The sequence below is a fragment of the Chrysemys picta genome, chromosome 4 (genome assembly GCF_011386835.1).
Source record: "Chrysemys picta bellii isolate R12L10 chromosome 4, ASM1138683v2, whole genome shotgun sequence".
Taxonomy (NCBI): Eukaryota; Metazoa; Chordata; order Testudines; family Emydidae; genus Chrysemys; species Chrysemys picta.
In genome coordinates, this window is record NC_088794.1 from 7,777,186 (window position 1) to 7,846,521 (window position 69,336).

The 69,336-nt window shown below is 51.0% G+C and overlaps 4 protein-coding genes across 7 annotated transcripts; 2 read left to right on the top strand and 2 right to left on the bottom strand.

The window, feature by feature from the left end:
* Positions 1–11,888: 11,888 nt before the first annotated feature.
* LOC135983327 (uncharacterized) lies at positions 11,889–14,433 on the bottom strand. Its single transcript, XM_065594416.1, has 2 exons — positions 13,453–14,433; positions 11,889–12,458 (listed from the first exon to the last, which is right to left on the bottom strand). The coding sequence occupies exons 1-2, from the start codon at positions 14,027–14,029 to the stop codon at positions 11,983–11,985; spliced, it is 1,053 nt and encodes a 350-aa protein (XP_065450488.1). The 5' UTR covers positions 14,030–14,433; the 3' UTR covers positions 11,889–11,982.
* Positions 14,434–24,429: 9,996 nt separating this feature from the next.
* LOC101944181 (integrin alpha-M) lies at positions 24,430–49,514 on the top strand. The gene is made up of 28 exons (XM_024113499.3): positions 24,430–24,714; positions 27,890–28,004; positions 28,141–28,244; positions 28,461–28,525; positions 29,226–29,340; positions 29,778–29,908; positions 30,170–30,315; positions 30,750–30,903; positions 32,517–32,652; positions 34,764–34,930; positions 36,130–36,270; positions 36,571–36,777; positions 36,970–37,100; positions 39,495–39,652; positions 39,820–39,974; positions 40,132–40,263; positions 40,815–40,888; positions 41,107–41,248; positions 41,494–41,607; positions 42,159–42,238; positions 42,396–42,479; positions 42,730–42,808; positions 43,044–43,151; positions 43,388–43,471; positions 43,650–43,763; positions 43,983–44,075; positions 44,328–44,438; positions 49,004–49,514. The coding sequence occupies exons 1-28, from the start codon at positions 24,678–24,680 to the stop codon at positions 49,079–49,081; spliced, it is 3,255 nt and encodes a 1,084-aa protein (XP_023969267.2). The 5' UTR covers positions 24,430–24,677; the 3' UTR covers positions 49,082–49,514.
* Positions 49,515–55,453: 5,939 nt separating this feature from the next.
* On the bottom strand, positions 55,454–59,124 carry LOC101943091 (zinc finger protein 135-like). Its single transcript, XM_042846670.2, has 3 exons — positions 58,975–59,124; positions 58,600–58,714; positions 55,454–58,128 (listed from the first exon to the last, which is right to left on the bottom strand). The coding sequence occupies exons 2-3, from the start codon at positions 58,676–58,678 to the stop codon at positions 56,984–56,986; spliced, it is 1,224 nt and encodes a 407-aa protein (XP_042702604.2). The 5' UTR covers positions 58,679–58,714; positions 58,975–59,124; the 3' UTR covers positions 55,454–56,983.
* Positions 59,125–59,696: 572 nt separating this feature from the next.
* LOC101942614 (zinc finger protein 436-like) lies at positions 59,697–68,057 on the top strand. 4 transcript variants are annotated; one of them, XM_065594384.1, is made up of 3 exons: positions 59,697–60,043; positions 60,141–60,255; positions 62,746–68,057. In XM_065594384.1, the coding sequence occupies exons 2-3, from the start codon at positions 60,177–60,179 to the stop codon at positions 63,936–63,938; spliced, it is 1,272 nt and encodes a 423-aa protein (XP_065450456.1). In that variant the 5' UTR covers positions 59,697–60,043; positions 60,141–60,176; the 3' UTR covers positions 63,939–68,057. The 4 variants fall into 4 exon arrangements, with proteins under 4 accessions (XP_065450456.1, XP_065450454.1, XP_065450455.1 ...); XM_065594382.1 differs by having other exon boundaries at positions 59,699–60,043; positions 62,743–68,057; XM_065594383.1 differs by having other exon boundaries at positions 59,699–59,889.
* Positions 68,058–69,336: the final 1,279 nt, after the last annotated feature.

Genomic DNA, 69,336 nt, shown 5'->3' on the forward strand with positions numbered 1-69,336 from the left:
AAGCCAAATTCTGTTGCCTGCCGGCCCTGCGTGTGTGATCTCTCACACCAAACCGGCAGGCCCTCAATATAAGAGGCAAAATGTGACCTTGTAAAGAAAGCACATGTGCTATGTAATGTTAACAGCTTGGTTCACCGTGAAAGAGTCTACCCATTGTTCTCTAAAATGTGTCTTGTTAAATACTACTCTCCCTTTTTTTCCTCCCACAGCTGCAAATGTTTCAATGCTCCCCGTATTATCTCCATCCCAGAGGCTAGCGAAGATTAGAAGGCGAAAAAAACGCACTCGTGATTAAATGTTCTCTGAGCTCATGCAGTCCTCCCACACTGAAAGAGCCCAGCAGAATGCTTGGAGGCAGACAATGTCAGAGTGCACGAAAGCAGAAAATGAACGCGAGGACAGGTGGCAGGAGCAAGAGGAGAGGTGGCGGGATCAAGATGATAGGTGGGGTCAGCGTGATGAGAGGAGGCAGGAAGCAATGCTGAGGCTACTGGAGGATCAAACTGATATTCTCCGGTGTATTGTTGAGGTGCAGGAAAGGCAGCAGGAACACAGACTGCCACTTCAGCCCCTGTGTAACCAACCGCCCTCCTCCCCAAGTTCCATAGCCACCTCACCCAGACGCCCAAGAACGCGGTGGGGGGCCTCTGGGCACCCAGCCACTCCACTCCAGAAGACTGCCCAAGCAACAGAAAGCTGGCATTCAATAAGTTTTGAAGTGCAGTGTGGCCTTGTCCTTCCCTCCTCCCCTCCTCCCCCACCCCTCCCGGGCTACCTTGGCAGTTATTCCCCCATTTGTGTGACGAATTAATAAAGAATGCATGAATTTGAAACAACAATGACTTTATTGCCTCTGCAAGTGGTGATCAAAGGGGGGAGGGCGGTTGGCTTACAGGGAAGTAGAGTGAATGAAGGGGGTGGGTTTTCATCAAGGAGAAACAAATAGAACTTTCACACCGTAGCCTGGCCAGTCATGAAACTGGTTTTCAAAGCTTCTCTGATGCGCAGCGCACCTTGCTGTGCTCTTCTAACCACTCTGGTGTCTGGCTGTGCCTAATCAGCAGCCAGGCAATTTGCCTCAACCTCCCACCCCGCCATAAACGTCTCCCCCATACTCTCACACATATTGTGGAGCACACAGCAAGTAGTAATAACGATGGGAATATTGGTTTTGCTGAGGTCTAACCAAGTCAGTAAACTGCGCCAGCGCACTTTTAAGTGTCCAAATGCACATTCTACCACCATTCTGCACTTGCTCAGCCTATAGTGGAACAGCTCCTGACTACTGTCCAGGGTTCCTGTGTATGGCTTCATGAGCCATGGCATTAAGGGGTAGGCTGGGTGCCCAAGGATAACTATAGCAGGGGTCGGCAACCTTTCAGAAGTGCTGTGCCGAGTCTTCATTTATTCACTCTGATTTAAGGTTTCGCGTGCCAGTAATACATTTTAATGGTTTTAAAAGGTCTCTTTCTATAAGTCTATAATATATAACTAAGCTATTGTTCTATGTAAAGTAAATAAGGTGTTTAAAATGTTTAAGAAGCTTCATTTAAAATTAAATTAAAATGCAGAGCCCCCCGGACCGGTGGCCAGGACTCAGGCAGTGTGAGTGCCACTGAAAATCAGCTCGTGTGCCACCTTCGGCACAGGTGCCATAGGTTGCCTACCCCTGACTATAGGCATTTTAACATCCCCAACAGTTATTTTCTGGTCTGGAAAGTAAGTCCCTTGCTGCAGCCATTCACACAGACCAGAGTTCCTAAAGATGCGAGCATCATGTACCTTTCCCAGCCATCCCACGTTGATGTTGCTGAAACGTCCCTTGTGATCCACCAGTGCTTGCAGCACCATTGAAAAGTACCCCTTGAGTTTTATGTACTGGCTGCCTTGGTGCTCTGGTCCCAAGATAGGGATATGCATTCTGTCTATCACCCCACCACAGTTAGGGAATCCTATTGCAGCAAATCTATCCACTATGACCCGCACATTTCCCAGAGTCACTACCCTTGATAGCAGCAGCTCAGTGATCGCATTGGCTACTTGGATCACAGCAGCCCCCACAGTAGATTTGCCAACTCCAAATTGATTCCCGACTGACCGGTAGCTGTCTGGTGTTGCAAGCTTCCAGAGGCTATCGCCACTCACTTCTGAACTGTGAGAGCTGCTCTCATCTTGGTATTCTGGCACTTCAGGGCAGGGGAAAGCAAGTCATCGCAGCCACTGGGAATCATCCCAGATCTGCAACACTATGCGGTCCCACCAGTCTGTGCTTGTTTCCCGGGCCCAGAATCGGCGTTCCACGGCATGAACCTGCCTCATTGCCACCAGGATGTCCAAATTGCCAGGGCCCGTGCTTTCAGAGAAGTCTGTGTCCATGCCCTCATCACTCTCGTCACCGTGCTGCCATCGCCTCCTCGCCTGCTTTTGCACGTTCTGGTTCTGCACATACTGCAGGATAATGCGCGAGGGGTTTACAATGCTCATAACTGCCGCAGTGATCTGAGTGGGCTCCATGCTTGTCTGCAGGAGAGCAGAGTTGCAGCGGAAGTGGTGACTGACGATGGATGCCACGAGAATAGATATTGATAGAGAACAAAGAGAGGACCTGCAAGGTGGATTCATGAGAGCAGGGGAGCAGAGTTGCAGCAGAAGTGGTGGAGGACGACAGTTGGCACCGTGCACATTTCCCCAGGAAATACACATGTACCCGGGAGCCCATGACAGACAACATGGAGAAATTCGCTATTGAGACAATAGCAGCAGAGCAGAGTTGCAGCGAAAGTGGTGTATGTCAACCGTAAGCCGTCCTACTGCACCGTCTGCTGCCAGCAGCACCCAGAACACAACAGTGGTGGTGTCGGTGAGCTGAGCAGAGCAGGCTGCACGCTTGCCATGGTATGGCGTCTACGTGAAAAAAGGCAGGAAACGATTGTCTGCCGTTGCTTTCACGCAGGGGTGGCTCCAGGAACCAGCACAGCAAGCGCATGCCTGGGGCGGCAAGCCGCGGGGGGTGGCCTACTGGTCACTCTGAAGGTGACAGCGTTCGGCGGCATGCCTGTGGGAGGTCCGCCAGTCCCGCGGCTTCAGTGGCAATTCGGCGGTGGGGACACCGATGGCGCGGCACCGTCGGACTTCCTGCAGGCATGCTGCTGAATCCATGTGACCAGCGGACCGCCTGCAGGTGTGCCGCCGAAAGCCGCCTACCTCCCGTGCTTGGGGCAGCAAAAAACATAGAGCCGCCCTGCTTTCATGGAGGGAGGGGCGACTGACGACATGTACCCAAAACCACCCACGACAATGTTTTTGCCCCATCAGGCATTGGGAGCTTAACCCAGAATTCCAATGGGCGGCGGAGACTGTGGGAACTGTGGGATAGCCAATGCTAGCCACGGTAGTGAGGACAAACTCTACCGGCCTTGTTCAGATGGGAATGGCAAATACTGCCCCAAGCAGAGAGCAAGGAATTGGTGCCCCAGGGGATGGGCGTGGTTAGGAAGAAGTGGCTGTCTCCTCTCTCTCCTCATAACTTGCAGAAATGCAAATCTTCCTGGCTCAGCTGTTGGACCAGTGAACGGGGGGTGGTTGCAGGAGTGGACTCCAGAACAACAAAAAGCTTCCCAAACAGTGAACATAGATGTCAGCGTAGGGTATGACTGGAAAATCATTTGGCAAACACAGCCACCTTGGAAGATAGCTTTTACTGTAGTATGGGGAGGGAACGCTGTCTGCTCACAGCAGGAACACTCCCATCTCTGATGCAATATTTTGTGTCGGGGACTTTTTAACCCAGACGGCAAGGTTCGTTGTCTGACCGCAGAGTGAGAGACAGGCAACACCAGCAAGGTCCAATACAAGCTCTTTATTGAAGAGTGCGCACAACAATAGAGAGCGGCCCGTCTCCAGAGAGAACCAGCCACGGTTACAATAACTTGAGAGATTATATAGACAGTTCCGTCGCGTCATAGTTAAAGCAACCCAATCCCCCCTTTACTAGTCAAAAGCTTCTAATATTCATGCATATCTATGTTCTTTGACAGTACAAACAGTTCATGATGCCTCAGCAGCTTCTTATCAGCTTTTTCGTCATACACCGGAGGATGGGAGGAAAAAGGGAGTTGGGTACAGATAAAGAACAGAAACAGGGAGTGGAGACTGCAAGTCTCCATCTGTCCAAACGAACTGTTCCTAGTACATCTGGTACAAGAATGCGGTCCCCACCTCCTATCTTATCTTCTGCAGCTTAAGCAAGCATGCCCTCAGGTTTCACAGAGAGGCAGGAATGGCCTAACAACTACTGTTAGCCTGACTTTGGCTAAGCTGGCCAAACGATGTTCTATACCTCATATTTTTGGGCCTAACAGTCCCCCCTTTTGTCCCTGGAGTACCTTGGAGGGACTCCTGGGACAACTAATGAGCGGTAAGCTTGGTGTTGGTTACTTTTGGGCAGAACACACCTTGGTACCCATCCAACAGCCAACCTTTATCATTACATACAAGGCCAGTAGGCCACATATAATTACAACAGCGCTTCGGAGTACATCATGGAGCCAACCACCTATATCTGGAATCCAATTGAACAGGTTACTCCACCAGGACTCAATCCGCTTCCCTCCATGGTCCTTTGCTACCTCCATAAGGTGGTTTGCTCTTTCCCAAGTGGCATTATAAACGTCTGGGACATACACACAGCATTCCTGTCCAATTAATGCACATGTTCCTCCCTGAGAAGCTAGTAATATATCCAATGCCAGGCGGTTTTGAAGTACCATTTGCCTTAGTTTTCGCTGTTCAGCTGCCAAGTCCACCACGGCATCGGCGGTGGTATTTGCCATTATTTCCAAAACCCCTTGGAGCCTCATTACCCCCTCTCCTATTCTCCAAGTGGCTCCCCCACAGGCGAAGAAAAACCCCGCGCAAACACCTGTCCAGTCATTTAGAGCTCGCCAAGTGAGAGGGCGAGATTCTTTAACATCTTCCTCAGCCCTGCTTATATTTCTGATTTTTCCCTTTGGGAGGTGAGCTCGATACACCACAGGTGGTTCCAACCAGGCTAAATAACAGGACCCACTCCATGAAGAAGGGCGAGCTAACTATGCCTTGTTACCACATACCCAGTATACCCCAAAAAGGGTAGGAAACAACTTAGAGTAAGTTCTATTGCTTATTTTGTATCACCCTGACCATGATGGGAGAAGAGAAAATTGAGCTGTTGAGGCATTTGAAAAACATAAACACATAGTACGATTTGATAGGCTATGTTGAAGCGTGCAGTTAATAACATATTCATCAATTAACTTATGTCCTTCGTATAAAAAATGATGTTCCCCATGCATGTAGCACTTTTGGCCAGGGACACTGTGCCACTGGGAGGTGCAACCAGTTGCCCCATCCAGAAGGGAAATATTAGGGCCTCTTTTGCTTCCGAAATGAGTACCGTTAAAGTAGGCTTTACATTCACTGCTGCCTACTGCTACTTTTCCCTCTTTTTAGAGGCACCACTGACCAATTCTTTTCCATACTATTAGATATCGGCTGTCTGAAATGCGAGTGTCAGCCCAAGTTACATTTAGATTCCCAGAGGGGTCTTTCCAAGATGGGGTCCAGGTCATATTCATTGCACTGAGGGGAATAGGGACCATTGGGAGACCCTTTTGACTATCTGCTGGCATTAATGAGCACACCCAGCAGGATGTATTATGTAATGCTGGCATGCGGGCTTTCATCTCAGGAGCAAGGCGTATAAAGGTATTGGGGCTGTGTGCTTCCACAGCCTCTATTCCCCGTACCACCAGAAAAGAAAGGTAACAAATAACAAACAAATTAAACATATAAGAGCCCAGGCCAAAACTCGGGGCCATCCCTTTGGAAAAGGACACCACCAATCTAAGGCCGTTTCAGCTGCAGTCGAAGCTTCAGGTCGCCCAAAGGGGTAGCCGTCCATTGATCTTGAGTACAAATGTCGTCTGCTTCTGGTTCACCCGTTTCACGGTGGGGTGAACGTGCGGGGCTCCCTTGAAGTCCGACGTCGTCTACATCTGGGGAACCCTTTACCTGGTCAGGTTCCCTAGCGGTGCTCCTCTTGACTCTAGTGTGATGAATCCAAGTGGGCAGGTCCTTTACTCGGATCGCTGTAGGGCATTACATTTTGTAAGATCAAATTGGAGTTGGTGTGAAAACCATCCTGACAGAAAAGTGCTGTGTCAATATGTAAATACCTAAGACTCTAAAAATGGTGATTTGTTAAATTATTTCCTTTCTGAGAGGGGAGGGTTTTGTTTCACGTTGGATAAACCCTCATTCAAACTGCCCTTTGCTCAGGATACATGTAAGAAACAAACCATCAAACTCCTTTATGAAATGGCGAGCTGAAACCATAGGAGCTGCTGCTCAAATGTTACCAGATTTCCCCGCTTATTTATTAGGGTTACTCTTCTGGGGGGGGGGGTGGTTTGGTAATTCTATCAATGTTCTGCTTGTGTCACTTGTGTTCTCATACGGAGCTCTACTTCTCCCTTCTGCCAGTTCCCTCCCAATGGAGCTATCCTGCAGGACCTCGGTTCCCCAGGGCTGGGTTCTTCCAGCCCTAGAATCAAATGAGCACACACACATTAACAGAACGCATCCGAGAGGACCGTGTTGATCAGCACTCCCAAGCTAACCCCTTATATGTCCCTGAACTCAGCAGGCTGGGTCGAGCAGCACTTCCGAACTGCCACCCTCATATGCTCTGATTCAGCATGTCTCTATCCCCACTTTTATTCTTTCTATTCTATTCACAATTCTTCTGTTATTAACCCATTTGAGGGGCAAACCTCACAGGATTTTGGGGGGCATTGCAGGGATCTTTAGCTCAGGTATGGGGAGTGTTGCTGCAGAGTGAATGGGGAAGCCAAAAACACCCACAAGGGAGAGGAGAGAGAGAGAGAGGGAAGCAACCAGCTTAACCATGAAAGTTATTTATTTCTGGGTAGTTTTTATGCTTATAAGAAGCACATGGGATCTTTTTCAGGGGAAAAGGCAATACGCCGCATTTATTAAAAATAAAACAGTTAGCATATGCATTCAATATCGCACACACACACACACACACACACACACTGTCCCGCCAGTCGATGTTATAGTTACCAGTCCAGGCTCCAGAGCAATCGAGTGGCCAGCTAGATTGATCTCGGGCAGGGAGGAGCCGGGTTCTGTTGGCCGCAACGCGATGCTCCACGGGAAGTCTTGGCAGCACAAACCTAAATTTCAATGGCAAAGCACCCAGTTTATATAGTATCAGAGGGGTAGCTGTGTTTGTCTGAATCTGTAAAAAGCAACAGAGGGTCCTGTGGCACCTTTGAGACTAACACGGTCTCAAAGGTGCCACAGGACCCTCTCCAGTTTATATAGTGATTTCCTTCATTGGGACCAATGAGTTTTGCATCGTCATGGTGTAATCAGTGTTTTTTTTCTCAAGTTGTTCTTCTCATCCTTTATCTTGTTCTTTCATCAGTCTCTCAAGGAGCTACCCCATGCTGGTTTTGATCACAGGTATCTTGTCCCAATTGATAGGTGCCTGTCTCATCTTTAGAGTCGTCAATCTGCCCTCCTCTGACATTTCAATAAGGGCGTGTTGCAATCTCCTAGCGCCTTTAGTCTGTCCTTGGTTCCTTCCTAGAACATCTGGTCTGGTGACAGCCTTCACACACACATTCCTCATTCACACACAAAACAAGACAGCATATTGGAACAATCGTACAGAAACATCTAATTGAAATGCAGGAGAAACCAATTCTTCAATTCTTTAACAAGTGGTGACCCTAAAGGTCTATTACTGACTTGAAATCAGCTTCAGACACAAGATCCTGGCTTATGCATCTTTATCAATGGCTCAGAGGCCATTCCTTTCTGTTTTCAGAAAGGGTGGCTGGCCGAATACAATCAAATCATCTTATACATTAATACATACTACATTATTATCCTTTATCACTTCATTATACAAAATATAAACATAAAATCCTACTACTACATAGTAACCATACAAGGGGAGCCAAACAAACAAAACAGTTATAATATTAAATCTAACTTAAATTTGATTACCAAGTTAGGTTTAGCAAACTATAACTGATCACACACGTCATGGTCAGAAGGCTACACTGAGAGAGAGAGGTGGGTTCTCACCATTCTGTGAAGCGTGAATCCATCAGGGTTCCCAGGTGGTGGTGGTAGCAGAGAGTCCGAAATGCTGGAGACAGGCAGAGCCCCCAGCACAATCAGTCAGGAGAAGATGAAGTCCTAATGGAACTGATGCAAAATTTGGATCCAGGCATCAGAGCCCATACGAGAGTGGGTAGGGGTTTTTGCAGGGAAATAACACTAGATTTGTTTGAGTAAACTGATGGCTCAAGGGAGAATACCAAAGTTGTTTTGTTCAGGCTAGACAATAGGAACTGATCATTCCTGGCTATTGGTGGGGCTATTGCTGGCAAGAATACTGTAGGAGACCGTATCAAAAGCTTTGCTAAAGTCAAGGAATAACACATCCAATGCTTTCCCCTCATCCACAGAGCCAGTTATCTCATCATAGAAGGCGATTAGGTTAGTCAGGCATGACTTGCCCTTGGCAAATCCATGCTGACTGTTCCTGATCACTTTCCTCTCCACTAAGTGCTTCAGAATTGATTCCTTGAGGACCTGCTGCATGATTTTTCCAGGGACTGAGGTGAGGCTGACTAGCCTGTAGTTCGCTGGATCCTCCTTCTTCCCTTTTTTAAATACGGGCACCACATTAGCCTTTTTTCCAGTCATCCGGGACCTCCCCGGATCGCCATGAGTTTTCAAAGATAATGGCCAATGGTTCTGCAATCACATCCGCCAACTCCTTTAGCACCCTCGAATGCAGCGCATCTGGCCCCATGGACTTGTGCTTGTCCAGTTTTTCTAAATAGTCCCAAACCACTTCTTTCTCCACAGAGGCTGGTCACCTCCTCCCCATGCTGTGCTGCCCAGTGCAGCAGTCTGGGAGCTGACCTTGTTGGTGAAGACCAAGGCAAAGAAAGCATTGAGTACATTAGCTTTTTCCACATCCTCGGTCACTAGGTTGCCTCCCTCATTCAGTAAGGGGCCCACACTTTCCTTGACTTTCTTCTTGTTGCTAACATACCTGAAGAAACCCTTCTTGTTACTCTTAACATCTCTTGCTAGCTGCACCTCCAAGTGTGATTTGGCCTTCCTGATTTCACTCCTGCATGCCTGAGCAATATTTTTATACTCCTCCCTGGTCATTTGTCCAATCTTCCGCTTCTTGTAAGCTTCTTTTTTGCGTTTAAGATCAGCAAGGATTTCACTGTTAAGCTAAACTGGTCGCCTGCCATATTTACTATTCTTTCTACACATTGGGATGGTTTGTTCCTGCACCCTCAATAAGGATTCTTTAAAATACAGCCAGCTCTCCTGGACTCCTTTCCCCCTCATGTACATTGGCCAAACCGGAAAGTCTCTACGCAAAAGAATAAATGGACACAAATCTGGCATCAGGAATCATAACATTCAAAAACCAGAAGGAGAACACTTCAACCTCTCTGGTCACTCAGGCCTTGTCTACACTACGAGAGTAGTTCGATTTTACTTGCATCGAATTTTTGTAATCGATATTGCAAAGTCGAACGTGTGTGTCCACACTAAGGACAGTAATTCGACTTTGTGCGTCCACACTAACGGTGATAGCGTCGACATTCGAAGCGGTGCACTGTGGTCAGCTATCCCACAGTTCCCGCAGTCCCCTCTGCCCATTGGAATTCTGGGTGTAGCCGGCAATGCCTTCTGGGTAACAAAATGAGTCGAGGGTGCTTTTGGGAAACTGTCGTCATCCGTCCATCACTCCCGCCCTCCCTCCCTGAAAGCGCCGGCGGGAAAACAGTTCGCGCGCTTTTCCAGTCATTGACAGCGCGGACGCCACTGTACTCCGAGCATGGAGCCCGCTGCGACCATCGCTGCAGTTGTGGCCGCTCTCAACGTCTCGCAGCTTATCATAAAGGTTTCCCTGAGGCAGATGCAGAAAAGTCAGGCAAGGAGGCTACGGCACCGCGGTGATGTCCTGAAGTCTGAGAGTAGCACAGACCTGTCAGAAAGCAGGCGACCCAGCGCCGAGGACATCACAGTGGCAATGGGTCATGTTGATGCCGTGGAACGGCGATTCTGGGCACGGGAGACAAGCACTGAGTGGTGGGACCGCATAGTGCTGCAGGTCTGGGATGAATCCCAGTGGCTGCGAAACTTTCGCATGCGGAAGGGAACTTTCCTGGAACTTTGTGAGTTGCTGTCCCCTGCCCTGAAGCGCAGTGACACCCGGTTGCGAGCTGCACTGAGTGTACAGAAGCGAGTGGCCATAGCCCTGTGGAAGCTTGCAACGCCAGACAGCTACCGGTCAGTCGCGAACCAGTTTGGGGTGGGCAAATCTACCGTGGGGGTTGTTGTGATGCAAGTAGCGAAGGCAATCGTTGATGTACTGCTGCCAAAGGTAGTGACCCTGGGAAACGTGGAGGCGATCATAGATGGCTTCGCAGCGATGGGATTCCCAAACTGCGGTGGGGCCATAGATGGAACTCACATCCCTATCCTGGCACCGGACCACCAGGCCACCCAGTACATTAACCGAAAGGGATACTTTTCCATGGTGCTGCAAGCACTGGTGGACCACAGGGGACGTTTTACCAACATCTACGTGGGATGGCCGGGCAAGGTTCATGACGCTCGTGTTTTCAGGAACTCTGGTCTGTTTAGACGGCTGCAACAAGGTATTTACTTCCCGGACCACAAAATAACTGTTGGGGATGTGGAGATGCCTATAGTCATCCTCGGGGACCCAGCCTACCCGCTAATGCCCTGGCTCATGAAGCCCTATACTGGCGCCCTGGACACTGAAAAAGAACTCTTCAACTACCGGCTGAGCAAGTGCAGAATGGTGGTGGAGTGTGCTTTTGGCCGTCTCAAGGGGAGATGGAGAAGCTTACTGACTCGCTGTGATCTCAGCGAAACCAATATCCCCATTGTTATAGCAGCTTGCTGTGTGCTCCACAATCTCTGTGAGAGCAAGGGGGAGACCTTTATGGCGGGGTGGGAGGTTGAGGAAAATAGCCTGGCTGGTGATTACTCACAGCCAGACAGCCGGGCGATTAGAAGAGACCAGCGGGAAGCGCTGTGCATCCGGGAGGCTTTGAAAGCAAAGTTCCTGAGTGAGCAGGGTAACCTGTGATTTTATAGTTTGTGTACTGAGAAGCTAAACCTGCCCCCGTTTCTTTACCCAGGTAATGTTGACTATCCTATCCAGTTACATACCCCCTTCACCCCCCCTCCAACACACGTGTCGAAATAAAAATAGTTCTACTTTGTTAAAGCACACCGTTTTCTTTAATACTGTTTTAGCGGGAATTTTTTAAAACTGGGACGCAGACTGTGGTGCGGGCCGGGTCTAGTGTTGTGATGCGAATGCAGCTTCTAAACTCAAGGATTGACAGGCTCCGCTGCGGTGGGATGCTTGTTTCAACGGAGCCTGTCACCCCTCCTGATCGGGACTGTGTGTATGGGAGGTCTATTTGACTTTGTGGCAGGGGGAGGACGGTTACAGATCCCATGCTGTGTGGCTCTGTGATCCTGTCTAAGGACCGGCGCTTAAGATCTGTAACTGCCCTCCCCCGCCACAAAGTCACAGAGCAACCCACCCCCCCCAACATTACATCAAAACAACCTCCCAGACTAACCGGGGCAACTAGTCACTGCATCACTGCACTGTGTATATGCCCTGCTGCTGTGCCTGCCCCCGACTATGTACCCTGCCAAAGGAGACTGTCCTGTCCAATTTCCAACCCCCTTTCCCCTCCTCCTCCAAAAGAACATGATTGAAACAGTAGTTAACAGAAACGAATTTTTTATTATCAACTACACATGGCATTGGGAGGTGAAACTTGGACGTGGGCTTGTGTCAGGCGGGAAGGAAAGAACTTTTCAAATTTTGGGAAATGAGAGCCTTCTGCTACTAGAGCTCTCTGCAGGGGTGGAGTGAGAGTTAGCAGGGACTCTGCCGCCTCTCCTTCTTTGCACTTTGGGTGAGGTGGGTATGGGACTTGGTGGCGGGGGAGGGCGGTTAGAGATGGACTGCAGCGGGGCTCTGTCCTCCTGCCTCCGTTCCTGCAGAACATCCACAAGGCGCCGGAGCGTGTCCGTTTGCTCCCTCAGTAGTCCAAGCAGCGTTTGAGTCGCCTGCTGGTCTTCCTGCCGCCACCTCTCCTCCCGATCCATGTTGGCTTGGTGCATTCGGGTCAAGTTCTCCCGCCACTGGGTCTGCTGTGCTGCCTGGGCTTGGGAAGAGGCCATAAGCTCAGAGAACATGTCCTCCCGTGTCCTCTTCTTCCTACGCCTAATCCGCGCTAGCCTCTGGGAGTGTGATTCCAGGCTAGGTTGTGAGACAGTCGCAGACGGGGCTGTGGAAATGGGAAAAAGGGAGTGAATTCCTCTGAAAGATAAATGTAGTTGTGAACAAAGAACATAGTCTTTCTCTGTGAACAAGACCATGCACAGCACCTTTCACATGCGCACTCAGCACAAGGTCGAATTCTCGGCCTTCGCATTCTGTGCCTGGGGTCTTGAACAGCACATTTGAGAAGCGAGGCAGCACAACGGAATTTCTGTTGCAGGCAGACATGGTAAGCCGTACACTTGTGGCAGTTTAAAACTTTTATATTACCACTGGCCTCATTTCACATTTAAATCAATGTCAGTCCCTGCTGCCAGCAATCCGGCAAGCGGGAACTCTGCCCCTGTCCCACCCCCTCGCGGCTGTCCCCGGGAATGATCCCTTTCGGCTGCCCCTCTCCCGCCTCCACCGCGTGGCTGCAAACCAGCGGTGACAGTTCTGTAAAGGAACGGGAAAGCAGTCCCAACACTAACATTCCCCTACCTAATTAAAAGCAGGTCACCATGGCCGACATCACCCTGATGAGGATCTCCGAGAGCGACAAAGAGAGAATGCTCCGGGAAAGCCTCCAAAGACCAGGGCCGTATGCCGCCCTGCTGTGCAGAGCAATGATCCCCGAGTACCTGATAATCTCGTGGCGCGGCAACGTGTCGTACTTCGGAGGACCCAATAAGGCCGCTCTCCCCAAGAACCTCATGCAACGGCTTTCAAGTTACCTCCAGGAGAGCTTCATCGAGATGTCCCAGGAGGATTACTGCTCTATCCCCGCACATATAGACCGCATTTTACTGTAGCTGCAGTAGCAGGGAATACACAGTAGAGCGGCTTGTGCAGGACAATCACTGAAAACCGGACATTGCTAGATTTCTTTTCAAAACTTGCACTGCCCCTTACTAAACCGTTAAGCGCCTAGGGCACACTAATCATGAACAACCCATTCTTTTAATTGTTAATATTCCTGTTTTGTTAAAAATAAATGTTTAGATGTTTACAACACTTACTGGCTGATCCTTCACCAGATTCTGTGTCCGGGGTAATGGCTGGGGACGCTTCGTAGGGGATCTCTGTAAGGGTGATGAAGAGATCCTGGCTGTCGGGGAAATCAGCGTTGTGAGATCTGCCAACTGCCTCGCCCTCCTCATCTCCTTCCTCATCTTCCCCGTCCCCTAACATGTCTGAGGAACCGGCCGTGGACAGTATCCCATCCTCAGAGTCCACGGTCACTGGTGGGGTAGTGGTGGCGGCAGCACCGAGGATGGAATGCAGTGCCTCGTAGAAACGGGATGTCTGGGGATGGGATCCGGAGCATCCGTTTGCCTCTTTGGTCTTCTGGTAGCCTTGTCTCAGCTCCTTGATTTTCACGCGGCACTGCGTTGCATCCCGGCTGTATCCTCTCTCTGCCATGTCTTTAGAGATCTTCTCGTAGATCTTTGCATTCCTTCTTTTGGATCGCAGCTCGGAAAGCACGGACTCATCGCCCCACACAGCGATGAGATCCAAGACTTCACGATCAGTCCATGCTGGGGCTCTCTTTCTATTCCCAGACTGCATGGCCATCACTGCTGGAGAGCTCTGCATCGTTGCCAGTGCTGCTGTGCTCGCCACGATGTCCAGACAGGAAATGAGATTCAAACTGGCCAGACAGGAAAAGGAATTCAAATTCAAATTTTCCCGGGGCTTTTCCTGTGTGGCTGGTCAGAGCATCCGAGCTCGCACTGCTGTCCAGAGCGTCAACAGAGTGGTGCACTGTGGGATAGCTCCCGGAGCTATTAGCGTCGATTTCCATCCACACCTAGCCTAATTCGACATGGCCATGTCGAATTTAGCGCTACTCCCCTCGTCGGGGAGGAGTACAGAAGTCGAATTAAAGAGACCTCTATGTCGAACTAAATAGCATCGCAGTGTGGACGGGTGCAGGGTTAATTCGATTTAACGGCGCTAACTTCGACATAAACGCCTAGTGTAGACCAGGCCTCAGTAACAGACTTAAAGGTGGCAATTTTGCAACAGAAAAGCTTCAAAAACAGACTCCAATGAGAAACTGCTGAACTGGAATTAATTTGCAAACTAGATACCATTAACTTGGGCTTGAATAGAGACTGGGAGTGGCTGGGTCATTACACACATTGAATCTATTTCCCCATGTTAAGTATCCTCACACCTTCGTGTCAACTGTCCGAAATGGGCCATCTTGATTATCACTACAAAAGTTTTTTTCTCCTGCTGATAATAGCTCATCTTAATTAATTAGCCTCTTAGAGTTGGTGTGGCAACTCCCACCTTTTCATGTTCTCTGTATGTATATATATCTTCTTACTATATGTTCCATTCTATGCATCTGATGAAGTGGGTTTTAGCCCACGAAAGCTTATGCTCAAATAAATTTGTTAGTCTCTAACGTGCCACAAGTACTCCTGTTCTTCTTCCCTACTAGTGCTGACTTACAGGTTTAGCTCTTTACTTATTCAGTCACTTTCACTGCAAATTTCAACACCAACATCTTGGTGCTCCATCATGTGGTGTTCCAGCAGATGGGCAGGGGTCGGTACATTACCTGCACTGATTTTTGTTGCACGATGCTTGCAGAGCATGCTGGAAAGACTTTTTAAAAAGTCTTTAATTTTACCAGATTTTAAGCTATAGCTATTAACAATTCTGTCTGTTAGATGCAGACGTGATCATTCCCACTAGAAGGCTAGGCCAAAATACTCACTCTGAGCAGATTCTAGCACCCCTCTCCCCCCACATTCTGTAGCTCTCTTCCTCTGCAGGGAGAACCATTGGAATGATTCATTTTTTTTTATTTTCTTTTACAGAAACAATGTGGCGATTCTGACATGATTTCATTAAATGTTGTGTTTGTCATGGGTGCACAGGGTTGATGCTCTGGAACGGCTCTGAATGAAGTTCAGACAGGACCCTCTTGCAGTGCCAGGGCACACTCTCCCTTGGCTTCAGCACCTCCTTGGATCTCTTCCGACCTTGGAGCAGTCAGCACCCCTGTATGTGTGCATGAGCCCCCCACTGTGGGGAAGCCTTACATGCCCCCGAAAGGGCCATGCACCCCAACTTCACAGTCAGCAGTGACTCAGCCAGCGAGGTGAAGCAGGAGGGTTTATAGTCGTCTGGTACACGGCGTAGAACAGATCTTTTTAGCACAGAAAGTAGGAAGATTCAGCAAAGTCCATCCATTAAATCGTCAGCTTCAGTCTGGTCATAGCCACAGGAGCTCAAACTTTGTACAGTTTGACTTGTGCAGCAGGCAGGCTGCCCCAGGACTGCGGCCAGAGAGGACTCCCCCCCCTCCCCCTTCCCGGCACTCACCCTACCCAGATTCCACTCATCCCACCTGGAGAACCAGATTGCAGTATCCAGCCTGACTCATAAAAGACCTCCCCCGCCAGCCTCTGCTTGAACCAAAGCCCATCAGAAGAAAGACTTATGAAAAGCAATGAAATGTCAGTGGGAGCCCCTCCAGACAAGGGTGACGGGATTAAGGAAACTCCCCTAGCCTCATTTGCATCAAAGCTGGGACAGGGAGGCATCTCTATTAGCATACAGCAGGGAGAACAGAGATTCCAAGGCAAAAACCGCACTGAACTCTGGGACCAGGAAAGCAGGGAAGCACTGCATCATGGGGGATCTCTGCTCCAGATGTTAATGACGCCATGCCTGCACACACCCACTTATCAGATCAATTCTAGTAATAAATCTTCTGTTCTTTTTGCAGATACAGACTAACACAGCTGCTACTCTGAAACCATTAGTAGGGGGTGAGCTGAGAGCTCATGTCTGCAGCATCTACTCTGGCAATTGGTGGGAAACCTCCCATGATTGAACTGCCACCAACATCGGGTTCATTTGGCATCAGACCCACACTCAAAAGGGGCCCTGGTGCCTGGACTGAGAATTGATCTAGCCCTGGTGTGGCTGCCACAACAGCAGCTGTGGTGGAAGAGGTGGCCGAGCTTGATCCTGCTGTGAGCAGATTCAGATGATGTGGTGGTAACAACGCCTGGAGTCCCTGGAGCTTTGTCCCCTCTAGAGCTCTCAGAGATGCGCCTCTCACTGGCTGCGACCCATGGTATCAAGGCTGGAAATAGTTTAGGGCAAGATGCTACACCATAGAGAGGGCCTGAGTGACAGGAGGTATCTACTGTGGCTTATCTGATATAATGTTCAGTAAGCAGCCTGGAAACTGAAAGATGCAGAAGATAATTTCTGATGGCATTTCCAGTTCTCATGTTGGGACAATGGAAGTTAACTAAAGCAATAAGAATCCATGTGGGAACTACATATGCAGTTCATGTTAAGAAATCTGGTGTTTGGGCCTATATTTATAATAATATATATGGAGATATACCTATCTCATAGAACTGGAAGGGGCCTCAAGGGTCATTGAGTCCAGCCCCCTGCCTTCACTAGTAGAACAAAGTACTGATTTTGCCCCAGATCCCTAAGTGGCCCCCTCAATGATTGAGCTCACAACCTTGGGTTTAGCAGGCTAATGCTCAAACCACTGAGCTATACCTCCCCCCAAAGGGATTTTGGAAGGTATATGTAGCCCTAAAGCTCCATTTGCAATCAGACATAGGGTGCAGTTATCTGTGCAAAGTGCATCTGTAATCACCCAATTAACTACTGCAATAACACACATAAAGGAACAACACAATTGGCAATTTGCACTTGCATTTAACACACCTGAGTGTGTAATTGTGGTAACGTGCTGGAATTCTATGAAAATCTGGCCCTAGCAGTCTGCCTAAACGTGGAATTGAAAAATAAATAAAAAGGAAAGGGGTAAGGAGATGTGTCTGTGTAGGGACATATGTATATACAACAGGGTCTGTGGGAAAGCTACAGAAAGGAAAACTGCAGCATAGGAACAAGATTCAAGCCAATGGATTTTTCTCCCTGGGGAAAGGCAGGAACAGTCTGAGGCTATGTCTGCACTACAGAGTTTTGTTGACAGAAGTTATGCCGCTTTAATTAAACCAACGTTGCATGTCCACACTATGCTCCTTGTGTTGGCAAAGCACATCCACACTAGCAGCTCTTGCATCGATACAGCCGAGGACCATCAACACCAGCATCACTTGCCTGGAGAAGATCCAAGGGTGATCCTGAGCCACAACATCTGCTCTGGTTCCGTGTTCCTCCTGCTCAAGCTACATTCGGACAATAGAAGTGGAGCCCATGGATTGCCTGGGGACTGGTTCCAGTTGTCATCAGCTGCCGTCCATCTTCTGCTTACCTCTGCCATCAGGACCTGCAAGTATAAAACCCAGAGTGTCACCAAGGGTAGTTGGGATCCAGGCTTCATGTCTGTATGGTGAAACCACTGAGGCGTTTGTTATTTATCTTTTCCCCTGGGTTTCCCTACTTTCTGTACACTTCCCTCAGTAAATCGTGGTTTGTTTTGCACCTTATTAAGTCTTTACTTACCCGAGGCAGTGGGGGAGTGTCTAACGTTCCAGACTCAGATTAGATACTGGAAGCTGGGGCCAAACTGACAATCTTCTAGGCACCTGTTGCTATAATATTCTCAGTGCAATGGCCTGAGACTCAGGTGTCTTTCCATCCTCTGCTGTCCCAGCTGCCCATCAATCTAGAAACAGATGCCCTGAGCCCCTACAAATAAAAGTAAGACAATCAGTTTTCTAATGTCACTGACGGCCCTGCCAAGTCTTTCTCACTCAGGGACAAATCCTACAGTCCGTATTCAGGCAAAAATCCTATTGGTTTCCAAGGAGCTTTGCCATGATCTTCCTAACGTGGCCTAGGAAATAAAAGGTCATTTAAAAAAAAAAACTAATTGCAACATGGCTACAGGCAACTGTGATTAATTCAGCCAGCTGGTTTCTTCTTGATGCAGCTCCGGTTGGTGAGAAGTGGAGAAGTAGATCTAATCTATGCATAAAAAAAGAGAACAATGAAAGTACGTTTTAAGTTTCATTTTACTTGGCAGCTGGGGCAGGGTTTCCAGGAATTAAGAGCTGTTCATCAGAATAGTGATTCCATAAACAAACACTGGATTTTGGACATGCTTGTAAAGAGGCCAAATTCTGGCATTCCCCTGGGTGTATTAGCCCCAAGGGTGGAGGCCCACAAACGCAATTATCCAGCCCAAGGTTATGCTTCCTGGGACACGGGCTTTTTGTGGGCTCTGAGTCATCGGGGCTATGCAGGGTTCATTTTTACAAAGTAACCACACAGTACCCAAACCTTTCCTTCAGAATGCCCAGGGGCTTGTATTGAGCATTTAAAACCCAAATGTCCCCTCTATAGTACGCATACCCCATGCTTGCCTTTGTACCTTTTGAATACCAAACACCCCTTCACTAATCAGTCCAAATAAACTGCATTTCTCTCAATCAAAAATGAGATATTGGCCCAAGTGTGGTTTCCTTGCTGTAATCAACCACCTCCCATTAGCTTTCTGTATCCATGCCCCTTCACTACTTCATGTGCTTATCCCAGCACAATCCCGCGCAGGGCTGGGCACACGGCTAGGTGGCCTTATTCAGATGGGAATGGCAAATACTGCCCCAAGCAGAGAGCAAGGAATTGGTGCCCCAGGAGGATGGGTGTGATTAGGTAGAAGTGTCTGTCTCCTCTCTCTCCCCATAACTTGCAGAAATGCAAATTTTCCTGACTCACCTGTTGGACCAGTGAATGGAGGGTTTTCAGGAGTGGACTCCAGAACAACTAAAAGCTTCTCAAATAGAGGACCTAGATATCAGCGTAGGGTATGACTGGAAAATCATTTGGCAAACACAGCCACCTTGGAAGATAGCTTTTACTGTAGTATGGGGAGGGGAAGCTGTCAGCTCAGAGCAAGAACACTCCCATCTTTGATGCAATAGTTTGAAAGATCAAATTGGAGTTGGTGTGAAAACCATCCTGACAGAAAGGTGCTATGTCAATATGTAAAGACCTAAGACTGTATCAATGGTAATTCGTTAAATTATTTCCTTTCCGAGAGGGGAGGGTTTTGTTACAGGTCGGATAAACCCTAATTCAAACTGCCCTTTGTTCAGGATACATGTAAGAAACAAACCATCAAGCTCTGTTATGAAATGGCGAGCTGAAACCATAGAAGCTGCTGCTCAAATGTTACCAGATTCGTCCGTTACTTTGGGGTACGCTCATTTATTAGGGTTACTCTTCTGAGTAGCGGGGGGTTCTGTAATTCTATCAATGTACTGCTTGTGTCACTTGTGTTCTCATACGGAGCTCTAATTCTCCCGTCTGCCAGTTCCCTCCCAATGGAGCTATCCTGCAGGACCTCGGTTCCGCGGGGCTGGGTTCTTCCTGCCTCAGAATCAGACGAACACACACACACACACACACTACCAGAACACATCTGAGAGCACCGCGTTGATCAGCACTCCCAAGCTGACCCCTTATATGTCCCTGGACTCAGCAGGCTGGGTCGAATAGTTGCCACCCTCAGATGCTCCGATTCAGCACGTCCCTATCCCCACTTTTACGTTACAATTCTTCTGTGCTCTCCTGTCTGCTTTCCTCTGGACCACAGAGTGAAGGGGCTTCAGGTGTCTCTGTAGCGGGGGTGGGGGCTGTTTATATATGGACTGAACCATCTTCTATGACACCGTTGGTGAGCGACTAGGGCAATCCTCGATCGGCAAATCCGATCGCAGATGTCACATAAAAATCCGCCACCTGCGGGTGCTGTGCAGTCTTTTTGAACCCTACACTTTTCTTGTCATGTCTGGATACATTCACTCTCGAAGCGTTTGAGAGCCTGTGTAATAGTTTGCCATCAGAACCACTTGTCCCAAGCCATCATTTCCAGATTATTGGGCGATATGCTGCATGACTTCACGTTGGCCTTTAAGACTTCTTTACAGCGCTTATACTGACCACCAATGGAGTGTTTTCCACAAACAAGCTGGCAGTAGAAGACCATCTGTGGTATCCATGTGTCATCCATCTTCATAACACGACCAATCCAGCGAAACTGTTTGTTCATAAGCATTGCTTCCGTACCCATGATACCACACAGCTTAAGGGCCTCCGTGTTTGGAATTCTGTCCCACCAGTTCACATGGGCGATCTTCCTAAGGAACTGATCAAGTTTGGAAATGTGGCGGCGATCTATGGTCCATGACTCCGATCCATACAACAGGACAGTCAGGACAACTGGTGACTGTCCAACTGCCTGACAAACTGATACCTTCCTATGGAGTTTAACACCGGGGTCATTCCATAGGCATTTGGTCAATCTTCCAAAAGCAGCACTGGCTTTGGCTAATCGAGCAATTACAACGTCAACAGTGTTTATACTGGAGAACAGATATAATTCTGTAGAAAAGGACCTGGGGATTACGGTAGATGAGAAGCTGGATATGAGTCAGCAATGTGCAATTGTTGCCAAGAAGGCCAACAGCATATTGGGCTGCATTAGTAGGAGCATTGCCAGCAGATCAAAGGAAGTGATTATTCCTCTCTATTCGACACTGGTGAGGCCACATCTCAAGTACTGCATCCATTTGTGAGACCCCCACTAGAGAAAGGATGTGGACAAATTGGAGAGAGTCCAGCGGAGGGCAACAAAAATTATTAGGGGGCTGGGGCAAATGACTTATGGGGAGATGCTGAGGGAACTGGGCTTATTTAGTCTGCAGAAGAAAAAAATGAGGGGGGATTTGATAGCAGCCTTCAACCTCCTATAGGGGGATTCCAAAGAGGATGGAGCTCGGCTGTTCTCAGTGGTGGCAGATGACAGAACAAGGAGCAATGGTCTCAAGTTGCAGTGGGGGAGGTCTAGGTTGGATATTAGGAAACACTATTTCACTAGGAGGGTGGTGAAGCACTGGAATGGGTTACTAGGGAGGTGGTGGAATCTCCATCCTTAGAGGTTTTTAAGGCCCGGATTGACAAAGCCCTGGCTAGGATGATTTAGTTGGTGTTGGTCCTGCTTTGAGCAGGGGATTGGACCAGATGACCTCCTGAGGTCTCTTCCAATCCTAATCTTCTATGATTCTATAATCTCTGTCTTCTTGACAGTCACAGTGAGTCCAAAATGGTGAGCAGAGTAGCAAAATGATCAAAAAGTTTCTGAGGGGTAGCCGTGTTAGTCTGTATCAACAGACCTTCTTGTCAACTGTTGAGATTAGGCCACATCCACCCTGATTGAATTGGCCTCATTAGCACTGACCCCGTCCCCCACACGCTTGGTAAGGCAACTCCCATCTTTTCATGTGCTGTATATTTATACCTGACTCCTGTAATTTTCACTCCATGCATCTGATGAAGTGGGTTCGAGCCAATGAAAGCTTATGCCCAAATAAATGTGTTAGTCTCTAAGGTGCCACAAGGCAGTCGAGGATGCAAAACGTTTCTGGGCATCCGCGACTGAATGAGCCAACAAAGCCCAGTCATCAGCAAAGAGGAGGTCACAGATGGTTGTAGTGAACACTTTGGTGCGAGCCTGAAGTCTTCGGAGGATGAAGATGCCGCCATCAGTTTGAAACTGAATGGGTATGGCCGACTTACAATCCTTGAAATCATTGAACAGCATCATCAAAAAGTAGATGCTGAACAGGAGAGGAGCAAGGACACATCCTTGCATTTGGTACTTCAAAAGGTACCTATATCTCTCCATTGTCATGGAAACGACCCATAATGCTTAGGAGCCGCTTCGTAGTTTCTTGCCGGCAATCCGCATTCTTCTGGCAGACTCTCCTTTCGCTTTCCCACCACTCCTGTAATCTTTGATTTTCAGCAAGGGACTGCTGCATGACTTCATGCAGAAGGTCCTCTTGGCTTCTTCGCGGCCAGTTCCTGAGGCTGTGCAGCCTTTCGGCTGTTGATAACAAGCAGGGCTGGGATCTCAAGGTTGCATCTGTGAGGCCAAATGCAACATTTTACAGAGGCAGTATTGTTAATGCTAGACAGAGTAATGATTCGGCCAATCTTAAAGACAAGAACAGTGCACACAAGAGCACAAACTTCCTGTCCCAAGGTGAGCGCACATAACCCACAAGAACCCCGAAATGGTGAGTAACCACAGGGGCAGGGGGAACTGATTGTTCCAGGGCTGTACTATCCTCTGGGGTCCTGTGTCTTTGGGAGATCCAAGAGTTGCAGGGGGCCTCTATACTCAACACTGTCCCCACATTTTCCACAGCCTGGGTTCGTCTTGGAAGATATCTCGCTGCTGAGGGTGACCTGGGAAGCAAGGGAGAGTCTTCTGCAAGAATGCGGCTTCCGCCCTGGCCCTTATGTGGCTTGCCTGTGTGCAGCAATGGTCCCCCCGCCCCTCACGGCACAGTGGTGCGGACATGTTAGCCTGACTGGGACAAGGAGCACAGTAACTCTGCCAAGGAACCTGCATAAGCGAAGTGCCCAGCTTCTGCATGAGACCTTCGACGAGATCACTGATGCCGATTACCGCGTTGTGAGAGAGTAAATCAACGTCCTATTCCGCATCTAGGCATGCACACAGCCAAGCCTTCTTTCTGCAACCCTCCTCGCCCCAACAGCCCGCACCCAACAACTCCCTTCACAAAATCAAAGCCGCTTACCGGGCGCTTCCTCTGCTGTTTGTTCTTCCCCAAGCACCGGATGCTGTGATTGGCAAGCTTCCTCTGGGCTTGAAAACAGCTCCTGGCTGCATGCATCTAGGGATGGCGAATCATACTCTGACTCCGGGCACCCCTCCTCCTCAGCACCCTCGCTCCCACTTTCCTCCTCATCCTGGCTCGTTGCACTCTGGGCTGGCACGGCCTCTGAAGTGTCCATGGTGCTTTTCCGACCGGAGGTGGGGTCGTCCCCAAGTATCACGTCCAGATCTTTGTAGAAGCGGCAGCTTGTGGGCACAGCACTGGATAGGCAGTTTGCCTCCTGCGCCTTGTGGTAGGCATCCTACAGCTCCATCACTTTAACCCTGCATTGCAGTGCGTCCAGGTCATGGCACCTTTCGGTCATGGCCCTTAATATCTGTCCATAGGTATCATAATTCCTACGGCTGGAGTGCAGCTGGGACTGGACAGCCTCCTCTCCCCAAACGCTGATGAGGTCCAGCACCTCGGCATTGCTCCATGCTGGGGATGTCCTGGCGTGTGGAGGCATGGTCACCTGGAAAGATGTGCTGAGAGCACTCCACGGAAGGGGACTTTCAAATTTCCCAGAGAATTTAAAGGGCAGGTCTGACGGTTGGTCACCTGAGGCCAGGGCAGTAGAGTTCAACGTGACGACCAGAGTGGCTAGAACAGGCATTGTGGGACACGTCCTGGAGGTTGATCAGAGCGCATTAATAGACCAGGCTGTCCACAGTGGCACTACGGCGCTTCAGCCCAGGCGCAGAAAGCTCTATGCCTCTCATGGAGGTGGATTACGAGGGGCGCTCCAGCCACAGGGTCTGGGAGCTCTAAATGCCTTGCCAGTGTGGACACCTCAGGAGTTACGGGTCCCGGGGCTGATTTAATGCGCTCCAACTTGCCAGTGTAGACAAGGCCTAGATCCCCTCCAGAGGAAGACTCACCAGGCTGCAGCAGCCATAAAACAAGCATAGGAGGAGGTGGATGGGTGGATATTAAGACCCAGGGGTGCCCCAAATTTTCAGGTGCCCTGCCCTATGCAGCTGCATATTCTGCATCTGCCCAAGTATAGCCCTGAGTTCGTGAGTGTGTCTGTTTAGCTGTGTGCATATCTCACTCCAGGTGTGTTTCTAATTGTGTACATTTTGTCTGTCTCAGTGTAGCTGTGTGTGTGTCTGTGTCTCTGTCCAGTTGTCTATTTGTCTGGTTGCGTGTGTGTTTGTTTCAGGTTAGGTATGTGCAGTATTTTCCCCAAGATTTGAAACTAGAGGGTGTTTGAATTGACAAAGGGGGGGAGAGGGTGGAAAATGACTAACTGACCACTGGCATGGAGGGGGTGGGGGAGGGGGGAGTTCAGGGTGTGTGTGTGTGTTTGATGGTTTTATTTGTTTGTTTTTCATCTGTCTCCACACAGCTGTGTGTGTGTCTGACTCGTCGGGTGTGTCAGTGTAGTTGACTTTTTCCCCCAATCCTCTCGGTTCTATTCCCGCCCTATAACACTGTGAGTCCCCCCTCCACCCCTGGCAGTGTTTCTCTCTTTTCAGATAGCACTTTTCTTTCCTCTGCACTCTGCTGCCTCCTCTCCAGGCAGTGCCCTTGAACCTCACACGTCCTACGAGAGCATCCACGCTCCATAGACACCCCTCACCCAGTGCAGGATGGACCCCCTGCCTCTGATCCTCTACCTGTGTGCAGGTAAGTGCCAGCCAGAGGGACTGGGGAAAGCAGGACTCCTCCACATGGGTGCCCAGCGAGTACCCCTCTGGCAGGGGGATGGGAGCAGTTGGATGCTCAGGACTCTTGGGTCCTTTCCTTGGCTGGCTCTGGAATAGGAGTGGGGTAGGTGGGTTACAGCAGGAGGCCTGTGCATCAGGACTTGTGGGTTCTCTCCTCAGTTCTGGGAGAGGAATGGGACGCTAGAGTCTTGTGTGGGGGAGGGCTGGTAATCAGGACTCCTGGGTTCTAGTTCCATCTCTGTTCTGTTCCCCCCCAGACTCTCTGGGATGGGAGTGGGTCACAGGTGTGATTCCCTTTCTCTGTGGGGCATGTGTGCTCGGCAAGATGTGTGTGTGGGGGGGGTCCGGCAGGTGTGAAGTGGATGCAGTGTTTGCAATTGCTCAGTCCTTGAGTAAAACCACAACCACTTCCCCCTGCTTCAATGTCACGTCTCTCCTGTCTGTGAGGCCTGGACCCATCAGGGAATGGAGGGGGGCAGACTTTGGGGTGGCTGAGGATGAGTGGGATGGGCTGGGAAGGGGGGACAGACTGGGAGATGGGGCTTGAAAAGGGGATGAAGGGAAGAATGGGGGAGGCCACCTCAGCTCCTCCCCCACCCTCAGCTCCTTTGCCCCCAGTCCCCACCCAGCCCCACTTTGCCCCGTATCTGCTCCTCCTATAGCTCTGGAGGGGGCGGCTCCAAGGGGATTCTCCTTCCCAGGCCTGGGCTTGCAGGGATGGAGAGAGCAGAAGGGAGGAGAGCTCTGCCTTAGGGGAGTTGGCTACGCTGTGCGTTAGGGATTCACTTTTGCCACTGATTGTCTGTTTGGTGTTTCTTGTGTGACAAGAGTTTGGTGGGTCTCAGCTGTGGCTCCCACACACAAGTTTACCAGGCCACCCTGCACTAATTGATAGACTCAGCAGAGAGACCAAGAACTTCCTGGGCCAAGTTGCTCCTGGTGCAATGCTGTGGCCAATCCTTGGAGGCATAAGCAGGGGAATCTTTGGTAGGAGCGGAGAGTTTATTTTATCTCTGTATTTGGTCCTGGTGCGACCTCTGCTGGACTCCTGTGGCCAGTTCTGGAGCCCAGAGTCAAGAAGGATGTTGATAAATTCGAGAGGGTTCAGAGAACAGCCATTAGAATGATCGAAACATTAGAAAACCTGCCTGAGAGACTCAAGAAGCTCAATCGATCACTATTTAGATGAATGAAGTGAAGACTAAGGAGTGCTTATCTCAGTCTATAAATACCTACCTGGGGAACAAATGTTTGATGGTGGACTCTTCAGTCTAGCAGACTGCCTTGGAAGTTGAAGCAAGACAAATTTAGACTGGAAATAAGGCGTAACATTTTTAACAGTGAGAGTAATTAACCACTGCAACAATTTACTGAGGGTGATGGTGGATTCCCTTGTTGGGATATAATATGTAATATGATATATGCTATGGGGCCTAGTGAATCTGTTGTGTGTTTGAAACATGAGTGCATGACCTGCATTTGGGCAACCAAAGCAAGAACTTAGAAGTCGAGTGGTCAAAACCTATTTGTACAAAACACATTGTACCAAACAACTTTGTTATGTCCTTGGAAAAAATGAAGAATCTTCAGATAAGGAAATAACACCAGTGGAACTGTTATAAAAAATGTGTAAAAATATAAAAATGGCGTGCCTTGGATCATGGCAGCCTGCCCAAAATTGTCTCTTTAAAACAAAGGGTAAAAGCCCAAAACAACAAAAACAAAAACGAATAACATCACAAAGTAAATTATAAATAAAAGCCTCTCACATTTGCAATTTCAAGTCTTTCAATAATCCAAAGCCCTTTTTATATATGGTGTGGTACTTGTAAACTCCCCACACCATGTAACTAAACTAAACCCCAATTAACCATCAAAACGTCTAACTATTGAGCTCTGGTATAGTATGTTTGGGGTATATATGTAAAGTAAATAAGATCCATTTTGTAAACCATAAAAAGTATTTAAAGTATTATATAGCAACACTGTGTCCAGTATCTGCCTGCTCCCCCATCCCGTAAAAAGGCCCCTGCTGGGGGTCTAACACCCTGTCACTGGAAATTTTAAATCAAGACTGGATCTTTCTCTAAATGTTCCAGTCTGGTTCAAGCAGGCATTAATTCAGAGAAGCTCTCTGGCTTGTGTTACATAGGAAGTCAGACTAGATGCTCAAAGTGGTTCCTTCTAGCGTTATGGTCTGTAATTCTATGAAATCTGATCTGCCCCTGCTACCCTACAGAAAGTGTTCCCCGCTGCCCTTTATGAATCCGGGTCAGCAAGAGATAAATCAAGGGCTTAATTTACCAGTGTTAAATCCGTTCCTCATAGTTAGTCTTCACGTGGGAGTTTCTGCTGCTATGCAAATGAATGCATGGTATGATTCACGTATAATGGCCTTCAAGGACTAGACAAAAGGGAAGCTTGAATGATCTGGGAGTCAGGACTCCTGGGCTCTATCCCCAGCTCTGAGAGGGGTGTGGGGTCTGGTGCTCAGTCTCAGAAAGGTTTGGGAATGAATTGGCTGAGGCTACAGCTAATGCTGGGAGTTTACAGAGGGTATTCGAGGCTATTAACATCGGGTGGCCAAGACATTACATAGCAATACGTTCCAAGCTGACATGCTCACAAGAGGACATGAAAGACGCTTAGACATGGAGAAATGTAACTGCAGAGCCGGAGAGATACAGTATTGGCCACAAATGAACAATGAGAGACATAGAAATTGTTAAAATGTGTGAAACAGGCTCCCAGTGCCAACCTAAACAGAGTAAAAGAGGCCATGTTGATAAGCAATGAACAGTTCAGGGCATGGTCTAAAGTTGGTGTGGCTCTATTTACATACACAGGTGAGGAAAATCCTGCAAATCTGAGAGTGTCCGGCGCTATGCAAATGAATGCAGGGAATGATTTATATAAAGGAGCCCTGGAGAGCCCTGGAGAGCTAGACAGCCGGGAGCAGGTGGTGAGGAGCTGGGAGTCAGGACGCCTGGGTTCTATCCCTGACTTTGGGAGAGGAGTGGGATTTGGTGGGTTAGAGTAGCAGGCTGGAATTCAGTTCCATAGCCAGAAAGCCCCAACCACTGGCCTGGTCTTCATAGGGGAAGCTCTAACTGGAGACTGTTTAACCCCTGCAGTGCTGGCACCGAGCCATGGATTCAACGTGGATGTGGAGGGACCCATCACCTTCCAGGAGGCAGCTGAGGGGTTTGGGCAGAGCTTATTGCAGATCGGGAGTGCCAGCGGCGGGGGGTAAGGGCCGAACATGGGACCCCACATGACTTGTGCCCAACGCTGAGGGGCATGTCTGGCTGGGCTGCCTCCCCTGGGCCTCAGTCCCCTGGGTGTTTGGGGCATCACCTGAGCCCCCCATACTTTTTCCCCGCAGGCTGATTATCGGGGCCCCGCTGCAGACAGGAAACGTGAATAAAACAGGCAAAGTCTACAAGTGCGACCCGGGCTCCAGACGCTGCCAGGAGATCCCCATCCAAAGTAGGGTCACCCTGTGCTGTGGGGGGCAGCAATAGGATTGGGGTGGGAGCCAGGACTCCTGGGTTCTGTGACCAGCTATGAGAGGGAAGGGGGGGTCTAGTGGGTTAAAGCAGGGTGGGGTGGGGCTGGGAGCCAAGAATACTCATTTCTATCTTCACCTCTGGGAGTGGAATGGAGTTTATTTGCTCACCCTGGTGTGCATCTCTCCCCTGTCAGGGTCCCCGGATGCCATGGACATGTCCCTCAGTTTGTCTCTGGCTGCCCGAGGCTCCCAGTTCCTGGTAGGTACCACACCCAGGGCAGATGGGTGCTGGGACTGGGGTCCGACATTTTCTCCCTCATCATTCCATGGGACAGGTCCCTCCCCAAACCCCAATACTCATGGATGGTAGTGACTGGGCGGTGTCAGCGTGACTAAAGCAATGGTGCAGAGGTGACCATTGGGTGACATCCCCATGACGACACGATAAGTGTGCGAGGGCTGTTGGTAACTCCTGTAACTGGAGGGGTGGTACAAGGATGCAGTGGGGAATGGTGGTAGACAGATATCCTCGCTTTGGCAACAGTGACCCTGTGAGATGATGTTGTGAGGGATGGAGTCAACTGGCTGATGTTGCTATGGTGACAGTGACTGTGTGCTGATGTACCAGGAAGTGTAGTAACTGGCTTGTCGCCATGGTGACAGTGACTGTGCATGGACATACCAAGAAGCATAGCAAGCGGGTGACATTGCCATGACAACAGTGACTGGACATTGCTATAGCAGGAAGTGTGGTAAGCAGGTGATGGCCCCGTGTGACTCCCCTGTCTCCTCTCGGAGGTCGGTGCTGGGACCTGTCTACCCCAAGGGGGCTCCTGCCCTGGCAGGGGCTTTCCCTGCATATCCATGTAGGGGGAGGGATCAAGCTCCAGGCTCTATCCCCCACCCTCAGTGCTCTGTTCAGAGGGGCACCTACTGACCCCGTCCTTCTCATGCCCCAGGTGTGCGGCCCCAAAGTGCATCAGGCCTGTGGGGAGAACAAGTACGTCAGTCACAACTGCTACCCCCTGCAGCAGAGCTTCTCGCAACTCCAGCGCATCCCGGACACCCAGCCAGGTGAGGGGTAACACAGTGGTGTGGGGGGGCCACTTACACCCTGGAGTCATGGGTGGGTACACAGGCCATGGGAAGGTGGCGGGGCCCAGGGTCTGGCAGGGGGTGGGATAGCAGGCTAAGTGAGCTCATTGGTTTGATTCAGGATGTCAGTAGGAGCTGGGAGTCAGGACTTCTGGGTTCTGTCCCAGCTCTGGGAGGCGGGTGGGGTGCATGCATTTTTTTCATCCCAGTGCATGTCATGCTCTACTCTCAGGGACCCTCCATGGCAGGGACAGGATGATATTACAACAGAGGGGCCGAGGGTGGCCTGATTGGGGTGGCCGGCAGGGGGTGGGATATCAGGTTAGATGCGCCATAGGTCTGGTCTAGCTCTTTCTGATGCGTTTCCCATGTTTGTGGAGTTGAGTCAGGACTTACTTCATTCCTGTCCCTCTCAGAGTGCCCCAAACATGTCACAGACATAGCGCTCCTCATCGACGGCTCGGGCAGCATCGCACCTGTGGACTTTGGAAAGATGAAGATGTTTGTCTCTGAGATCATGAAGCGTTTCCGCAAAACCGACACGCAGGTAACGGGCAGAGGCTGAACCCTGACTACGTACCCTGCCCCTCACAGTCAGTGCTGATCCCAATGCCCCAGTTCAGCACTAGGGGGCGCTGTGCCGCTGGGAGCAGCAATAGATTTTGCATCCAAAACCAGGAAAAAATTCCTGCAGAACCAGCTACATCCTAACCGCCTGCCCCAGCCCTTAACTGAGTCTGATTCCTGCTTTTCTGAACTTCCACCCCTGGGGTTGTTTTTCTCTCTTCTCCTCTGCCTCCCCTTGCAGTTCGCCCTCATGCAGTACTCCAATAAATTTAAATTGCACTTCAACTTCATGGAATACAGGGGGAGTCGTGACCCTGATCACCTTCTCCAAGGGGTTGAGCAGCTTCATGGAACGACGCACACGGCCACAGCCATCCGGAAAGTGGTGTAGGTATTGCCCTGCTCCCCATGCTGACTCCACAGGGAATGGGCTGTAAGGACATGTGAGCTAAGGGACAGGGACTCAGATCTCCTGTGTTCTATCCCCAGCTGTGGGAAGGGACTGGGGACTAGTGGTTAGAGCAGGGGGCTGGGCATCAGACTCCTGGGCTCTGTGCCTGACTCTGGGAGGGGAGTGGGCACTTGTAGGTTAGAGCGGGGAGGGCGATGTTGGGAGCAAGGACTCCAGGGGTCTATTGCCAGCTCTGAACAAGTCACAGCCGCACTGTGTGCCTCAGTTTCCCCATTCATAAAATGGAGGCAATGACAGTGGCCTCCTTTGTCAAGGATGTTGTGATCAGCAATGCCAAAGCAGTGGATGAGCCCTAGGTGTTGTTATGTATCAATAACCCTCCCATGCCTTCCGCACGCCCCTTTTCCAGGCGGGAGCTGTTCACCTCTGGGAAAGGCGCTCGGGGTGAAGCCACCAAGATTCTCATGGTGATCACAGATGGACAGAAATACAATGACCCACTTTCTTATTCGGACGTCATACCTGAGGCTGAGAGAGCTGGGATCATCCGCTACGCCATCGGGGTGAGCTGCGGCCGTGCGGAGAACTAGTATGGATCTGAGCCCGTGTCCAAGGACAGGGGATGGGGAGGGGGTTCCCATCACATAAGGGAGAAGAACTGACCCCCTGGGTTGTAACTGGGCCAACGTGTGACATTATAGGAGAGCTGGAGCTCCTCTGTGGTTCAGGTTGAGCGGTACTTTCTAGTAAAAGGTTGGGTTTTCTGACTGCCTTATGGTCCATGTGCTGACTCAGATTGTCCTAAATTTAGTTTGCCTCATGGGGATGCCTGTTAAGATTAGTGATCTAAATTTGGGATCATTTGAACAAGGGGTTTCTGAGATACAGCCCCTCTGTTAAACAGCAAAGTCACCCGGTTTTTATAAAGCCTTTTTTGCACACTCCTGGGGCTCAAACAACGGCTCTGATCCTCCCCAAACTGATCTCAGTCACTTGACATTTATCTCCGTTAAACTGCTGAGCCAAAGAGATTGAAATGGGCATCAGCAGCAAGACAAAGGGCAAGTTTACATGACACACTTAAGTCAAATTAAGTTATGTCGTCACACAGCCACCGCGGGAATTAAAATCATTTTTTCATGTCCGTGCCCTCACCAGGGGACCTTGTACTGATTTAACTGTCAGTGTCGGGCATTGTGGGGCTGAAGCTATGTAAGCCACACAGTGCCTATATGGACACTGCATCAACCTAACAACATTGACCTAAAAGCAACGCCTCTTGTGGAAGTGGAGTTATGAAGTCGGTGTAGTGGGCGAGTTACATGGGTGGGAGCTACATTTTAGTGTAGCCGCTTACAGAGTTAGGTCGATCTAAGCATTTCATCAACAAACTTGGGTTTAGAGTCGTAGATTCCCAGGCCAGAAGGGACTTTTGCGATGATCTAGTCTGAGCTCCCGTGTAGCACAGGCCAGAGAAGTGACCCCAATAATCCCTGTTGGAACCAGAGCAGATCTCCTAGAAAACCAGCCAGTCTTGAGATAAAAATTGGCAGGGAGGAGAATCCGCCACAGCCTGTGGTGAGCTGCTCCAATGGTTAATTCCCCTCATGGTTAAATCTGACACCTTCTTTCCAGTCTGAATGGGTGTAAATTCCACTTCCAGCCACTGGATCTTGTTCGATGTTTGTCTGCTGCTTACATCAGGCCCAGCAACTGGGAGGTGCCTGACTCCACTGCTGAACCGAATGCACACAACCCACCCGGACTAGCACAGTGGTCCCAGCCCTTCACCCCTTGCCCTGAGTCATTACCCGCACTCACCCCTCACTACGCCCCGGAGATTGAATCACAAAGGTCCCCAGAGCGCTGACAGTCCCCATGGCAAGATGCTCTCTGTGCCCCGCCGCTGATGCAACTGACACAACTCAGAGCTGAAATGAGGCCAGTTCCAAAACTTCAGGCTTGTGGGTCTGTATCCTCAAAACAGAGTGACACTTGTGCCAAGATGTTTCAGCTCCCCACCCTCACACTCACTGGAGCGGCCCAGAGTGCTGGCCGAGCCATGCCTATCGAGGGCCCAGCAGGGCTCAGGATGGGTGGGTATGTGCCCAGGGCTCTTGGCTGTAATTGATGCTGATGCCCTTGTCTCCACTGTACCTCCCTCTGCTCCATGAAGGTCGGCAGTGAAGGCCAACAGGAGTTCCAGGAGATCGCCTCTGAGCCCACCAGGAAGCATATCTTCGGGGTGGACAATTTCAACACCCTCGAGTGCATCGAGACCCACCTGCAGGACAAGATCATCATCTTAGAAGGTAACAGAGTTGGGGCAGGGGTCGCAGTGGCCCTGGGGCTCTAGAAATGGGTTTTCAAGGTTGAGATGGCCGGCATATTGGGCTGCATTAGTAGGAGCATTGCCAGCAGATCGAGGGAAGTGATTATTCCCCTCTATTTGGCACTCGTGAGATCTCATCTGGAGTATTGCATCCAGTTTTGGGGGCCCCACTACAGGAAAGATGTGGGTAAATTGGAGAGAGTCCAGCAAAGATCAACAAAAATGATTAGGGGGTTGGGGCACATGACTTATGAGGAGAGGTTGAGGCAACTGGGTTTATTTACTCTGCAGAAGAGACTAGTGAGGGGAGAATTTATAGAAGCCTTCAACTACCTGAAGGGGAGTTCCAAAGAGGATGGAGCTCGGCTGTTCTCTGTGGTGGCAGATGACAGAACAAGGAGCAATGGTCTCAAGTTGCAGTGGGGGAGGTCTAGGTTGGATATTAGGAAACACTATTTCACTAGGAGGGTGGTGAAGCACTGGAATGGGTTACCTAGGGAGGTGGTGGAATCTCCATCCTTAGAGGTTTGTAAGATCCGGCTTGACAAAGTCCTGGCTGGGATGATTGAGTTGGTGTTGGTCCTGATTTGAGCAGGGGGTTGGACTAGATACCTCCTGAGGTCCCTTCCAACCCTGATAGTCTATGATTCTGTGGGACAAGCAGCTGCTGGGAATCCAGAGCTGGGAGTGGTGGGAGCCTATGACTGGTCCAGTGGGATATACCTATATGGGAGCAGTGGGAAGCTGAGTTTCATTGACATACCCAGAACCTCTGGGGACATGAATGATGCTTCCCTCGGTAAGAACAAACCCAAAGATTTCCTCTTACCTATTTATACAGCCCCTGCTCCTCACCCCAGAGGGGGCTGCATCTTAGTTCTGGGGAAGGGATCTCTGTGTAGCACTGTTTGTGACACCCTGACACCCCAATATTCACCACTGTCATGTAATTAGGATATGGTTTGTACAAACTATGTCTTGTGAGGGATTATTCTAAAAGTCTTGATCTGCTGAACATTAATCTCATTGGATTGTGTGTGTTATCGTTCTATGTGAAGTTATGAAGTTTGGCTACGTATGTGTTAATGAAACGTGTGCTGAGGTTCACAACACCCACAAGCAGCCTTTCAGGTACAACGGTAAAAAGTCCAAACAGTGTTAATGGCTTATAGAGTAAATTCACATAAGCACACGGATTACCCCAGGAACTGGGTACAATACAAACCGCTCAGAGATAGCACTACACAACGGGAACTGTTTGGCCCAGGTCACAGCAAGAGAGCTTTACAGCGAGTGGGAAGAAGATATACAAAGGGGACAATGATATCATGGGGGATGTCACTCTCCCTACAACAACACACCTGGAAATATCTGAGGGGCAAGGACGGAACTGTGGGAAGTGATGGTCCAAGGCTAGAGGGATTTTTAGCCTGAGTATGAAAATCTGGGAAAGCCAAGGCAACTTGTGCCTTAAGAATGTGCTGCCTGTTTATCACTCAGGGTGAGAATCTCCTTATTTGTATCCTACCAGTCTAGTGTGTTATGCTGAATTTGCAAGTTTTCTTTATGTATTAAAGTAATCTGCTTTGTTCTGTTTGCTTTCCCTTATAATCACTTACAATTTACCTTTTGTAGTTAATAAAGTTATTTCTTGTTTATAGTAAGACCCAGTTTGTGCAATTCATACCTGGGGGTGCAAGAAGCAGTGCACATCTCTCTCCACATTGAGGGAGAGGGTGAATTTTTAGGATCTTGCACTGTGCAGATCTCTCTGGACAGTGTAAGACAGTATTATTTCGAGTTTATTTCCCAAAAGGTTGTGCACGTGAGTTCCGGGTGAGTCCTCTCACATAGAGCTGACTTCAGTCTCTGTCTGCCACTGGATGTGGCCCTACCTGTGTGTGTGTGCTGTACCAGACTGGAGAGCCTAATTCAGCAAAAAAGGAAGAGGGAATCCAGGCTGGTGGAGCAGGAGAGGCTCAGTGAAAACCCAGTACATCAGGTGGCATCAGAAATGGAGTGGGCCAACCCGTCACACTGTTGTATGGCTGTTTCCCATGTCACCTTCCCATGTCTCTCTTTTCCTTTGAGGTTATTCATCTCAGGTCATCACAGCCAATGGGCAGACCACCTACATGGTCGGGGCCCCTCTATGCCAAGGCACCGGCAAAGTCCTCCTGTTCAGCCGAGATACCAAGGGTGGGGAATGGACACCCGGATCGGAGCTGTTGGGAGAACAGATATGGGGAGCGTTACAGGTAATGTGGAGTGTGGGTGTGAGAGAAGGAGAGCACTGGAGGAAGCCTGTAAGCTTTTGACATTATGTAATATTTGAGTTTCGCTTCACCTTCAGGAACGATTTGGTCAGAGAGCCTCAGGCAGGGGATAAACTTGACTGGTTTAGAGAACTGCACCGCAGCTGACATTCAGCATCTCTGCAATATCCCACTTCTGTTACCTTCACTTACAGTCTAGACGGAACTGATGAGGTGGATACGGACAGAGGCCCAGACCCAGCAAGGGACTTAGGCATTGTGATGCTGCAGGGAGGCACCTGACTCTGACAGCGATCAATTAATGTGGTGGGGAAAGAGAGACACAGGGACTCTTCACGTACCCCACATGTTGGGTCTCATCCAATAGGCATGCTCAGAGCTGCCAAGATATTCATAAACTAGCTGTAGGAGACAAGAGATGTTTCCCATATAGCCTGGGGGTTAAAGTCCTCACCTAGGACATGGGTGACCCCTGGTTCAAATCCCTGCTTTGTCTGATTAGGAAGAAGGATTTAACCAGGTAGCTGCCCTCTCTCAGGCTATAGGGTGGCTGTGATTTGCACATGTTCTGTGGCCCACCTGATACTTAGTTACTTAATTAAAGTGGAACAACTTTAACAGGGGAGACTGAGGGAGCCCATATTAGAGTATCCCACAGCTCAGGGGTTAGAGCACTGAACTGAGAAATAGCAGGTGCCTGTTCAATTCCTTCTCCTCTGACCACACCTACCGGAGGTGGAGGAGTTAGATGGAGGAGCGCCTGTCTTCCCCTAGTTTGTGGATCATGCTGGGATGTGGGGGGGAAATAGGCACCGGGCAACTGCATGCTTAGAGTAAGACAGTAAGGCACAAGCCCTGCCCTTGAGACAGCAACAAAGGAGCTTCTGCTTCAAAAACTTAGGCAGCAAGTCAGGTTAGGCACCTACAGGGGTCAGCAGCAGCCAGGCAGAGGTTTTGCGGTTCACAGAGGCAGTTAAGTCCAGGGGGTTAAGCACATAAGTACCTTTGTGGATCTAGGCTAGAGAGACTCAGGCAAGGAAATAATATTACTAATGGTTTAACAGTGTCTGTAAAAGATCACATTACATGAACAATTGCCTATACATACCACCTAAACAAAACTAGTGGGAGAAGAAGCAGGAAGTGACTAAATTGAGGGGGTGGCTTATCTGCCTCTCCAGATTGGCTCGTATTTCGGGAGTACACTCTGTGCTGTGGACCTTGACAGAGATGGGAACACGGACCTGGTTCTAATCGGAGCCCCTTTGTACCATACACCTCTGAATGGAGGACGCGTCTATATCTGCCCAATTAAATTGCCGGTAAGAAAGAGGAGTGCAGCCATGGGGAAGATGGGTGGCTGGGGATTCTTGTTTGTCTGGACTGCTGTGATGCTGTGACAATTAGTATTGCAGTAGGGGCCATGGTGCTCCAGGAAGCAGGGTAGAGGCTCAGTAGGGGGTGCTCTTCCCTCCCAGTCAGTTCTGACCCCAGGCCCCAGAGTCGGGAGGGGGGACACACACTGTGCTGCTGAGAGAGGGAAAGGAGCTTGGTAGGGATCACTCTCTGATGACAGCAAGTGCTGATCCTTTCCCCACGTGTCTTTTGGATTGTGCCTGCAGGGGACGACGATGATCTGCACCAAGACACTACATGGGCAGACGGGGGAAGTGTCTGGGCACTTCGGGGCCAGCATGTCTGAAATCAGGGACATCAGCGGGGACGGACAGACGGATGTGGCCATCGGGGCTCCCATGGAGAATGACAACCGCGGGGCCTTGTACATCTTCCATGGGGAAAAGGGAGGCCTCAGTCCCCAGTACAGACAGGTGAGCCCAGCTCCTATGGGGAGGGGTCAGTACACAGCCCTGAAGAGACATCATGGGGTCCCACAGCCCCCTAGTGCCCATTATACAGGATACTCACCCCTTTCCTAGCCCTTATCCTCTGGTGCCCCCTAGTGCTCATTATATAGTACACTCACCCTTTCTGCATCCCTTATTGCTCTCTCTGCCCTACAGCGCATAGTGGGGTCACAGTTTTCCAGCAAGCTGCACTACTTTGGCCAGGCTGTCAGCAGCGGGACAGATCTGACGGGGGACGGACTGCCGGACATTGCGGTGGGAGCACAAGGGCAGGTCCTGCTGCTGAGGTAAGTAACTCTGTGTCGTTGCACTGCTCCGCACGACAGTCTCAGGCCTTGTCTACACTAGAGAGTATTTTCGATACAAGTTATGCCGACGATCTAAAAGTGCAATAATTTCATTGTTATTCCATGTCCACACTTCGGTCCTTGTGTCAGCAGAGCGCATCCACACTTGGTTCTGTAGCAGTGGAGAGCAGTGCACTGTGGGTACCTACCTCAGTGTGTTACTCACCACATTTCACAGCTAGGTGTTGTGGGAAGGTGGAGTGGATTGCAGTGCATCATGGGTGTGGAATTAATGTCCCATGGTGCAGTTCTTTCCGTCAGCATTCCATGGGCTTTCGACTGCATTCTGTGGCTTTTTTCAATGTTTACTGTGCACCTGCCACCTCTGTCTGAAAAGATGGATCCTGCACTGATCTCTACTGTTGTGGTCACTGTTACGAACACATCGTGGATGGTCATGCAGTATATCATGAGCTCCCAATCTGAACAGGAACCAGAGTTGCCTGATCCGCTGTGTGCCATGGAAAGAAACAACACCAGATTACTTTTGGCGTTCATGGAGCAGCTGAACACAGTGGACTGTAGCTTTTGAGCTTGGGAAACAAGCACTGATTGGTGGGATCACATTGTTATGCAGCTCTGAGATGACGAGCAGTGGGTGCAGAAAACCACCTTCCTGGAACTGTGTACAGAGCTCATCCCAGCCCTGCAGTGCAAGGACACCAAAATGAGAGCCGCCGTCTCGGTGGAAAAGTGTGTGGCGATTGCAGTGTGGAAGCTGGCGACCTTTGACTGCTACCTGGTAGTTGGGAATCAGTTTGAAGTCCATTGCAAGTGTGCAGGGCCATTAATCGAATCCTGCTACAAAGGACCATGACTTTTGGCAATGTACGTGAAATAGTGAATGGCTTTGTGGAAATGAGATTCCCTAACTGCAGCATATAGCTAGATGGAACGCATATTCCAATTTTGGCCCCCTGACCATCTTGTAACAGAGTACATCAACAAAAAGGGGCATTTCTCTATGTTATTGAAGGCACTTGTAGATCACCGTGGGTGTTTTGCTGACATCAACGTGGTGTGGTCGGGGAAGGTGCATGACGTGCACATCTTCAGGAGCACCGGCCTGCACAGAAAGCTGCAAGCAGGGACTTTCTTTCCAGACCAAAAGATTCCAGTGGGGGATGTTGAAATGCTCATCGTGATCCTGGGAGACCCAGCATATCCCTTACTCCCATTGCTCATGGAGCCTTAAATGGGAAACCTGGACAACAGCAAGGAGCGCTTCAACAACAGACTAAGTAGATGTAAAATGACTGTGGAATGTGCCTTTGGCAGATTAAAAGTGCGCTGGCGATACCTTTAGGGAAGGTTAGATCTTAGTGAGGAAAACATTCCAATGGTCAGAGCTGCCTGTGGGGCTAAGGGTGAAAAGCTTGCTTGGGGTGGAGTGCTGAGCCAGATCACCTGGATGCTGATTTTGAGCAGCCAGATAACATGGCTATTGGAGGGGCACAATGGGGGCTATTCAAATCAGGGAGCCTTTGAGGCAACATTTTGAGAATGAGAACCAGTAATCTGCCATGCTTCATTAAGCTCAGTTATCTGTAGTGTAGACAAGACCACACACAGCAGCAATACATTGTGTGTGTCTGTCTGTCTCACCTGTACTGGAGAAAGGCAAAATAATAGCTTTGCTGCAGAGCTGGTGAGTTGCATGAGCCCGTGGTGCTCGGGCTCCAGGAATATTCTGTACCTAGGGGCCTGTCTCCACCAAAGTCTGGGTTCGAGTCCCACCTGCTGTCCCCCTACACCTCCCGGGTTCCTCCCCTGCCCTTGCTCCTCTTGGCTGAGGTGGGGCTGAGGGTGGGGGAAGAGGTGGTGTTCACAGCACTGTGGATTTGTGGTTGGGGGTGCTGAGCATAGCGTGTCCAGGGAGTGTGGTGTGGGGGGGCTCTGTTGCAACCCAAACCCCTCCCGCACCCAAACTTCCTCCCAGAGCCTACACCCCCAAGTCCCCTCGTCCTTCCAAACTCCCTTCCAGACCTGACACCCCCTCCTGAACCCATACCCTCTGCCCCAGCCCAGAGCCCGCACCCAGCACCCAAACTCCCTTCCAGATCCTTAGGCAGGTGTGAGTGTGGCAGGGTGTGTGGGAGGACAGGACTTGGACCTGTTCTGGGCACCACCAAAAATTATGCAAACCTGCTGCCCCTGCTTTGCTGCTCCCTTATCTGCCTCCCAGCATATCCTCTAGTAGACCTACATATCCATAACTTGTCTCCCTGGTGTGCTGCGAGCACATCCAGGCTGGGGGGGAATCTCTGGGGAGGGAGGGGGTCTGGCCCCATTGCAGAGAGCAGATGGGTGATGGTTCTGTTCCCCCCATGGCAGGTCCCGGCCGGTGCTCAGAGTCAGTGTCTCCATCAGCTTCCAGCCTCCAACCATCCCCATCTCGGCCTTCAACTGCCAGGAGCAGGAGCAGCTCAGCACAGAGGCCAGCAGGGCAGAGGTCTGCTTCACCGTCACTAAGAGCACCATGGACAGCCTAGGTCAGACCAAACCCATCCCCCGCTCCCCTGCACTCTGAGTCAGCCAGTTCCCTGCCCTGGGGCTGGACTCGAGCCAGCTCCGCCTAGAGGGGAAAGGCCCCATGTCCCATTTCCCCTTGAGGTTCCCACTGTGTCTCTCTCTGTCCCTCATTTCCCCTCCCACATAGGTGACGGGATCTACAGCATCATCCAGTACAGCCTGGCCCTGGACCCCGGGTGGACGAAGATCAGAGTCACCTTCGACTCCACCAGCCCTGTCCTGAGCAGGGAGCTGCGGCTCAGCATTGAGAAGAAATGTGAGACGTACCGGATAATGTTACCTGTGAGTGCTGGGGGGTTAGGTCCTAACTCCTTCCCCTCCCGCTGCGTCTGCCCCTCCAACCCTGCCCCTTGCTCCCATGTCACCCAGAGAACAAACTTCTCTCTGGGTCCCAGCTCCCCTTTCCTTTCAGGGACCCAACGTGTTTTTGTTTCCCCAGCTCTGTCCTGAAGACATTCTGACCCCCATCACCCTACGCTTCAACTACACCCTGACGGGGGAGCCCATCGCTACCGCCGGCGACCTCAGACCCATCCTGAGCGAGGACTCTGTGCTGGCGTCTGCAGGCTCGGTAAGGTGCCAGAGACAGGCCCCACGGTGGGTCTGCTGCAGGGATCGAACCAGTGACGTTGCCATTCAAAAGTGAGAGACTGAAAAGTGCAGAACCAGCAGCAGGTTCCTAAACCCATTACAATGTGTGGACACTAGAGGGCGACAGAGATGGATGCCCAGTTTACCTTGGCTAGGGACCTGTCTCCACCTGGTGGGAACATTCCAACTTCTCCTCAAAGTTCCCAAAATTTCTGTCCAAAAACCAAAATATTTTTGGCTAAAAAAATGATTTTTGATGAAAATTTTTCAAAAATTATTTTGGCCAGGGCCCCTAGAGGGGAAAGGCCCCATGCCCTGTTCTCCATCCCCCCATGAGCCAGGCAGGCCCCCTGACCTATGGGTGAGTAGGTGGGTGGCAAGGGCGGGGCTGATGGGTTCAGCTGTCCCCTGTGCAGGGGAATGGGAGGTGCTGGGGTAACTGAAGGGCCCCTGGGTCCCTGCACTGTCACTCTGGCAGATGGTGCTGCAGCCCTCTCCCCATTGACCCCTGCCCGCCTGCTCTCCCCCCAGCTCCCGTTTCAGAAGGACTGTGGCGCGGATGGCCACTGCGATGACCAGTTAGCAGTCGCCTTCAATTTCTCTGGGTAAGTCACTGAATCCTCCCTGCAAAATCACCCGCCGTGTGGGGACCCGTCCAGCTTGATCACACCTTGGATTTCCAGTGCTGATGGATCCTGGGTGGGGGGCACTGCTGTGGCGAAGATCGCAGCACTGGTGTCCCTGGCTGGGCACTGCCAAAGGAAGGTCACAGATCAGCCAGGGCACTGCCTTGAGGAAGCTCACCCCTTTCTCCCCCCCTTAGCTTGAGCACCCTGGTGGTGGGGGTCACCCCCGAACTCAACATCACCGTCTCCATCCAGAATCATGGGGAGAATTCCTACAGCACCAGGGTGCAGTTCTTCTACCCGGCCGCGCTGTCCTACCGCCGGGTCCTGCTGCTCCAGGTACCCCAATGCACACCGGGCATGAGGGGCAGCCTCTGCAGGGGGCGCTGTGCTGCAGAGAGCAGCCAGGGGTTCAGCAGGGGGCACCATGCAGCAAGGAGTCAGCTGGGAACTCAGTTTGGAGTGCCGTGCTGCACGGAGTGGGTGAGGGCTTGGCCGGTGGTGTTGTGCTGCAGGGAGAGGGCAGGGGTCTCAGCAGGGTGCGCTGTGGCCCCATCTCTCACTGGCTGGTCCCCTGTGCTCAGTCTAACAGGAGGGCTGTGGCCATTAAGTGCAGCTCAGTGGAGGGCTCAGAGGAACATTCTCAAAGGAACAGCACCTGCCACATCAACCACCCCATCTTCTGGAGCGGAGCCGAGGTAAGGTCGGGCCCTGGCCTGTGAACTCCCCAGGGAGGAGCCCAACTGGGAGCAGAGAGGGGCAGTTCCCTGGGGTCAGCCCAGCTGGTGACAAGAGATGTGCTGGGAAAAGCGCCCCGGGGAACCCGGAGAGTCAATGCAAACAGAGCCCTGAGGTCACTCCGGGGCTGGGGTCAGGCCCTGCCGGGGCTGGAAATGAAGGGCCAGACTTGGAGGGCTGGAAATCAGGCCTCACTTGGGGAGATAAGAACAAAGGGAGGGGCTGTTCCTGCCCCCATTTGGGGTCCTTAAAATGATGGTTAATGGAGTGTTGCCATGGCACGGAGCCGACTGAAGTCTCTGGATCCCAAACCAGGTTAACGCTGTTTAATTTTGGACAGGGACAGGGTCATGTTAACGCCCTTTGCTGCTCTGGGGCCATTTATTCCATCTAAGTTCATACAACAGGCCCACCCCCACCCCACATCTTCTCTGCCTGCTCCACCTCCGCAGTCTCTGGCAGTTCCCCAGATCCTAAGTCCACTGGCTCTCTCACCCCCCGTGTTTTCCAGGTTGTGTTTGTTGCCACTTTCGATGTCTCTTCTAATGCCGCCCTGGGAGACAGGCTGCAGATCACAGCCAAGGCCAGCAGGTGAGGGGGCTGTGTAGGGCCAGGGGGCGGGCTCGGGGGCAGGGGAGGGGGCCGTGCATGGAGCAGGACAGTGCAGAGGAGTATGTTGCAGTCTCCTTGCACAGTTAACTGCCTGCGTCTCCTCATATCTGTCTCCCTTGCTCTCCCCTCCCCCCAGTGACAATGGCGGCCCCATCACCGAGCGCATGATTCACCGGGCGGAGCTGCCAGTCAAGTACGGTATCTTCATCATCCCCACCAGGTAGGTCAGTGCAGAGACAGAAGGGAGAGCGCCCCCTACTGGGCCCCCATCCTGTTCTGTACAGCACAGCACCCCCTAGTGTCGCACTTGGTCATAGGTGCCAGCGCTGACTGCAAGGGGAGAGCGCCCCCTACTGAGTCCTTTCTTGCAGCACAGCGCCCCCTTCTGCACATGACACGCCACCCCCACTCTCCAGCCCCATTCATCACACTCCCGCCTCTCTCCTTCTTTCCATCCTTTGCCTCCCCAGCCTCAAGGAGTCGACCGAGTACGTCAGCTTCTCTGCCAAGAAGGCAGGGACAAGCGTGCCAGTGACACATACGTACGAGGTGAGGCCGGCACCTCAGAGTGTGAGGGGGAAGACGGGGCAAGAGGGAAGGAGTGGAACTGCCTGAGTTAGACTTAGTGCATTAGAGCACAGAGGGCTGGGCAGGGAGCCAGGACTCCTGGATTCTATCCCCAGCTCTGGCAGGGAAGTGGGTCTGAGGGTCAGAGCGGGATCTGGGGATCAGAGGTCCTGGGTCCTCTTCCTGCAGTGCCCTATGGTGAGTCTGTTTCTTTCAGGTCAAGAACCTGCGGCAGCGAAGCGTCCCCATCTCGGTCACGTTCCAGTTCCCCGTGGAGCTGAGCGGGGTCCGGGTGTGGGACGCCTCTGAAGTCGTCCCCTCCAAGGTACCTGCCTCTCCCTGCCCTTGTGTGTGTGTGAGAGATGGGCCCAGTGACACCTGTTCTGCCCTACAGCGCCCCCTGCTGGGGCAGGCTGCCTAGGGGGGGAAGACCCCTGCCCCTGCCTCTGAACCAGCCAGTCCCCTGCCCTGGTGCCGGATTGGTGCTGGTGCCCCCTAGAGGGAAAAGGCCCCATGTCCCGGTCTCACCCCCATTAACACTGTGTGTCTCTCCCTCCCCAGCCCGAGCTGGCTCAGTGCAACAGTGAGGCTGAAACGCCCGGTTTGAAGGACTTTGTGAAGCAGATGAGCGATCGCCCCCTGCTGGTGAGAACACACCGGTGCGGATCCCAGCAGCCCCTTCTCCCTCTGCACTAACAGAAGACAGTGCCTGCAGTGCTAGGCTGGGAGAGGGACCCCTGCTATAGACAAACCCAGACCCTCATGGCCATGCTGAGCCCCTGCACGCCCCCTGACTCACCCGGTGATATCCTTCCACCCTCAGGACTGCTCCGTGGCCACCTGTAAGAAGATCCGGTGCAGAATCGCCTCCCTGGAAATGCAGCAGCCGCTGGAGTTCAGGATCAAAGGGAACGTCAGCTTCCAGTGGGTCTCCCAGGTACGAGAGCTGCCTCTGCCTCTCGGCATCAAGCAAGGGATCCCCTCCCTACATGTGAACAGCCCCGGTGCCCCTCCCCAGAGGTGGCTGCATCTCAGTGCTGAGGAAGGGATTGTTCCTATGTGAACGGCCTGTAAATTGCTCTGGGTCCCCATGGGAGGACACTCTGGGCTGGTTTGTGTCACTTCTGGTCAGGGATGGTGAATTTCTCTGTTCCAGACACAGCAGCAGAAAGTGAGTCTGGTGAGCGAGGCCCGGATTGAATACGAGGAGAAGAAATACACCCAGAAGGAGGGATTCGTCCAGCGCCAGGTACCAGAGTGACTGCGCCCGGAATAGAGAGGGCATCGGCTAGTGGTTAGAGCTGGGAGCCAGGACTCCTCGGTCCTGTCCCTGCTCTGGGAGGAAGTGAGGTCTGGTATATTACAGCGGGGCGGGTGGTGGTGCCAGGACTCCTAGGTTCTATCTCTGCTCTGCGAGGAACTGAGGTCTGGGGGTTTAGAACAGGGGCGGGTGATGGTGCCAGGACTCCTGGATCCCCATCTCACAGCTCCTCTCCCCCAGGTGCAGACGGTGGTGGAGCGCTCCGAGGCCTATAACTACCTGCCCATCATTATGGGCAGCAGTGTGGGGGGCCTGGTCCTGCTGGCTCTCATCACCGCAGCCCTCTACAAGGTGAGTGGGGCAGGGCTTGGACCCCTCCCCCAGGACTTGTCACCCTGGGGGCAGGGCCTGTGGCTCTCCCAGCAGGTGGAGAAGGGGCAAGGGTCTTTCCTCTGGAGGTTCCCACTGCCCGTCCCTTTCCCTCCTCGGCCATCAGCCTGTGTCTGTCTGTCTCTCCCCCTCTCCCCCCTCTGCCTCCTTCCAGCTCGATTTCTTCAAGTGCAAGTACAAGCAGATGATGGAGGATGCTGTGAAAGGCGAGAGGTCTCGCCTGACCCTGAGTGCAACAACTGGCAACCCCCCTGCTTCCGATGCCCCCAAACAATAGCCCCTCATGCACTCCCCTAGATGGGTCACAGAACCCCCAAATTTTAATTGCTGAAGCTGGGCACGCTCACTCTGCCCTCCTCCTTGTCCCGCTCCCCCCACCGGCATGAGTTGCCAATGTTGCTCCCCCCCCAGCTTTGCCTCCCTCTGGGTTGTTCCAGATCCACCCCCGCCCCCTTATGTTTGCCACCTCCAAGATGCAGAGAGACCGGCCATTGCCCATCCCCCAACCAACAAAAGAGATCCTAGTGCCAACTAGAGCTAATTGTTACTCAAATTACGCTGGGCAGAATTCTATTTACCTTTTTATAATTTTGATGGAGAACACTGAGGTTATCTTTCTAGGCATTTTTTTTAGAATTCTATTGATTTAAATTTTGATGTGGAAAATTCTGGGTTTTAAGCATCCCACCCCCATTTTTATCAATTTAAATGATCCCAGTTGTGGGAATTTGTGTGTGTCGGGGGTCAGGCCAGATGTGAAGGTCCGACAGTTATTTAATGGCAGTAGAGGTTGAGATTCAAAAAGTTAAAGCTTTATAACTATGCTGGGAAGGATGGATTTTTATTGGTACATGTTGAATTCATCACACACAGGCAAACTGCGGACAAAATATTTCCATCGCTAATACAGGTCTGTCTCATCTTACGCTGGGGTTACGTTCCGCAGTCAGCGCCTAAAGCGAAAATCGCGTATAGTCCAAATTACATTGAGTGTAATGGCGGGCGGAATCGCCCATACTACAGAAACAGTATTTAAATTGTTATTTTTCTCTTCTTTTTTTTTGTTTTTGCTGACCGCGTAAAGCTGAAATCGCGCATGTTAAATGCGCCTAAGATGCGACAGACCTGTAATTGAAATTTTCTGCTTGAGAACATATTGGAGTTTGATTTAAGGCTATTTACTTTGTATATTTTGACACGTGCTGTTAATAATTTGTATTTGAATAGTTATAAAATGTGACCTTTTAAAATCAATGTCTGTTGTCTTTACAGAATTAAGGTCTGATTCCCCTCCCCCCAGTAATTTTCCACAACTGAAAATTTAAATGAATAAAAATCAAAAACTTTCGCTTAGAAATAAACAGTACTGTGCATGGAAATTATTTTTAAAAAGAATTCTGCCAAGCTTATTTATAACCTTTAAAAACACAAACTGTTGACATCACATGTCAAATTGCACAAAGTTATTATCCTGAAAGCAGCCCCAGTGACACCCACACAGCCACAAGTTTTCTACACAATAAGGTGGGACACTAGAAAGTTCTCCAGGAGCATTTTTCTTTCTTTGTCTAGCTGCATGTTTTGATTGTTATCGACGGAAACGTTTTCCCTTGGTTGGGGGGGGGGGGGGTGCGGTGAAACTGATGTTTGCTGACAATTACTGCTAAAAATCTCATCGTCCCAAGCCTACCTAAAACGCGGAGTGAGCTGGCAACAAAATTGACCCCCAAACCCAGCGCCGGCTCTAGGCACCAGCAAAGCAAGCAGTAGCTTGGGGCAGCAAATTTGCAGGGGTGCAAGAATCCAGCATGGGTGCTGAGAACCAACAGGGAGCCCTGGGAGCTGTAGTTCCTTGGTTAGCTCCCTGCCTATAGAGCCAGCCCTGGAGCAGGGAAAGAACTACATTTCCCAGCATTCCCTTGGCCGCAATTCACAGGAAAGGGAAGGGGAAGGAGCGTGGAACTGGAACCTCATGCTGCAGCTTGCTGTGAATGGTAGGAACAGAGCCAGCTCTAGGTTTTATGCCACCCCCCAGCCCAGCCCTGGGCTCCCCCCGCACCCCTGTGTTGCCCCAGCCCTGGACTCTCCCCCACCCACACCCCCTGCCGCCCCAGCTCTGACCCCCACCTGCACTCCCCTGCTGCCCCAGCCCTGGGCTCTCCCCCCACTCGCATCTCCTGCCACCCCAGCCCTGAGCTCTTCTCCCCCACCTGCACCCCAGCTCTAGCCCCCTCCCGCACCCCCTGCCGCCCTAGCCCTGGGCTCTTCCCCCCCACCTGCACCTCCTGCCGCCCCAGCCCTGGGCTCTTCCCCCCCCACCCGCACCCCCTGCTGCCCCAGCCTGGGCTCTCCCCAAAAGAAGGAATTGGGGGGACTAAATGGACAGTGCCCCTCTCTATCTGAAGCCTAGAAAGGGAGGTATGTGGATCCCACTAGAATTTAAAATGAAAAGTAAGGGAGTGGAGGCTCTACTAGGACCTGAGCAGCTTTAGATACAGTACCAGGCACGTAGGAGGATTTCCACTTCTGAGCCATGGAAGCAGAAATTGACTTTTCTTTTCCAGATTTAGCTAATATTCCGAAAGGGAATCCAGCACCTGCCTTCCAGATTTGAACACCTCAAAATTCAGGAGTGCTCAAGCTCAATTTGGGCAGCTGTTACTTCATTTCCCCCAAATCAAAGATACTGATCCACTGTAACCTGCTGTAGAAAAAGTAGAATAAATTGAGCAAGAAATGCTTCCCAGTGGTTATTAGGACTGGAATTGCTATTTTCAACAGCCATTGCGCATTTTTTTTTTTTTTACTTTTATTTGTTTAAAAGGAAGACCGTGATATCGCATTGGCAAATTCCCCATAGAAACAAAGAATGGAACAAAAGAATAATAAAGGCACCTCAACTTTTCCTCATTTATGGAGGACAGTCTTATAATATGCATCTAGATATCCTCCAGTCACACAAGCTGAAAATTGTTCCACTTTACTGCAGTTCTGTAACCCTATGGGAACCAATCCTGTCTGTGTTCTGTGCACATCCAAAATTCCTGCTGAATGACCAGCCCTGGGAGCGACTTACCGGTGATCCAGGGCTGGGGCGGCAGGAGGGTGCAGTTGGAGGAAAGGGGGAGAGAGGCTGAGGGTGGGGGGGCAGCTAAAAATTTTTTTGCTTGGGGCAGCAAAAAACCTAGGGCCAGCCCTGCCCAAACCTCTATATAGGTATTACTGTGTTCTGTTAGAGAATGACAGATCCTCAGAGCTGCATTCTCCTGCCCTGGTGAGAAACTAACAAATACATAAAGGATAAATGACATTCCTGTTGGGTGAATAGAAGAGATGTTCAGTGGTGAACAGGGGTGAGGTTCTGGCCCCTTTCCCCACAGCTGTGACCACAGCCGTTCTTTCTTGCACAGGGAGCCCTTGCCTTGCCCATCATGAGCCCCCACACCCGGCGCCTCCCAGGAGATTCAGCCCAGGAGGGAGCCTTCCCCCCATCGTCCCCTCCCAGGAGACTCTGCCTCTCCCACCCTGCTCCTGCCCCTCCCTGTTGGTGAGCTGTGAGTCCAGCTCACGTCCTGGCACTGAGAGAAATTGCCGTGGTTCAACAGGCTGAGCAGGGCCAGCTGCACACCTGGCCACGTGTCCTGCGTGGTAGATACAAATTCACTGCATGTGTGGCTGCCCACACTCACGTCTGGCAGAGGGACATCAGACCCCCAGACATTAAATCTTTTCACTGGCAACAGGCAAGGCGGGACAAAAAGTGCCAGGCCAGTTAAAAATCATCCAGGTGGCAACTTTATGTGGGATGCTCCGGATCCATATCCTGATGTCCCTTCCTGAACTTGAAACCTTCCAACCAGAGCGTCTGTGGCAGGGCTGGGAGCCAGGACTCCTGGACTCTATCCCAGGAGCTGTGGAAGGGAGTGGGGTCTAGTGGGTTAGAGCAGGAGGCCTGTTCTCGGCCGGTGTCTGACCCATGCTCGGCACAAAGGGGGCTCGCTCTCGGCCAGGGTCTGTGCAGCGCCCGGCACAATGGGGGCCCTGGTCTCAGTTGGGGCCTTGAGGTGCTACTGGGTTACTTCCAATAAAACCAAGCTCTCAGAGTCATTCGCCTGCCTGGTCTGAAGTCTCAGGTCACTTCAAACTGTCCCTCAATACTGTGGGTGTGTGTTTGTGGGACTGACAGGGGCTGTGCTGTCCTACCTTCCACACCACACAAGGAAATGAAATCACTTTTAAAACTGATCGAAAAGGAAAAAAAATAAAAGCCTCTGTTCTGCAGGTTTAGCCTGAGGAACTCCCTGCCACATGTGGTAATGAGGCTGGGACCAAATACGTTCCTGTATTCACACCCTACGTACTATTGTAATAATCTTTGTACAAAGTATGCCTTGTGAAGTATAATTCGAAAACTCACAAGTTGTTGATCAGTATTGTCCTGATAAGCTATGTGTCTCAACATTGCATGTAAAGTTTTATAAGATTTCCCTGTATGATGTTACTGACCTGTGTTCCCAACCCCACAGCCTTGCGCACGCAGAACTTGGCAACCAGGTGTGGTCTCGAGAAAGGAATGTGCCTCCCTGAATTTGCATTTAATCTGAAAACCGTCATCGATCAGGGAGGGAAACAAAGGAAGCTCAATCGTGTGAGGAAAAGCCAGCTGTGAACGTCCTTCCACATAAACTCTGTGTGTCCTAGTGCCCAGCTGGAAATGTTTTTCAAGAGTGAGACTGAAACTATAAAAAGGAGGAACAACCCCTCCTTCCCTGCCCATGGCATTCACTGCACCTGAAGAGAGACAGGAAGTATTCACTGGATGCCGAGGAAGAGGGCCTGAGGTACACAGTTTGATCTGGAAGGCAGCTGAAAGCAGGTGGTGAGAAACTTTGCTTGAATAGGATATAATTTAAGTTAGGCACCAGTAAATGTTTCATCTTTATTTTCTTTGTAAGCGTTTCTGACTTTTATTCCTCATGAGTTGGATTCACTTCAAATCTCTCTCTTTGTAGTTAATAAACTTGTTTTATTCTTTTATCTAGTCTAGTGTGTTTGAATGGAAGTGTCTGGGTAACTCTGATTTGGGGTGGTAATTTGTGGGCACAGGAATAATCTTACAGGAATGATGGACTTAATATGATTTGTAGTGTCCAGGAGAGAGCTGGGCAGTACAGGACATACATTTCTGGGAGAAAATCTAAGACTGGGTGTGTGCTGGGGTCACCCTGCTGTATAACCCGGCTGGTGAGAGCCAGAGTGTAACCCAGGTGTGGCTGGCTGGCTGCAGTTACACACAGACACTCAGGGTGTGAGTTGCACGCTCTTAGGCTGTTTGTGAGTGGCCCAGGTGGGAGTTATTTCAGTGAGACTTTGTAAGGCACTCAAGGCTTCAGGGCCAGGAGGTGACAGAGCTGCTCATTAGCCTGGATTGTACCCTGGCATGCCAGAGATGTGTAAACAGGACTCTCACGTGGGAGTAAAGGGGTTATATTCTCTCGGTGTTTGGCACTGGCGGGACCGCTGTTGGAAAGCTGTGTCCACTAAGCAGAGTGACATAATGTCTGTGCCACTCAGGAAAGACAAGAAGTCCAGGCACTTCAGTGCTATAAGACCAATGTCATCACTTCCATGACATAATTAATCTAAGCAGTCCATGGTGTAGTCTCACCCACAGTCATTCCTCAAGCCTACTATGGGCTTTCAGGTCCTAGAGAAATGTGTTTCCCAGATAGTCTCATTAAAGTTCCTAAATTACCATCTACCATCTTGGTAGAGGGCTGGTGGGTTCATCTTGTGTCTCCTTAATGATAAAATATCAAGACATTTTTCTCAAAGCAGCTCTTGTTTTTTTAAATAGCAAGTCGTTTCTAGAGAAAGCCGCTCTAAGTGTAACAAAGGCAGAGAGTCACATGTAGCAAACAGGACTACGGGACACAATGGGTGACAGGTGCCCTAAAATCCTAATCCGGTCCAGAGCTTCAGCACACTAACAAGATCTCCTCTTGGCTAACAAGGTACTGCTGCCCCCAAAGCCTCCACCAGCATGGCTGAGACCCTCCTTCCATGAGATCTCCCCCGTACTTCTGGGAGGGCCCCAGCCAGGAGCGCCGAGCTGTGAGTCCCAGCTGGGCTGGGAAGGGACAGGACTTCCTCTTCACCTGCACAGCTGCTCGGGGCAGGGAGGGAGATCACACCCATCTCTGGGTACCTTTTGGGTTGGGATTGCCATGGCTACAACACTGAAATTTCAGATGTAAACATCTGAAAACCTGAAACTGACCAATTTAAAAACCCTCTGACCACAAAATTGATGAAAATGGACCGTGAATTTGGTAGGGCCTAGCAATAAGTGTCTTCCACCTCCCGGCTGGAGAAGTGTGTCTCAGGGGATGCTGCTTCTGAGAGACCTGCCTTTAAACGACAAGGTCTAGAGAACATAATACCCTGTCCCCAGGGAGGGGCTATATTCCACCACCCCACCCCTGGCCCACATCCCCCTGGTGGGGGAGCCTATGTTGGCTACATCTGATCGGATCTCTCCTAACTCTGCTGCACCATGGGGCGAAGGAGAGGGTCTGTGTAACTGAGCCCAGCAGGGTTCTTCCCCCCCCAGCTCCAAGGTAGCACAGGGAAGTCCCTGCAGTTGATTTTCCCTGGTGGTTGCAGCATGACAAATTGTCCTTTATTGTTCCAATCTTGGGGCAGGGCGCCCTCTGCTGGGAGATTAGAGGAATGTAAATTATCAAGGAGGTAGTGGGCTACTGTTTCGGCAGATTCCCATTTTGCAGGCAATACTGGGACAGTATTTCAGAGGAGAAGGTTTATGGGGAACCCTCAGCAGCCATCCTGGCCAGATGGAGCTCTCCTGATACAAGAGGAGGTGGAGAGTTGAGCTAGACAGTTCCAGTACTTGTCCCCTTTTGCAGGGTTAAAAATGGACAAGTGGCTCCATATTGTGCTGTGAGCCATCCAGGCCGCTGCCTCCTGTGTATTGGCATCTCACACACACAGACACACAGACCCTGCAAGGTGTGCAGCCCATATCCCCCCCAAAAGGTCCCCAGGAACATTTCCCAATGTTGCTCCAGCAGAGAACGGGGCCAGGGGCTAAAATCAGGGAGTGTTCTCTGTACAGCGCCCTCCCAAAATCATTCAACATCAGGCTTTTGTTAAAAGCAAAGGAAAAGATTCCCAAAAAGGGCCAGAGAAGGAGGAAGGGGGGATGGTTCAGGGGTAATGCCACATCTCCTGAACATCTGAAGGGACTGGGGGAGAGGAAGAGATATTATTACATGTTCTGAACATCTGGAGAGGGCTGAGGAATGATGTCACCTGCAGAACATCTGGAGCAGCTGGGGAGTGTTGCATGGGCTGAACATCTGGAACTCCTTAATGATCTGGTGAGCCCCAGAGAGTCCCCATGGGCTGTGGCAAGCTGAGGGTTCCTGCTCATCACACATATCGTCTGGACTCTTATCAGACCATGTGGGATGGCTCTGGGGTGGAACCTATGGCTTCAGCCAGAGGTGCAAGTAAGCTGGTACGGTATGGTATGGCATACCAGCAAGAGCTGGTACACAGCCGACCGTACCGGCAGGGGACAGCTTCCGCAGGCTGGCAATTTAAAGGGCCTGGGGCTCCCGGTAGTGGCCGAAGTCCCGGGCCCTTTAAATCACTGCCCGAGCCCCGGGACTCCCAGCCGCTGCCGCAGCTTCCGCTACCATGGGGCTCCGGCAGTGATTTAAAGGGCCCGGGGCGCCCAACCACCACTACCACAGCCAGAGCCCTGGGCCCTTTAAATCTCAATTTAAAGGGCCCACCTCTTCCGGTTGAGACCCCACCCCCTGCTCAGGATTCCTGCGTCCTGGTAAGTCCTTTAAATTACTTTCACCCCTGGCTTCAGCTGTCCTGAACCTCCTGCTGCTGCTCTCAGCCTTCAGCCTGCTCTGGCCATGGATGTCCGGCCTGGGGGAGTTGGTAGGGGACTCCCCTGAAGGCCATCTGCTTTCTCCAGCCTGATTTGGCTCCACGGCTCACCGGGGAACTCTCACCTCTCCCTCCTTCCAGACATCCCCTCCCTGAGGCTCCCAGCCCAGCCCATCTGCACTCTGCTCTGCTCCAGAGCTCTGCATTCATGACTTCTACCTCCCTCTCTGGATTGTCACTTGCTTTGGGGCTCTCATTTATAGCTCCCAGGCCAGTCCTACCCTTCTCATTACACCAAAGAAGGATGCCCCTGCACTGGAACAGGATTTAAAGGTCATGCTACCTTGCTGCACAGCCCATTTGAGATGGACTATTGGGGTGTGAGGGTTCCATGGCAGTTGGGCAGAATATTGGGGTCTGAAGATTCCGTGTCAGTTGGGTGAAATGTTGGGGTCTGGAGGTTCTGTGGCAGTTGAGGCGGGGGGGGATGTTGGGGTCGGGCGGGGGGGAGGGATGTTGGGGTCTGGAGGTTCTGTGGCAGTTGGGGCGGGGGGGAGGGATGTTGGGGTCTGGAGGTTCTGTGGCAGTTGGGGCGGGGGGGATGTTGGGGTCTGGAGGTTCTGTGGCAGTCGGGGCGGGGGGGGATGTTGGGGTCGGGCGGGGGGGAGGGATGTTGGGGTCTGGAGGTTCTGTGGCAGTTGGGGCGGGGGGGAGGGATGTTGGGGTCTGGAGGTTCTGTGGCAGTTGGGGCGGGGGGGATGTTGGGGTCTGGAGGTTCTGTGGCAGTCGGGGCGGGGGGGGATGTTGGGGTCGGGCGGGGGGGAGGGATGTTGGGGTCTGGAGGTTCTGTGGCAGTTGGGGCGGGGGGGGGGAGGGATGTTGGGGTCTGGAGGTTCTGTGGCAGTCGGGGGGGGGTGATGGGATTTGGAGGCTCTGTGGCAGTTGGGCATGTTGTGGTTTGGTGGCTCTGTGGCAGTTGGGCATGTTGTGGTTTGGTGGCTCTGTGGCAGTTGGGTGGAGACTGGGGCCTGAGGTGGACAGGGGCTCACAGGCGTGAGGTAAATCCCTCAGTCACTAACCCTGGGGGGAGCTGAGGAAGCAGAAATGTCTCAGGGATTCATGGCCCCTGCTGTCACTGAGCCCACAATTGTGTGGGGACTGTGGTCAAGAGCACACGTGTCTGTTCCTATCTGGACTAAGACCCAACTCATTTCACACTAGGCCTAATGAACACAGCAAACGAGACTCACTCACTAAGGTCCTGGTCTGTATACCATTCCCTGCCCCCCTGAGCCAGCCAGTCCCCTGCCCTGGGGCCAGATCAGAGCCAGTGCCCCCTAGAGGGGAAGGCCCCATATCCCGTTCCCTGTCCCCCTAAGCCAGACACTTCTCTGCCCTGAGGCTGCTCAGAGTCCCTAGAGGAGAAAGGCTGCATGTCCCATTCCAGACCTGAGAACAGAGGGGATTGTTCCTGTCTATATAAACCCAGAGAGGCTCTTTTTGGCTCATCTCTGGGTCCCTCAATCCTGGAGAGATATTGACAGATTCCAGGGAGCCTAGGGACAAAGCACCGAACATGATCAGAGGCTGCAGGGACCAGTTTACAAAGGGAGATTAAAGGAGCCAACTCAGCAAGGACTGAGAGGGGGATCTGCAAAAGAGGGTGGTGCTGGGATCCAAGGGTTGAATCCCAGTCTGTGGCCCTTTGCCACTCTTGCTTCAAGAACAAAGGAAATTCCCTGGTCATGAAGTTTCACATGACACTGGATCATAACTAATTTCTCTCCTTTTGCCTTTCCTTAAATCTGTGAGCCCTGGTTCTTTATTGCCCATCGGTAAAATTACACCACATCAGAACAATTCCCCAAAAGGATGTGGTAGACTTTCCAATCCACATTGGACTGGCTTCTCTCGAAGATATAGTGGTCAAGATTTTCAAAAGGGATTAAGAAGAAGAACAGGAGGACTTGTGGCACCTTAGAGACTAACAAATTTATTAGAGCATAAGCTAGATACAGACTAACACGGCTGCTACTCTGAAACTTTTCATTATAAAAGGGATTAAATGATTTGGTCCAGAAAGATTAATTCAAACTGGAACAGGTGTAGAGGAGGCAGCTAGGGTGATCAGAGGTGTAGTAGGAAGACTGCCTGAGATATAAGCCCTTGTATTAGAGCTGCATCCATTGTCACAGGCATACGTATCTTAGTATCCTCATAGCCTTAAAAGAACAATACTCTGATGTGGAAACTACAGAACCCAAACCACCAAAAAAGAAAATCAACCTTCTGCTGGTGGCATCTGACTCAGATGATGAAAATGAACATGCGTTAGTCTGCACTGCTTTGGATCATTATCAAGCAGAACCTGTCATCAGCATGGACGCATGTCCTCTGGAATGGTGGTTGAAGCATGAAGGGACATATGAATCTTTAGCGCACCTGGCACGTAAATATCTTGCAACAGTGGACCGAACAGTGCCTGTTCTCACTTTCAGGTGACACTGTAAACAAGAAGAGGGCAGCATTATCTCCTGCAAATGTAAACAAATTTGTTTGTCTGAGCGATTGGCTGAACAAGAAGTAGGACTGAGAGGACTTATAGGCTCTAAAGTTTTACATTGTTTTATTTTTGAGTGCGGGTTTTTTGTACATAATTCTACATTTTTAAGCTCAACTTTCATGATAAAGAGATTACACTACAGTACTCGTATTAAGTGAATTGAAAAATACTATTTCTTTTATTTTTACAGTGCAAATATTTATAATAAAAATAAATATAAAGTGAGCACTGTACACATTGTATGTTGTGTTGTAATTGAAATCAATATATTTGAAAATGTGGAAAACATCCACAGATATTTATATAAATAGTATTCTATTATTAACAGCATGATTAAATTTTTTTATTTGTGTGATTAATCACAATTAATTTTTTTAATCACTCGACAGCCCTATTTTTAAGCATTATTTGAGATTATCTATTTAAATTTTCACAGTTGTACGGAAAATATTGGGATGTCAGACAATTATTTAATGACAAAAGCCACTGAGATTCAAAAAGTTGAAGTTTTATAAACCATTAAAACACAAATTGTCAACATCACATCACAATATACAAACTATATATCCTTAAATCAACAAATCATACCTGGTTTTACCGTTCATTTGTCAGTCCATTTGTAACAAGCCCAATTCAATAATCTAAATCATTGGATTTTGACTCTAATAAGTTCTCAAGCAGCATTTTTCTTACTTTGCCTATTTGTACATTTCAATTATTATTGATAGAAATATTTTGTTGATGGTTTGTGTGTGTGGTGAAATTGACATTTACAATAAAGAGCTAACCCTTCCAAACCTACCTAATATGCAGGCTGAGAGGGGATCTGACTGCTCTCTCTAAATATACCCTGGGGAAAACACCAGGGAGTGAGAAGAGCTATTGAACTAAAGGACAATGTTGTCACAAGAATAGATGGGGACAAACTGGCCAGGAATCAATGTAGGCTGGAAATGAGAAAGTTCCTGACCATCAGAGGAGGGAGGTTGTGGAACAGCCTCCCACTAGGAGCAAACAGCCTAACTGGTTTGAAGATGGATCTGAGTAAGTCTCTGAGTAGGATTCCATGATGGTCTCAGTGATCCAGGAGGGCTCTTCCAGTTCTAAGTTTCTTGGAGACATATTAAAGGGGCTGGTTTTCAGAGGGCAGGCACTCAGCATCTTTTGAAAACCATCCCGCTATAAGAGGGGTCTCAATCTGATCAACCAAAAAAAAAAAAATCACTAGTCGCTTTTGAAAAATCTTGGCCACATTCAAGTGGAACCATGAGCTTCTTGGCTGGATGCAGGAAACACTGGGTGAGGTTTTTCTGGTCTGTGTTATACAGGAGGTCAGACTAGAATGATCTAATGGTGTCTTTTACCCTTGAAATCTATGGGCAACTCAGAGCCATAGATTCATTTGGGGCATCTAATTTCTGGCCTCGCCGTGGGAACCGTTGTCCATTACAGAGTCCTAGATCCCAAGGCTAGAAGGGACCATTGTGATCATCTAGTCTGACTTCCTGTGTCTCATAGTCCAAAGAACTTCCCTGAATTAATCCCTGTTTGAACTAGAGCAGATCTTTTAGAAAAACATGATTTTAAATGTGCTGGTGATGGAGAATCCACCATGACACTTGACAAATTGTTCCAATGGCTAATTACCCTCAGTGTTAAAAAATTGTGCCTTGTTTCTCATTGGAAATTTGTCTAGCTTCAACCTCCAGCCATTGGATCGAGTCAGACCTTTCGCTGCTAGCCTGAAGAGTTATTTGTTCCCCATGGAGATACTTCTAGACTGTAACCAAGTCACCCCTTAACCTGCTCCTTGTTAAGCTAAATAGACTGAAGGAGCTCAATCTATCATTATAAGGCAGGTTTTCCAATCCTTTCATCATTCTAGTGACCCCTCATAATCCTTCTTCTCCGACGCCGCTCCAATTTATCAACATCCTTCTTTAACTGTGGTCACCAGAATTAGTACCACTATTCCAGCAGCAGTCGCACCAGGGCCAAGACAGAGCTATGCAAGACCTTATTGCACCTCCTGCGGAGACTGCTCTGCCACGTGGGTCCTGGCATGTTTGCTAAGCTTGGAGCTGTCGATGAAACTCCTCCCACACTGGGTGCATTTATAGGGTCTCTCTCCTGTGTGGGTGCGCAGGTGTTTGACCAGGGTGGACTTCAGATTGAAGCACTTCCCACACTCAGGGCATTTGTAGGGCCGCTCTCCACGATGGATCCTCTGGTGCTGGATGAGGTTGGCGCTCAGGTTGAAGCTCTTCCCGCACTCCGTGCACTCGTAGGGCCGCTCCCCGGTGTGGATGCGCAGATGCTTCCCCAGCGACGAGTTGAGGCCGAAGCTCTTCCCGCACTCGGGACACTTGTAGGGACGCTCGCCCCGGTGGATCCGCCTGTGCTGGATGAGGGTGGAGCTCTGGGTGAAGCACTTCCCGCACTCGGTGCAGTTGTAGGGCTTCTCCCCCGTGTGGGTGCGCTGGTGCTTCACCAGGTTGGAGCTCTGGCTGAAGCCTTTCCCACAGTCCGAGCATTTGTAGGGCCGCTCGCCCGTGTGGGTGCGCTGGTGCTGGGCCAGGTTGGAGCTGCTGCTGAAGCCCTTCCCACAATCAGAGCAGGTGTAGAGCTTCCCGGGCAGGTGAGATCGCAGGTGCTGAGGGAGGGAGCTGAGACTGAAGCTCTTCCCGCACTCAGGGCAGATGTAGGGCTGTGAGCCCATGTGAGTGCGGACGTGCTTAGCCAGCGTGTGACTGCGGTTGAAGCTCTTCCCGCATTCAACACACTGGTAGGGCCGCTCCCCGGTGTGGATGCGCTGGTGCTGGGCGAGGTGGGAGCTCTGGCTGAAGCTCTTCCCGCAGTCGGGGCAGTTGTAGGGTCGCTCCCCGGTGTGGATCCGCTGATGCTGGACAAGGTGGGAGCTCTGGCTGAAGGATTTCCCACAGACAAGGCATTTATAGGGTCTCTCTCCCATGTAGGTGGTTTCCAGAATAATGATGTTTTCAGGGATCCCATATGCTTCACACTCATCGGGTCTCTCCTCCACGGAGTCTCCCTGCTGCCATTCTGGCCGGCCAGCATCTCTCCGCTCGGGGCTTTGGGGCATCCCCTGTGGGTCCGCTCCCATACACTCTTCCTGCTGGGGATTCTCCTTCGCTTCTGCACCTGCTGGGAAACAGAGAGAATCCAGACAAGGCTCTTCCCCAGCAGAACCGGCCCCTCCTCAAAGCCCTCAGAGAAAGGCTCGGGAAGGGGGGGCTCCTACCAGAGGTGGAGGCCGGAAATCACACCTGGAGGACAGGGCCCTGCGGGAGATGATACTGAGCAAGACCAGAGAGAACCGGGAGGGCTCCAGGCGGCTTTGCTGGGATCCCTTCACTCCCCTGAATTGCCAAACTAACCTATGTAATTTGATGCCAGTTTTACTACTTCAAGGCTCCCCCGGCTTTGTGGCTCACTGACACCAGCCCTACGGGTTTGCGGTGCGGTTCTCTGGCCTGGGTTTGGCAGGACGTCAGCCTAGCTGACCAGAATGGCTCCTTCTGGCCTCCCCCATCTATGGCTCTAGCATGGCACCCCGGGGTGCTGGCTGCTAATTCATGGAGGGTCCCCTAGCCAGCCTCATTCCTTTGTCACCTGTGCAAGTGACGGCCAGGGTCTCCCTTTCCTCGGTGCCCTGGAGATCCCGGACACACGGCTCGTCCCCGCGCTCCATCCCGGAGATCCCGGAGTCAGGGACCAGGAATCCTGCCTGCAAGGGAGGAAAGAGAGGAAGTCCTGATTTGATAAATTACCATTAAACCCTTCAAAAAGCCACCCCGAAACTCCCACCCCGGGCTGCCCCGGAGCTGGGGGGTCTCTCCGGTCCCCACTGCAGGTCGGGCTCGGATCCCCTGGTCTCTGCAGCCACTTCTCCGGGCAGCGATTTCCTGCCTCTGCTGCTGCGTCTCTCCCTGCCCCGAGAGCTTCCTCCGGCGGCGCTTCTCCGCGCCTCCCCGGTGCCCCGCTCACCGCCGGGCCGGGCCGGTCCCCTCCGGACCCCGGGGCTGCAGGCGGGGACTGACCCCGGAGCACACAGGGAGCCGGAGTCGGGGGCGCTGGGACAGGAAGGTCCCTGCGCCATTTGCAGCCCCGCTTACGGCCCCGCCTGGGAAGGGGAGGGATTAAGAAATTGGTGGTTTTAACCCCTAAGGTTCCTTCAGTGCATGTCCCAGCACCGTCCCTCTGGCTTCCCTGCGCCTCCCGAGCGTCCGCCCGGCAAACCCGGGCTGGGGGGCCTTGGATGGGAACTCTGCAAGTGCACACACACGGCTGCATGCACACAGTCCTCACGCTACAGCCATAGGCTCCAGACACACCTTGCACAACACACCACACACACGGCTGCATGCACACAGTCCACACGCTACAGCCATAGGCTCCAGACACACGCTGCACAACACACCACACACACACAGGCTCCATGCACACACTCCACAAGCTACAGCCATAGGCTCCAGACACACTTTGCACAACACACCACACACACTGGCTGCATGCACACAGTCCACACGCTACAGCCGTAGGCTCCAGACACACGTTGCACAGCACAGTGCATGCGCGCACACACACACACTGGCTGCATGCACACAGTCCACGCGCTACAGATGTAGGCGTCAGACACACGTTGCATAACACCGCGCACACACACTCTGGTTGCGCCAAACTACACAGGGTGGTGGCGTGTAGGGAGCGAAGGGTTAACCCCACACTCCTCCCCTTCCCAGAGCACATGGTGCCACCATCAGGGGGCTGGAATAGCGCAGGGACCTTCCTGTCCAGCCCCCCCAACTCCTCCTGCCCTGGCGGGTCTGCTCCCGAGCCGGACTCCTGTGCGGTGCTGGGCGAGTCCCCGCCTGCAGCCCCGTGGATCGCCCCGGCCGGGCGGTGAGCGGGGGCGCCGGGGAGGCGCAGCCAGAGGTGGCCCGGGGAGGAAGCGGCCGCAGGGACAAGGGGATCGGAGCCGAAGTGGGGCTGGGACTGGAGAAATCCCCCCCCCCCATTCAGCAGCACGTGGGGGGCTGTGCAACTGAGCCCACAGGTCCGTCCCCCCCAACCCGGGGCTGCCTGGGGGGAAGTTTTGAAGGGTTTAATGGTAATTTATCAAACCAGGACTTCCCCTCTTTGCTCCCCTGCAGGCAGGATTCCCTGTCCCTGACTCCGCGATCTCCCAGATGCAGCGAGGGGAAGAGCCGTGTGTCCCGGTTCTCCAGGGCGCCGAGGGACGGGAGATCCCCCGAGGTGCCTGCACAGGTGAGGAAGACCCTCCATGAGTTAACAGCAGGCCCTGCTAGAGCTGGAGATGGTGAAGGCCCGAAGGGGCTGTTCTGGGGATCTGGAGTCGCACCCCAAAGCTGGAGGGCCAGTGTCAATGATCCACAACGGCAGGGGGGAGCCGGGAGGTGGCGAAAGTGGCATCCAATTATTTCGGTTGCTGTAGCGATTCGTAATCTGCCCTCCAGTGTATCTCAAGCCATCAGTGCCACCCACCACCTGCACATGAGCCCAGCAACTGAATTTAACCAAAGTATCACAGCCCACCGGAGGCTAAACTATGAGATGCCACAGGCAGAGAATAGGAGGGACCGAGGCGCACCAGTGCCTGAGGCCCCCACAGTGGAAGGTAAATGATTAAGTGAGAGATCCCCAGATGATCCTAGCCAGTGATCCACACCCACACGCTGCAAAACTAAGGCCTGGTCTACACTGGAGGGCACGGGGGGAGGGGAGGGGTCGATCTAAGTTATGCAACTTCACCTATGTGAATAACGTAGCTGAAGTCGACATACTTAGATCTACTCACCATGGTGTCTTCACCGCGGTAAATTGACAGCTGACGCTCCCCCGTCAACTCCGCCTGCACCTCTTGCCCTGGTGGAGTACCGGACTTGATGGGAGAGCGCTCGGCGGTCGATTTATCCCGTCTAGACTAGACAGGATAAATCAACCCCCGCTGGATCGATCACTGCCCGTAGATCCAGCCGGTAATGTAGACAAGCCCTTAGAGGAAGATGTAAAACACCCAAGGTCTCTGCCAGTCTAACCCGGGGCGGAATTTGTTCCTCACCCCATATATGGCGATTAGTTAGACCATGGTACCTGGGGGTACGCAGAGGTCTTCCAGGGAGTACATCAACTCATCCAGGTATTTGCCTAGTTTTATAACAGGCTACATAAAAAGCACTAGCAAAGTCAGTACAAACTAATGTCATACAGACAATGGCTTATTTATACGGCTCTATAGTCTATACACTGAAACGTAAGTACAATATTTATATTCCAATTGATTTATTTCATAATTATATGGTAAAAATGAGAGCCATTTTTCAATACTACTAAAAAAAGAACAGGAGTACTTGTGGCACCTTAGAGACTAACAAATTTATTAGAGCATAAGCTTTCGTGGGCTACAGCCCACTTCTTCGGAGCTTATGCTCTAATAAATTTGTTAGTCTCTAAGGTGCCACAAGTACTCCTGTTCTTTTTGCGGATACAGACTAACACGGCTGCTACTCTGAAACCTGTCAATACTACTGTGGCTGTGACACTTTTGTGTTTTTATGTCTGATGTTGTAAGCAAGTCGTTTTTAAGGGAGGTGAAACTTGGGGGTACGCCAGACAAATCGGGCTCCTGAAAGGGGTCCAGTAGTCTGGGAAGGCTGAAAATCACTGAGTTAGACCCTGAGCATGTGAGCTCGACCCAGCCAGTCGAGCACCAGAGAGTGCTCGGTGCTACCTCAGAGCCCTGCCCCACTGCTTGTGTCCCATCTCCAGCCATGGCCATCACCAGTGCTTCAGAGGAAGACGACTGGGGAAAAAAAGCCAGCCTCCCAAAACACACTTAGGGGAAAAAAATCCCTCCCTGCCTCGTGCCGGTGGACATAGGGTGACCAGACAGCAAATGTGAAAAATCAGGACGGGATGAGGGGTAATAGGAGCCTATATAAGAAAAAGGCCCAAAAATCGGGACTGTCCCTATAAAATCAGGACATCCGGTCACTCTAGGTGGACAACTGAAACCCTGAAGTATGAGTTTTTAGGAACATAAGACATAAACCAGAAATGAGCCCTGCCCTCCCACATCCCATTTGCACTCAAATTTGTCCAGTTATCTTAAAATTAATCTTTATTCTCTCCCCCCCCCCCCCCCCCACACACACACACTCCCCATTGGGAAGCTGTTCCAGAATCTTACTTCTCTGATGGTTAGAAACCTTCTAATTTCCAGCCAGAATTTGTTCTGCCCTGTCTTGCTCAGTATCCGACCCTCACAGATCCCAAGGCCGGAAGCGTGGGATTTATCTCGTCTTGCCAGCTGTATAACACAGGCTGTTGAACTTCCCCAGAATAATTGCTTTAGAACTAGAGCAAATCTTTTCAGAAAGAATCCTATCTTGATTTAAAACTTGCTGAAGATGAAGAATCCATCGTGACCCTTGCCAAGTTGTTTTCATGGTTAATTCTCCTCAAGGTTAAACATGTACACCATATTTCCAGTCTGAATTTGTCTAGCCTTAACTTCCGGCCTTTGGATTGTGTTAGACCTTCATCTTCTAGATTGAAGAGTCCATTATCAAATTTCCCTCCCAAGCTTTCCTCTGAGGGCTTAGCTGGATCGTTGGAGCAAAGCCACTTCCCCTCTGGGGAAGGGTTTGGGGAAATTCACCTCCTACCCATCAGATTTGCCACTCACTCTCTCCCCAGTGAACGAGCCCTGGCTGAATTCTCCCTCTCTCCCAGTAGGTGCCAGGATGGAGGGGAAGAGTCCGAAGAAGGAAGGGCCTACGGGAACAGAGCCACACTGGATGTCTCAGAGCATTAAGCAAGAAGAGGGCAGCGGGGCTGGATGGCCGGAGGAGATCAACGCGATGTCTCCAGAGGAGATCGGCATCAGGATGATGATGGAGCACAACCGAGCCCAACTGGGGGAGAGCCCCTACAGCTGCTCGGACTGCGAGAAGAGCTTCAGCCAGAGCTCCCACCTGGTCCAGCACCAGCGCATCCACATGGGCCAGAAGCCCTACAAGTGCACCGACTGCGGGAAGAGCTTTGTTCTCAGCTCCAACCTCCTGGAGCACCAGCGCATCCACACCGGGGAGCGCCCCTACAAGTGCGACCAGTGTGAAAAGACCTTCAGCCAGAGTTCCCACCTCTTCCAGCACCAGCGCATCCACACGGGTGAGCGGCCCTACCAGTGCACCGAGTGCGGGAAGAGTTTCAACCGCAATTACACCCTGGTGAAGCATTACCACACCCACATCGGGGAGCAGCCCTTCATCTGCAGCGAGTGCGGGAAGAGCTTCAGCCTCGGCTCCTTCGCCCAGCACGTCCGCACCCACACGGGCGAAAAGCCCTACAGCTGTGCTGAGTGCGGTAAGAGTTTCAGCAGCAGTTCCAACTTGAGCCAGCACCGGCGCATCCACACTGGGGAGAAACCCTACAGCTGTGGCCACTGCGGGAAAAGCTTCAGCCAGAGCTCCAACCTCATCAAGCACCGGCGCATCCACACCGGAGAGAGACCCTACAGCTGCCCCGAGTGCGGCAAGACCTTCAACCAGAGCTCGTCACTCATGCAGCACCGGCGGATCCACCGTGGCGAGCGGCCCTACGAGTGCACCGAGTGCGGGAAGCGCTTCAGCGTCAGCTCCCACCTGGTGGAGCACCGGCGGATCCACCGGGGCGAAAAGCCTTACAAGTGTGTCGACTGCGGGAAGAGCTTTGGCTGCAACTCATCCCTGATGAAACACCAGCGCATCCACACCGGGGAGCGGCCCTACAAGTGCCCCGAGTGTGGGAAGTGCTTCATCGACAGCTCCAAGCTCAACAACCACCGGCGCACCCACACCGGAGAGCGGCCCTACAAATGCACCGACTGCGGGAAGGGATTTGGAGACAGCTCCGCGCTCATGAAGCACCAGAGGACGCACACCAAGTAGACACCCAGCAGATGGAGAGGGGGGCACTGGTGTCTCTCTGGAGGGTGAAATTGACATGCTCTGGGGATCGGGGGCCTCTATAAGGGAGACATTGATGTGCCTTCTGGGGGGACAAGGGCACCTTTATAGAGAGTAAATTGGTGTCCTTTTTTCCAACCCCTATTGGTCAGCAAGACATACCCATCCATCTCGGAAACCCTGGCCCCTACCCCCAGTGTATGCCAATGCCCTTTTGCCTGCAGCAAGCTACGGGCCTGATCTGAAGCCCCTTCCTCCCTCCCGCACTTACAGTGGATCAAGATGCAGGTGGCTTCTGCGAGGATCCCAAAGTGGCAGGAGATGCTAAGGCAAATCATGCAGCTGTGATGTGTGCCACAGGGATTTGTACAGAGGAAATAAGCAAACATAGTGAGGTTTAGTGATTAGCCCTGGGAATCAGAACTTCTGGGTTCTGTCCTCAGGATGGGGAGTAGGGTCTAGTGGGTGATAGCAGAGGGGGCTGGGAGCCAGGACTCATGGATTAGATTCCCAGCTATGTGTGGGTTATAGAAGGTGAAATCAGAGTTTGTTTGCAGTTGTGGATAGGTGTATAGTTTAGAGCAGGGGCCTGACAATCAGACCTCCTGGGTTCTACACCCAGCTCTGGCACTTTACCTTTCTGTGTCTCAGTTTCTTCTTCATCTGTCAAATGAGAATAATGCTTTTTTCTAATGTTTTGAGAGTCATAGATGAAAAGTGCTTATTATTCTGTATTTGATGAGTAATTGTCTAAGCCAGAAGTGACCCTCATTTCACCTGCGTTGTTCATGCTCTGAGTTAGCTGTAGAGCATAGATCTCTAGGTCTTTTCTTAAGCTGGTTTGCAGTAATTAAGATCCACGATTGATGTCTCATTTCTCTCAACCAACTAGGAGAAGAAATGTAAAGGGACCCTGGAAAAGGAAATAAAACTGGGGATTGTGCCCTTTAATTTTACTACTTTATGATGCACAAAACAAAGCCTGGGGAAGGGGCAGAGGGAGTCAACCTGCTTGGGACATTAGAAATTTGGGAGTTGTATAACTTGGAAGTCTCTTGGGAAGACTCGAGAATTGGGTCTGATCAGTTAAACCTGGAGAATGGCTTTAAAACTTAAGTTAAGGCTAGGAGTTTTCAATAGCAATCTCAGAGGATGTCCATTGTGTGAGATATCTTAGAGGCCTAATTTTCAGGTGGAAGTGCTCAGCATTGTCTGAAAATTGGGGCCGCTTAACCATTAAAAGTTGGCCACTGCCTGTCACCATTGAAAGTTTTGGTCCAAATCTTTAAAAATCAGGATTTTCTCTCCCAACATGTTCCTTGGGTAACTGAGGTAGATGAGTGACAACAAAGTGAGCCTCTCAGATTCTTTGCCTGTGTGAATATTGAGCTAAGTCAAATGTCTGGGTCATGGGGTGCTCTACTCACCACAGGAGCACCTCCTTGTGGCCACAGCTGGGGATTAGCTCTGCCAGTCTGACGCCCCTTCCTACACGTGCTCACTCCGTCTGTCTCTCGGGATTCAATGGCTCCCTCTTCGTGGCTTGGCCCTCTGGCCCATCAATGGGGCCATTTCCCCAGTGGCTGGTAGAGTAACCCAGGCCTGGCCCCTTCTCTGGGTTCCAGCTCAGGGAGCCTACCCTGCTCTGTCCCACACGTCACTGTTGTTTCCTTGGTCTGCTTCCTACATTGTCTCTGTCCAGCTTCCTCTCCATCCTCCTCCAGGTTTGCCTTTCCCTCTGGGCCAAGCTCCCTGCTCTCTCAAGCCCCACAGAGTGACTGTAGATCTCCTCCCTGCAGCCCCTTTCTGCCCTCAGCTACCTGGCTTTCTACAAGCCCTTCCTATTGCTGTCCAGGTGAGCTTCATCCTTTAATTAGTCCTCTCTGCCCCCCTCCAGGTGCAGCCTTGGTGGTTAATTGGTCCAACTAGCCATGTTAAGCTCTTCAGAGGTGGTGTGGGGTGAATGCCCCATCAGACATGGGTTTACCAGGTCTGTGCTACATCCTGGCCTTTAAACAGTCTCCTGGGAGTAACCCTTTTAGTGTGGCAGACCTTCAGGGGGACACACAGTTCCACCAGGGGAGGCCATGCAGCCTCTCCGACTCCAGGATTGGGCCTTCAGGCTCCAGCACCCCTGTTTGCCACAGGGAGCTCCTACAGCGAGTCCGACTGAGATCAGACTTCTGCGGAGACATTCTCGTCTCAGGGAACGATGCAGCCCATTGCGTATTAGCAGTGATACTGAGCTCTTTCCTCCCTGTAGAGTGTCGGAGGAAGTTGCCTGCTCTTTCCAGGCCCAGCAGCTCAGTGTTCTTGTTCAGTCACTGGGGCTCCCATTATGTCTTCCGGATCTTTCATTCAGGTGTGTTGATTCTTTTCTGCTCCTAAAGACACCTTGGTACCATTTCAGACAGTCCACCTGCCATTCTGCCAGCCCTCATTCCCCGCTCTACTCAGTGTGTAGCCATACAAAGTGCACGGGGAAACTGAGACACGCATATGGCTCATAAAAATATTACCAACATTCCCTTGTACATCACAGCATAACAACTTCTCTAAGGTGCCACAAGTACTCCTGTTCTTTTCACAGCATAACAGACACTCTGGAGAAAAATCTTTGTTAAAAGTTCACCAACCCTTTGCCTTGGGAGTTCTGTTAAGCTCTCAAGCCTCCTCACCCGATGCTTCACAGGGAAATAAAATAAGAACATACATTCCTGGTGTTGCTAAGGTTTAAAAAATAAACCCCAGCCCTTCCCCCAGCCCTGTTGTATTTCTACAGGCAAAGCTGTCAATGGGGATCAGTGGGAGCTTTGATGGAGTTATATCTGCAAGGCAGAATTCTTTATAAAACCCCAACAGCCATGTGAAACTATTTATACTTAAGAAAAGATGATTCTTCTGTTCTTGGAGCTGAATAGGTTAGAGGAGGGCTTTGAGTCAGGACTTCTGGGTTTTCTTCCCAGCTCTGGTAGGGGAATGGTGGGTAGTGGTTTAGAGTGGGTGAGGGGGCCTGGGAGTCAGGACACCGCGGTTCTGTCCCTGGCGCTCTGGGGGAAGTGGGGTCTAGAGATTGGATCAGAGGACGAAATGGAAATCTAGACTTCTGGGAGAGAAGAGACCAAAGCTTTTTAGAACAACAAGGTTGCATCAAGATGTGGCACGGAAAAGCTGTGATTGAACAATAGGGTGGGAGAGGGGGAAGGAGGAGAAAAAGCAAATTACGAAGTTTTTTTCCAAACTGGCTAGTTATTTTGGGGTGCTCGGTCTGACTCTGATTTTCAGAGGGCGAGCACTCAGCGCTTTTGGGGGAATCACTTTCCGTGTACGGGGGTCTCCCCCAATTTGACTCCCATAAAAACGGAGACACCCCTAATCACTTGCTGCTTTTGACAGTGGTGGCCACTGAATCTTCAGAGTAAACTGGCTAGAATCCCTGCTCTCTGCTTAGCCAGGTCTTCCACTCACCCCTCACCCTCTTCTTAAGTCAGTTATTTGCTTCTTTGATTCACGCAGGGAAACCTTTTCTAAAACCAAAGGAAACCCAGTTTGCTTTAGAGAAGTGACTGCTGTTAAAATGCCCTTTTTAAGTAATATTTTTTAGCCTTTTTTTTTTTAAAATAAAGGGGAGGGCATGTCTATTTTAATTCCGGGGATCTTTATAAACACAGAGAGGGGAAGTAAAGGGATTGGCAAGATTTCATCTTAGCAGGAAAGAGAGAGATCTTTTTCCCACAACTTCACAGGACATTATAACCCAGAGATCTTTCTCCCACAGCTTCATGAGTTGTCATAACCCAAAGATCTCTCTCCTGCAGCTTTGTGAGTTGTCATAATGCAGAGATGTCTCTCCAACCATTTCAATCAACGTTACGAGGAGCTGAGAGAGACAATGCAGGAAATCTACTTGTGGCAAGATCAGGGCCTTCACACTATGTAGCTTTTAAGGGAGGGGTGTTTGAATTTATCTAATGTTTTTCTGTAGGGCTGATTTTTTTAATTCTGTATTTTTTTTTTTTTTAGTAATACTATTTTTCTATTGGTGTCAGGAGCTTCCTGTAGTTAGATCTAAGAGGTGACAATAAATATTTGTAGCTAAAAGATGGCATGTGTTGGTTTTTTTTTTTTTGTGGTCTGTGGTGTCCAGAAAAAACACAGCTGTGGGGAAGTGAGAGGTCTGTGGGTGTAGGGATTCTGTATGGGTGAACTGAGCTCCTTAAAGGGTCACAGGAAGTGGAGGGTGAGGGTGGGAGGTCAGAGGTCTGTGTGAAGGATTTGAATCCTAGTGCCTGGATTGCTGCAGGGTAAGATGGGGATTTGAAGGAACATTCTGTATCTCTCTGTCACGTTGGGGGGTGCTCTGATTTCTGGAAAAGATTCAAGGGAAACAAAGAAAATGATGGGGAGTCTTTAATAGAGCTCAATTTCTGTAACCCCTGATTGCATCAGCAGTGGGGGCAGATTCTATTCTTCATGACTCTGGTGTAAATCCGGAGCGGCACCCCTGACGTCTCTGGAGTCAGGGTTGCATTCTGGTTGTTCTTATTAGCAAATAGGCTTGAGCGTGCTGGTCTCTGTTTGTTCCTTTAAAATCTAGAGCCATGTTCAGATTGTGGATAACACCTTGTAGCACAGCACAGACTCACCCTTGCGGTTTCTTCCTACTGGTCATCCTCAGGAATTAGCTCTTCAACCCAGGAGCACCCTCTGCAAGCCAGTGATCTGCTTGCCGTTGGCCCCCCTACCCCTCCCAGGACCCCGGTGCCCTTGTCTTGGGTGCTGCCCCCCTGGCAGTACCCCGCTGTCTCTGGATTTCCCCACCCACTATCCCCACTTCATCTCAGTTTTGGCTACTGCCCAGTCTCCATCTAGCCCCCGTTCACTGGGGCAGACTGCAGTATCAGCACTCATCATAGGCAAAGGGGTTTGGACTGGCTGCCTTTACCCACCCTCAGGCTGCCCCTCTACAAGCCCAATACCTAAGTGGGCCTAAGACTAGGCCCTGCAGCCTGGGGAGTTGCTGGCCTAGGATTTCCCAGTTTCTAAGGCCTTTCCCCAGCCCTGCCTCACTCTAGGTCCCCCAGTGAATTCCCCAGCAGCCAGGCCTGTCTCCCTCTCCAGTCAGAGAGAGACTCTGTCTGCTGGAGCACCTGGCTCAAGCCTTTGTAGGGCCAGCTGGGCCCTGATTGGGGCATGGCCCCAGCTAAGCCTGCTTCCTCCCAATCAGCCCAGGCATCTGCCCTTCCACAGCCCTCCTCCAGGGCTGTTTTAAACCCCTCAGGGCAGGAGTGGGTGTTCACCCCTCTACAGAGTGTGCTCAGTGTCCTCGGGCTGCCCTGCTGGCTGGAGCTCTCCCTTCTCCTCTCCAGCTGCCCTGCAT

What these genes read in the sequence shown, in the direction of transcription:
- LOC101943091 (XM_042846670.2), bottom strand. Translation starts at nt 58,678, where the DNA reads ATGGAGCGCGGGGACGAGCCGTGTGTCCGGGATCTCCAGGGCACCGAG. An exon ending in CCTGGCCGTCACTTGCACAG is followed by an intron (nt 58,129 to 58,599) that starts GTGACAAAGGAA and finishes GTTTCCCAGCAG; the next exon opens with GTGCAGAAGCGAAGGAGAAT.
- LOC101944181 (XM_024113499.3), top strand. Translation starts at nt 24,678, where the DNA reads ATGGACCCCCTGCCTCTGATCCTCTACCTGTGTGCAG. An exon ending in GATCCTCTACCTGTGTGCAG is followed by an intron (nt 24,715 to 27,889) that starts GTAAGTGCCAGC and finishes TAACCCCTGCAG; the next exon opens with TGCTGGCACCGAGCCATGGA. An exon ending in CGTACCGGATAATGTTACCT is followed by an intron (nt 39,975 to 40,131) that starts GTGAGTGCTGGG and finishes TTGTTTCCCCAG; the next exon opens with CTCTGTCCTGAAGACATTCT.
- LOC135983327 (XM_065594416.1), bottom strand. Translation starts at nt 14,029, where the DNA reads ATGCAGAGCTCTCCAGCAGTGATGGCCATGCAGTCTGGGAATAGAAAG. An exon ending in ATCTGGTGAAGGATCAGCCA is followed by an intron (nt 12,459 to 13,452) that starts GTAAGTGTTGTA and finishes CCATTTCCACAG; the next exon opens with CCCCGTCTGCGACTGTCTCA.
- LOC101942614 (XM_065594382.1), top strand. Translation starts at nt 60,177, where the DNA reads ATGCAGCGAGGGGAAGAGCCGTGTGTCCCGGTTCTCCAGGGCGCCGAG. An exon ending in CCCCCGAGGTGCCTGCACAG is followed by an intron (nt 60,256 to 62,742) that starts GTGAGGAAGACC and finishes CCTCTCTCCCAG; the next exon opens with TAGGTGCCAGGATGGAGGGG.